The sequence below is a fragment of the Pelecanus crispus genome, chromosome 5 (genome assembly GCF_030463565.1).
Source record: "Pelecanus crispus isolate bPelCri1 chromosome 5, bPelCri1.pri, whole genome shotgun sequence".
NCBI classification, from domain to species: Eukaryota; Metazoa; Chordata; class Aves; order Pelecaniformes; family Pelecanidae; genus Pelecanus; species Pelecanus crispus.
The window spans coordinates 29,451,637-29,523,725 of NC_134647.1; positions in this window are offsets into that span (position 1 = coordinate 29,451,637).

The window sequence follows — 72,089 nt, forward strand, 5'->3', positions numbered from 1 at the left end:
AATGCAAATGTCTTCATTTTAAAGCTTATTAACCAACTCACCACAAGTCACGTAAAAAAGTCTGCATAGTGTAGCTAATCAACTGTAGCTATCCCAAGCGTCAAGTTACTGGGCCATGTTTCACATATAACCCTTTAAATTCATATATTTCATATATATTCTTTTTCTCTGACAGGTTGGCAAAAATTGTAAGCAAGCTGTTCCCATTAGTCCTATTCCCAACTCCAGGACAAACAGCTTCAATGCTATTTAACAGCATTTGCTCAGATGACAATAGCAAGTAGAGATCTTCAACAAAGCTTCCCATCTCCAATTCTAAGTTTGGTCTAGGCATCTAGCAAGAGATATTCCCAGCTCCTGAGTTCTAGAGTAAGAAGAAAAACAGAAACATGAAAATGAACTGTGATTATCTCATAGCAATGACTCATGGCAAATTTAGGAATAAAATTTGATTGACAGCAAAGCCCAGTACTCACTGGTCCACACTGTTGTAATTCAAATCTGGCAGTTACTAACTGTGGTGAAGGAGAGGACTGGTTTTCTCATTCCAAACTTTGAAAGATTTTTCCATGCATCCAGGAAAAAATTGTAAAAGAACCGATGCGTTTTTTTAATTTAGGCAAGTATATTTTTCATATACTAGACAGTATCTCCCTAAAAACCACATTCTTTAAATCTTGACCTGGAGGACCTTTGGTCTTCAAAGAGCATGAGCAAGAGTTACACATGGGCCTAAGCATCCTTGGGAACTCATCCTTCATTTTCTTTTAGCCAAAGCATAAAACAAAGTAGCCTTCAGGTCTTGAACCTGCATCAGACACTACCCAAGTGCCAAGACAGTTTTAAGATTAAAGGAATCAGGTGGTTTCTTGACCTTCAGTTTCATCCATCTCTTGCTTCTTGAGTAGAGCATGAGATCTGGTCTTCCTTGGTGGTACATGACGGTAGGTTTCAAGAAGTGGCCTCCTATTGTCTGGCATCATCCTTTAACGCCCAGAAGCCAGTTCCTCCATCTGAACCAAACTGCACACTCTGAGCATTGTGCTATATACAGATCTGGAGCCCGAAGCACTGCCTGAGGGACCGACCTGAATTACTTTCCTAGAGAGAACATGCTGCTTGCCAGTTTTAACTGTCATCTGACAAACATCCAGCTACTGCAAACCAGGGGAAGTGTAGTCAGGAGATGATTCTGAGAAGCAGTTCATTGATGAAGGAGGAAACAAGACAAATTCCTTGAAGTGAATTTAATTCTAATCATGGTCCCTGCATGAATAAATCAAGGGCTCTCTACTTCCTACTGACCTTCTCCCATGTTGACAGGACGTTTGCAAGAAGATGAAAAGTTGGCCTTTCTGTAGCAATTCTATTATTTATTAGTTGGTTACTTCACTATTGACTTGATTCAGAAGGAAAACAACTTTCCCTTGCTGGACTGCTGTGGTTGCGCCCAATTGCGGCTCCATCCTCTATTTTCTATGCCCCCACCCCTTTAAGAGGGCTTTTGCCTCTGATCTGCATTTTTGTCTCTTTGCAACAACTTCCAACCACCAAAATGAACCAGTTCCTGCTGAGGCTAATACTACATTGTGAAGCTGGAGAATTAATGCCCTAACATATTCAATGCAGATGGAATTTCAGCTCAAATACAGGTCAGCCTGCCTGCACATTCAGGAAAAGCTTTTTGTCCAAAACCTTGCCTATTTTTTCCCTTGCTACATTATGTGACTCAGTACAAAATAATACCTCTCCCTATAGATCCAGGCTTGAAAACACACTATATGCATAAAATCTCTTTTCCTTTTTTTAGCAACCCGAGAACTATAATTTATTTTTATTTGTAGGAAAGCTGAGGTTCTGAAAGCACTCTCTCTAGGAGATAGTCCATCCAAGCTTATTCAGCAGACTAAGACTCTGTACCCCAAAATTAGATGAAACAGAGATTAGCTTCAATCAGTTTTTATTTTTGTTTGGAGTGCTGAATTTTAAAAAGGGTACTGAGTGGGTGAAAACAGAGAACATAAGTCTGCCAAACCCCTTGGGCAAAGTTAGATCTAACTTTAAGAGCTTTGCGGTGGAACTATCTGACAGCAAGACCAGACTCTGTGCATGCAGGTTCCTCTGTGTGTGAGAAAGACAGATACAGCTTCCCATCTGGCTCAGCACTGGGGGCAGAGAGAGAGACGCAGGTGCAGCAGGCAATGTGAAAGGCAGTTAATGTGCAGTATGGAACAAGAGTGCCACACAAAGCACTTTAAAGTGGGACAAGTGACAAAGTGTCTTGTTTTTATAGGTGAAAAGCATCTTGTTAGGGTCTAAGTGGGTTAGAGAATAGAGCTTACTGAGGAATTTTGTGAGGGAAAGTGCAGTGTAGAAGGAGAGAACTAAGGGAGAGTGAGCAAAAAGCAGCCCTAGGAAACTGAAGTCAGAGAAAACAGACTGCCATGCAGAGAGCTGCTGATGCAGACTCTCAGAAGAGGGCTGTCTAGAAACAAGGCCATCAGTTACACATGTATGTGAAGTCCGGATGGGTGCTACAGACCTGTACTGGTGCAATACTTAAACAATTACAAGCAAAGATGGGAGAGCTTTGCTCCTGAAGCCCTACAGAGTGTTACACCTAGTGCCTCTCTCTCAGGGCTGCCACAAGGAACCATGCTGTAACCCTGTTGTTTGTCATCGGCAAAATGGAGCTGACAGCAAACCTTGTGCAAGGGTCTATGGCTTTGATTTCACTCCTTCCCACAGGACCTGAAGTAGCAATGAGTGCTGCAGCCAGCAATGGCCTTGAAAACACGTGGGCAGATGAGCTAAGTTTATCCTTAGTTAGCAATGCTGTGCTTTCAAGTGGTGCGCAGGGAGCTTGAACACAGCATCCTTTACAGCACATACATGAATCACCTGCAATTCATAAATCCACGTACTCACTTATTTGCCTGGGCAGACCTGTGGGATCCATCACAAAGCTGAACACAGCTGCATGTGTAGGAGTGTGTGTGGGATTCAGAAAATAAATGAGCTTGAAGTAGTAGAAGGCAGATTAGATTGTTATATACCTAAGCAAGAGATCGCAGGTACTATAGAGTATACCATGGATGGAAGTTGACTCAATGGCCTTTCTTTCCAAGTGCTCTACTGTATAACTTCTAATTGCAATGCAAGTGAAACATTATTACTTGTAATAACATAGAAGGAATCAGCAGCTACATTTGTTCACAGATAACCTGGGTTTCTCAGGTGTTTAAGTGCAATAGGCAGCTACCAGCAACAATATTTGTTGCGGTTTTGGTTTACATATTTATGTGGGGATTGAAAAAGTGAAAATGATGAATTATTGTTCAGTCATTACTAACGAAATATATCTACAATTCAAGAGTGGGCAAAAATACCACTTTGCTGCCAGATTTATATACACAGCTTTAATCTTGGTTATATATGAGAGGAGCTGAATGTTTATGGTTATCTAACCAAGGGACTATAAACTTTGAGAATAGATGAAGACAGAAAAATAATGTAATTCAAATGAGTACGAAGGGTCAATCAGAATTAAGAAAAGAGAAAGGAGAGGAAAGAAACTGATTTAATTTAAGCAGCATTAGGGGACTGGATATTCAAAATGTTATTTCCCTGGTGCTTGACTAAAAACTGCCTTGTAGACATGCAAGGCTGTTTCTCATAATCACAAAAGATGTTAACACGTGCATGGAATGACAATGAAAATTCACTAGGACCAAGATTTCTAGGAAGCAAATAATAATTTTGGGGTGTTTCTACCATGGGGTGTTCAGCTTAGGGTTCACAAAGGTCTCAGCTTAGGTCTCTCTGGTGAAAAGTTGAATGTTAGAAACCAGAGACACCCAACATTATTAATTATGTATTGATAACCTTGTCCTGTAACAAGAGAGGAGAACCCAGCATTTTCTACATATAACTCTCACAGACTGCTTTAGGATCTTAAACATTGAAGATATATTAAGGAATGATCCCAAAACATTTTACAAAACAATGTATCTGTCATGAAGCATCACCACAGATGAGTGCATTCTGAAATTCAGCAACTCTTTAGAGGTGTTCAGCACCACAACACAGTAGTTCAGAACAGGAAGTAAAAGCTATTTTAAGCAAATAAAACTGTAGGGATGAAGTTCGGGTGGCAGAAAGTAATATTCCAAATTGCAGCCTGATTAGATCTGTTTCTTAGGACTCACCAAGAGCTCACTGGGATTTTTAATGACCATAAACATTTCAGGAGTGATTCAGTACATTAATACAGCCATCCAGTTCCAGTCCACATGGCCTTGGCTAGTCTATATAGTTTCCAGCTACTGCTCCAGAAGCCTACAGGGGTAGAGACCCACACCCTTCACAGCAGCAGCTGAAGTCCAGACAGGATGTTCAAGAGCAGCTGAGATAGTACTAGATGCCTGTGTTCATGCACCTGAATCCCAGCCCACACGTCTCACCTAAAAGATACTAAAAGCATATTCATTGACTTAACACTGTGAAGAGACAGATATGAACTATCACGTGGTAGGGTGGTACTTTGATGAAAAGGAGCAGACTAGGGAGCAGTAGACCACAGTTTTGCCACAGCCATGAGTGACAGAGTAGTCAGTCCTCTGTCGCAGAACTCTTCAAGCAATCAAAAGTGGAGACATCCCAGTATGATGAGCCCCTGTTTACCCTAGGACACACCACTTCCTTCACATTGCTCAAGAGAGGGAAAGAAAGAGATAGAGAAGAAAATATTCTGCCACCTACCCACCCAAGAGCTGGGGCAATGAATATGTGGGGGAATACACAACGAATGTTTGACTGAAGACCATTTTTTGTTCTAGTGCAATATGGGAATCAATGTATTAAAAACAAAGCATGTTCATATTTTACACTTGCATGCTTTTAAACAATATTAACAAGATTAATTCAGACCCTTTACAATGTAGAATGAAAGAGTATTTAGAAACTTCTAAAGCTGCACACTGTGAACCTAACTGTCTGTAACTGCTTTGTTAAAATATAAAACTTTTCAAGCTAACATAATGGATTCATGGATAGCAAGGTCTGGAGGGATGGATCATTATGCTCATCAACTCTGACCTCCTGTATATGACACAGTCCAGAGCATTTCACCCAGCGATACCACCATCAAGCCCAATAATTTATAGCTGAACCGTGCCATCTCTTTTAGAAGGAAGGACATCCAATCTTGATTTAAAGACTCTAGGCGATTAATTTACCACATCCCTTTACCATCTGTTCCAGTGGTTAATTATCTTCAGTTAAATGTGTATCCTATTTGCAGTCTCATCTTTGTCGACTTTAGACTTTTATCTGCCTTTCTGTGTGGACATGATGGCTCATAATTCTTTGATATTTCCCATGCATTAGGACTGAAATGTGATGCCTAGACTGGAAATTTCAGGTTTGGAGTTTTGGTTTGGTTTCTCTTTTTGAAACCTTAACACAAAGACTTCCAAGGCATTGGCACAACACACTATAATATTTCATTTTGGATCAATTTCAATGACTCAGTGTTAATGGCATATAGTATTCCAGATTTTGAAGAGTAAAAATATTATGTGCACTTCATCTGTTTGTTTAAAGTGGTTTTTCCTAATGAAGGCTGTACTATGCTGAAGTGTGGAAGCAGGAGTTTTATCTAGTGGCAAGAATAAGGAGTGCTGAGAGTTTTAATTCTCGTGCCCTGATCCCACTTCTGCCACTGGAATTTGATTTGTGAGCCAGGGGAAGTCACCTCAGTCAATCGTAAATAGTTATGGGGGCTGTGTTACAAAGTGCACAGAGATTTTTGGAGCTGATCTGGTTGAATCACATTAAAAAACAGTGTCTGTCTGATACTGTGTACTTTTGAAAGCTTAATAACTTAAAGTGATTTCAAAGTCCAATCCCTACCCTAAACTTTTGAATTTCAAGTGTGCTATACCATTATGAAAACTACTTTATCTACCAATATAGAAATACATTTTCATGAGCAACCAGACACACACCCCTTTTGTACCTGCCATGTGCAGATGATGTTAAATCTAATTTTGGTGCTGGCATTGTTTTATTGTTTAACCTCAGTTATTGTTATTGCCATGACCCCTTTATAACCTTATTCTTTATCACATTTACTTGATGTCGTGGTTTAGCCCCAGCCAGCAACTAAGAACCACACAGCCGCTCGCTCACTCCCCCTACCCCGATGGGATGGGGGAGAGAATCGGAGGAGTAAGAGTGAGAAACACTCCTGGGTTGAGATAAGAACAGTTTAATAATTGAAATAAAATAAAGTAAAATAATAGTAATAACAATATAATAATAATAGTAATAATAATATACAAAGCAAGTGATACACAAACCTATTGCTTACCACCTGCCGACTGATACCCAGACAGTTCCTGAGCAGCGATTGCTGCTCCCCGGCCAACCCCGCCCCCAGTTTATATACTGAGCATGACGTCACATGGTATGGCATAGCCCTTTGGTCAGTTTGGATCAACTATTCTGGCTGTGCCCCCTCCCAGTTTCTTGTGCACCTGGCAGAGCATGGGAAGCTGAAAAGTCCTTGACTAGCATAAGCAGTACTCAGCAAGAACTAAAAACATCAGCGTGTTATCAACATTCTTCTCCTACTAAATCCAAAACACAACACTATGCCTGCTACTAGGAAGAAAATTAACTCTATCCCAGCCAAAACCAGGACACTTGAATAATCCCCACTGTCTATTAAACCCAGAACTCCATTCATTCTCTGGTATTGCACTTTGACTGTTTTTCCTTCAAATTCTTTCCTCTAGTCTAAGTTCCTGGAGGATGACTATTTCAGATTACTCTTTTCTCAGAAACACTATTGTCTCCATGAAGCTCAGGCCTTATTCTGTGTTTTTGACAATACAGAATTCAACCTTTTTCCTCTCTCTATAAGCAGTTAAATAAGGGTCTTTCAGGTTACTGATTTCTTAGCAGATTTGAGCATCTGAATATGGAGTCCCTCAAATACCTGGTATTTTCACTACCTAAATATCTCTCTTCCCTGTGCCACCAAAGTCTTCAAATTTATCAACAGCCTGCACCTTTCCTGGTAAAGAAACCCACTATTCCTGGTTCTGCATTGCACTTGGTTCCCCTGAGGCACATAAAAGTAGTCTTACATGTGGAGTAGAAAGCCTAGAGTTAACTAAAGTGTCTTCTTTCTTTATTCCTTAATACATTCATAGGGTGCCCTGCCACATCTACAAAGTTGTCCAGCCTCCTCTTAGGCCAGGCCACTCTCACAACTGGCATATGAGCTCGCCCACAGACATTCCTCCAATTGCCCTTTCCTACCTATCAACTGAGACAGAGCTCCATACAGGGATATTACATACTTGACTAAATTTAGTTCTTACAACCTACTTTGCAGTAACTCCTCTCCCGGTGCTTGAGGTACAGTATATGCTTTTGTGTGAAGTAGCAGCCCTCTGATTGCATGCACTGGTGCAGCTTTGCAAATGCATTTCAAATTCATGCTTTTGGTCACTGCCCAATAACTTCTATGTACAGACAAGGTCATGGTGATAGAGCCATCCATGCTATGATAATAAAGGCTCTGTTCCTTTCTCCAAAGGGATCTCCAACATGCACAAGGAAGGACCAGTGCCTGCTTCCACTGCCAGATGGTGCTGTGCTATCCCTTCTGTTCATGAAGCAATTAGCACTGAATTCTGGCAGGGTACCATAGACAGCCAGAAACCCAGAACTTATGGAGTTAATTCCTTCCTAATCCTCCCCTCTTTCAACAATCATGGAATGCTCCTAGATCTCCTTCAATCAGGAGCCCTAATTAAGAGAATCCTTTCTTGAGCCTAATTAAAACCTAAGAGCCAAAGCCTACTCAGGTAGCTTTAGAGAGAATGCTCCCAAGATGACAGGAAGAAGTTTTTGATGGACAGTTTTGATGGTAGTCTAGTCTACCCTTGATTGGTTTAGTGCGGACTTGGTAGTGTAAGTTAATGGTTGGACTGGATGATCTTAAAGGTCTTTTCCAACCTAAACAATTCTGTGATGCTATGATTCTATGAAAAGGAGCTTCAAACAACCACAAAATTATTATAGTAGTGTAAACGCAAATGGAGACATTTCAGGAAGTCCACCAAATTCCACTTGATTTTAATTCTCCTCTCCTTTGAACTGGTATAATCTCAAGTTTTGTTTCCCTGACCTCAGATTTTCTCAAACCATCTGGCATGTTCTGGATACTAGCCACATTAGCTGAATCAAGATAAATAACTGGAGACAATGGCCACACAGAGCTACACAGATTACCTCATGGGGAGGCAGTTTTGCTAAGTCATGAAATAAGTAAGAACTGCAACTAGTAAGAATTTTTCCTCCCTTCTACCTCTGTTTCACTCTTGATGGATAATGTAGTCCCAAGATACATCAGGCATTGTGATCCTCAGTAATACTTGTGCTTACATTGTTCAGACAATAACAAAAGGTGAAAAATGCTGTTTATCTCTCTACATAAAACACAACATGAAAAAGCACTTCCCTTGAAAGATGTGTTTACTCAACTGAGGTTGGCAACTACTAGCTCAGACACATCTGAGAGTGCTAGAAACCTACGGCTAGGGAAGTGCACTGCAAATGTAACAAGGAGTGACACTGCAAAGCAGTACTATCTGCAGCAGGAGTTAATGAAAAATTAAGCACTTGTAGCAGCAGTACTGGAGTGGTCACCAAGGGCTCAGTCCTGAGCAGTATGGGCACACTGGCCACCCAAATGCCCCTTTTAGTTTGCACCCTGCTGTCCTGCAGCAGCAGACCTGGCCCAGGACACAGAGCAACAGCCCACTTATCAGAAAGGAGCAGAAACAGCTTAAAAATACTGCTGTACTTCTGTCTTGCAGTATGTTGTGCCAGGCACACAAAAGTCAGGCCAAGATATCTGGCCATTATGCTGCACTGAGAACAAAATTTCCTTTGATCCATATTAAATTTGTGCCTTTTTATTTCATCAAGAGCTGACTTGCATTTAGGCCATGGGACAGAATGGAATTCATTATCTCTTGTCTCTTATCTTCTCTATTACTTTGCACTTTTCAAATTAAGTCATCCTAGTCTTTTTTTAACTTCATCTGGCATAGACTCTCCCATTCCTCCATGCTGTGTCTTTAATAATTTTGTTGGGCTCTTGTCTGGCTTGGTCTCTGCAATGGCTATTTAGAAATGAAGCAACTGGAACTGAATGGAGTAGTGTAGCTGGAGCTATAACACCAATCAATGCAATCCTACTTTAATATGTTCTACATTATTCTTCTTCCCTCTTCCATACAATCTGACATTTTTGCTCTTGTTTTTTTACCAGCTCTGCACACAGAGATGATGTCTTCGTTGACATCTTTTTTTTCCCCAGAGAGGTTGCAGCTGAGTAAAACATAATCCCAGCATGTACGTACATACATACTTGTGTGTAGTTTAAGTAGTTCTTTCCAAAGTGCATTGTTTTGCACTTCTTGGTGCTAAATCATCTGACCTCATATCAGCAAATTACCCTGAAACTTGGGACTTACAGGAGACTTGTCAGTGATTTCTCTAACATAGGATTCCCACTCCCTCAGTCCCAGCTCCCAGGCAGGCATTATTAGCAATAGGTCAAGAAAAATGTGGCCCAGTTGGAACTGTTCCAGAGTAGGGTGGTGAGAATAAGCAGAGAGCTAAAATACACGGGTGTAAGGGAAAGACAAAGGAATTGCAGTTGTTAGGTAAACAGAAAAAGAAATTGAAGGGGTCAAGATAACAAATAAAATAGTTATAAAGGCAAAAAAAGAGTAGGTAGGGATGACAAGCAGTAATGACTGAACTTGAAGCAAGGGGAAATTAAACAAAGGATAATAATTTTCTAACATTAGGAACTGGGGAGCAGTGGGATGGATTGAATGTGGAGGTCTGGGAGTCTCTAGAATTCTTCAATAACAGGCAAGGCTGGCAGGGTAAGTTATGTGGATCAGACCCTGTTCTGGTTATGAGTACTCAAGCACTCTTCCCCACCCTGTCTTCTGTGATTTTGTGCAAGACAACTCCTTGGCACGTGCTCAGCAGCACTTCACCTTGTTCACAGCTGATGTAATGTAGAGCCCAGCCTTTATGCAGGATCATACAGTTGCTGAAGATAAATCAGTGTCAACACAGGAGTGATAATGGAACAAATGAAAAAAAATCCTGATGTGGCTCCTGGGTGTCCCACCAAATGAGTAGAAAAAGAGCTGTGTATCACACTGGCAGTGGTAGTCTGTGGCTCCAGTAGACTCTTGTTCACCTGCTTGGTGACACTAATGGATCTTTTCCTTCCTCTTTCCTCTGCCAACCCATTTGCATTGCAGGGTGAGGACTGTCTTGCTAGATGTCTCTGCAGCAATAACTATAGCAAGGATTCTATCTTAACTGGGGATGCTAAGTGTTACCACAACACAATTAACAGGCAGGAATAGAAGGTATTCGCACTGAGAATTATTCCTGACTGCATATTTCTGTCAAAAAGAACAGCAGAATACTACCTCTGCATCACAGTAACATCTTTTAGTAGTATCTTTAAGTATTTTCTCCACTCTGAAGTAACCCATGCTTTAGAATCAATTTATACATATATGTATCTACAATATATATTAAATATATAAATATATACATAGACAAATATATTCATATATATGAATAGGTCTTCTGAGAGGAAAAATAAACTCAGTGAAGTGACTGGTAACAGCTATCACTAGGATTAATGATTTAGGCTTGGGTGCCAGAGACCTACACTGAAACCAAAGCCCTGGAAGCAGACAAATACGGAACTAACCTTGCTTTTAACCATAATTCAAGGTTGGTTCTACCAGGAACTTATTAATATAAGACAGATAGTTTTGTTGTAGACACTAAGAAAGCTCTTCCAAGTCTGCAGCTAAGCCTGTATCAAGACATATCAGCCACTACCATTAAACATGTAGTGCAGGATGTGATAAAACCTTGTTTCAGTGCTCATTAACTAAATTTTAAAAATGCTTTAGAAGCAAATTGTCTGTTGCCCAGCCCCAAGGCTTCTCTAATTCCTTATCCTCAGCCACCTACCCATTGCCTCCACCGCACAGGCCCTTGCTACATCCTCACCTGAAAAGTGCAGATCCCACTGCTGTTGTGGGAACTGCTGCACCTGTCAGAGTGCCCTGTATGCATGCTACCGTGTATCAGCTGTTCAGGAGTAACAGCCTGTGTGCAAGATCTTATCATTCAGTAATTGTAGTGCCATTTGAGGTCACATACTATGCTCCGAAAGAAGAGTAAATTACCTCAGCTCAGCCATAGGGGCACAAGACATGGCCTGAGAGCAGTCATGGTGGAGCAGCTGACCTGAGGTAATCTGATGCAAGGAAAGCACTGAGCCCAAGGAACCTCTTGTTAGGTTCTGCAGATAAAAGCAAACTACGACAGAACTAAAAGAAGCAAAAACATGACCAAATACATGTTTGATCTCCAAAGCTTGCTGAGATCTGTTAGTTTTCTGAGCTGTTAGAGGCATGTAAACCCTGGCTACAGTTCCTCATGAAGAAATTCACCTACAGCTCCTCACAGAAAGGTGGGAAAACAGCTTTGATGGAACAAAAGAGAATGTGCTACTTACTACACAGAGTTTCTCTTTTAATACTTCCTGTTTTACTGCAGAATCTAACTCAAATCCCACTAATTCTGAGATTAGCTGAGTATCAGCTGCAATATTGCCTGATAAGCACAGCAAAACCAGTTCATAAATGTATATTTCAAGAGTTAGGGGATTATGACATCTGCATGCTCTTTCTCACAAGATTGTAAACTGGGGGTAAAAATGGTAACACAACACACTTGGTTTACTGCCTCCTCCACCTCTTCTAAAAAAACAGCCCCCAAAAAGTTATCACACAGGGGATAACCCATTTAATGACATAGAAGTAATTCCTTCAGTGCTGGATTCAATTAACAATAAATACACAGAGACGGTTCATGTTGTACAAAGTCTATCCAAAAGTATGGATGTTTCAGGGTTTTCTTGACAGACAAGCCAGACTCACTGAGTATTTTTTTAGCCCATACACTCTCTTTTGCCATGCTTTTCATTAGGAAGACTGCCTGACAGTTATTCACAGTGGTGTGCTGACACGCTTTTCAGTGTATGATGATATACTTGGGAGTACAACTAATCATTTGAATTGTTTGCCTTTGAAATTGTAGGTCATTCAAGTTTTTCCATGCTTAAATCTACACAGATTGCTCTGGAGATCCCAAAGAACTGGCTGCTGTTTACACATGTACAGACAAAATCCCTTTAAAAGAAGTGAGCCTCTGAGTTGGGAACTGCCTTGCCAGACATGAGACTCCCAAGAAGACAGATCGTCTCACATATTGATACAACATCACAATGCAAATATCATATTGCAGTGTCGGGACAACATGCAACAAGTGTTTTGTGGCTCTCTCAAAATCCATTTGATGTGATCCATCCCTCCTCTCATTCCTTCTGTCTGTGCACAGAAAATGTGGTTTGTTTCTTCTCTCTTGCTGGATGCTTGGAAAAATAAGAGATGAAGGCTTGAAAAACATGCTGCATACCAGCCACATTAGCTGCCCTCAAGAGCCACAAATAGCCCTATTATTCTTCCAGAATATTTATATTACAGTAGTGCCTAGAGGCTCCAGCTAACAGCAGGGCTGTACAAAACCAGGCTGTGTGCCAGCCACGGTATAAATGCATGTTAACACACAGCCCATTCTCCAATGAGCTTGGGATCCTCACTGCAACCTCTTGTATATTCCACAGGATTAAAAAAAAATTTTTCCCCTCAAGTGCTCCTGTGAGACAAAGAGGTTCTAGATACCTATGGTTCTCTCACTGTAGCCAAAATTCTGGATAGTTCTGATAGGAAAATAGTGCAACAAAACTCAAAGTGCGATCTTATGAGAGGGGACTCTGGTATTTATTTACAAAATCTCTAAGTTGATTTTAACCACTCATAGTCTCACAGATTTCATACACTCATACTCTTTCTCTTTCTCTATATACATATTTTATATAGATATATATTATTTTGAAGAAGCAGACTGTTTTGATAAGTAGCTCCAGGTCATATTGGAAGTGGACATGTGTTTACAATATATGCTAAAGTTATTACGTATTGCAGTCTCAGGTATTAGTAAGAAATCAGGGAGTTTTCTGCTGCAGAAAAGATTATGTGTACAAGTGTGGATGACTTGTGCTAGCAAGCCAACCTCTCAACACCAGTAGTTTGAAGAATCTCTTCAGGTGATAGAGCAAGAATCAGGAATGCAAAGTGCAGCATTGCTGAAGTGTTACAATAAAGCCTACTCGCTTCAGTTGATACACCATCCTTTCATGAGGAAAAACATGTCAACTGAACAGCAGCTTACATTACATTCCTCACAAGGTACCCTGCCAGGAGTAACAACCTCCCCACATACTGTAGGGGCTAAAGGTCTCAGGATTAGAGTGAACAAGGTCAATGTTAATTAATGCTTTAACTAACCACAGGGTAAGTGCTTCCAGCCACAGGCAGCCTACAATATTGGTTTAATCTGTCATATACATGGTCTGGAGCTGCTGATTGTAGTCATTTTTTTAAAAGTGTATGTGTATATATATTTGTTGCAGATAATAGTGAACCCAGGATTAAACTTTCAAGAAGTCAGGCATGTTTTTCAGGACCAAACTTCAGTGCTGGGTACTTCCATTTAATTCATTTATACAGACAAGCACCTAAGTACCCCCAGCTTCCCAACTTTGACTGCAGTTTGGGGCATGCTCAGTGCCTGGACAAGTGCAGCACTACAACAGGCTCACACTCAAAAGCAGTGACCACTGTTTTGCTACTGGGTACACAGAAAGCTGCATCCATAACTCATGGCCTTTCTCTTCTTGGACAGTGTGTGGGCCAGCGGTATAGCAACAGAGTTAGTATAAGTTCTGGGATAAGACCAACAGAGCAAAACCAAGAACAAAATCCCAAAACAAACAGTAAAAAAAGGACACAAAGAAGAAGGAAAGTGAAACCCTTTCGCCTCCAAGTCATAAACATCTCTTTTGATCTCTGTATTGCCTATTTCTCATCTGACAAGTATTACAAATGCCAAGCCCACACCCTGCTTCCCTCCAGTGATTAATATGCTATGGTCTTTCTGAAAGCTTAAAGAGCTCTCCCTCCGGGCCACAACATTTGATAAAGAAATGAAGCCTGACGATTAATAATTCCCCGGGCTGAGTTTTTGTTTAATAACTATTCTGTCAGTGATAGATCTAAAGGGCGAGGGTGTGGATGTGCGTGCATGCGGAGGGAGTAATTTGATTGTGGCCAGGAGATTTGGCAGGCTGGCATTACAAAGCAGCTCTTTAGCAATGGCTGGAAAACCAGCGTGACAAATCACTCCGTTCTCTGCTTCCCCAGCCTACCCCCTCTCAACAGAACTATCTCATTAGGCTCGAGCCAGCCAATCCAAGCCTATGATTTGGGAAATATTTCCTTCTTGACATTCAAGAGAACAATTCCTTACCCGGGGAAAATTACATTTAAAAATAAATGGAAAAGCATCAATCAGCTAGGAAAATATATTCAGCTTTTTGGATCTCTGGAGAGAAAGCGATTTTTTTATTTTATTACATTTAAATGGGACTGAAGGCCATGGTTTAATTTTTTAAAAACTAAGATAACTAAAAAGATAGCACCGTAACATTTGCATATAAACTGTTACCTTTTCTTTATATAGAGACAGTATTTTTCATTAAAACTAAATCTTGAATATTTACAGACCTGTAGAGATATGCTAGCAGATACCTGTTAGTAGAGACAGATATGCTACATAGTATGAGAAATTGCAAGGCCTATTCTGGGGTGATTTGTATGTGGTTTTTTAAACCAGCAAGCCAACTGTGTTTCCAGGTGAGCTGTTTAAGAATTCTCAAGCCTCCTTTCAAGATTTAAAAAAAGATCAAATTAAAATAGCTTTCCTTTAAAAGCAGTTCTATCGAACAGCATCTTGTTCACTCTTGCTTCCTTAGTCCAGAAAAATATGAGAGTCAGCCAAGCCGCTAAAGAGTGATTTTTTCATGCATAGTAGCTCCAAACTTGGCCCATGCAGGCCAGTCTTCTTTATAATATCTCAACCTATGCACTGAGCCAAAAGAAAACCACCACATTAGTGACAGCTTCCCTCAAGCATCCAGAAATCGTAGCTGAGTTCAGGGATGGATCCTGTGCCTTCCTGCACATATAACACCCTGTCTCAAGGAGCTGGTATCTTAACGGCGCTGGACCTCTGTCCTCTCCTAACCATAGCTAGTACAACTCAGGCCTCTCCACAGCCATGCATCACCTTTCCCACTGAAGATTACCTCTCTGTCAGACAGGTTAAATGGCTCCAACACGTTTCACGCAGAATGAGCTTATGGCAGCTTAAATAAGTGAGTCTTTACTACACCAGCTGACCTGTGACATGGAATTGAAGATTCACAGGAAAGAGTCTGAGCAGCCCAGGGTGCTCACCCAGCGTCATGTAGCAGCAGAGTCAGGAATATAACCCAGGTATTCTGGCTCCCAGTCCAGCTTCCCTGTTGATGAATCTCACTGCCTTTATAACTCTGACGAAAAATACATTCGGCAAAACCTTCTAATGAGATTCCGCCACAAATGTATCTAAGGAGCTATTTTCATATTATGAGAGAGATTATGAATTTTATCCAGGGGGTAAATAACCTAGCAAATGAAATGTGTCATTGCTAGGCCATGAAAGAAGAATTCATTACATCACCTTTTCCTAATGGGACATTATAACTGATCGTGTTTTATTTCTGCAGTCCTGCATGCTCTACCATATCCCATAATTCACTGCAGACTGTTGGAATTCAGGCTTTGCCCATATCATTACATGAAGATGAAGTGCTAGTACTGCTCTGAATTACATTTCTATTCATTTTACTCATTTTTTAAGTATTTGCTTCCCATACATAAATTGTTACTATTATATAAAGATTCGCTAAGGCACCTTGCTGACAATTTTTCCTCTCTTTTACTCTGAATTAATAACATAATGCAAATCAGTAGCAGTGGGGTTTTTTTCCTTCCATTTAATACAATGCTTGAATAACAGAGCATTTAAAGATTTACAATACATATTAATGGCACTTAAGCACCCTTCAGAGTAAATACACCTTTGTTTTTCATCTTCTCCTTCTATACTCACCTTTTCCTATATTATGCCTGCTTTTTGCACCTCACACACTTTAAAACAAGGCCACCTCATCACATTCTTTCTTCTCTGCCCCTTCCTTTTCAGTTGGCAGCAAAAACTATCTCACTACTTAAAGAAAAATGACCACTCATTCCCTCCACCACCCCCAACACTGCGGAGTGAAAGCTCAATATATCTGGTCACCTAGATAAATCCAGGCAGCATTGTCAAGGCTGAATGTCAGGCCACAGTCACAAAGGCTGCTGCTCTATTAAATTCTTTAGCTGATAAAACACTGGTGTGGCAGCTTTAGTCCGTGCCATTACAAACAACAACTAACTATTGCTTATTAAGTCAGTCAAACAGCAGTTTCTAAGACTGTGCCACATTTTTACCTTGTTTACCCAATTAAAGCTATCGGTTGTACATACAATTTCTGTCATCAGTGACACTACTCAATTACTACTTTTTATTCAATGGTGAAGTGACAGACATCTTTAAAGAAAAAAAAAATAAACAAAACCCAAACACTTAAAAAAAATCAAAACAATTCCCTGAATTATCTACCCCAGATTTTATGTGAAAAGAATTTACAAAACAACATCTTTTGTCCCAGCAGCACTTTTAGCCTTGTACTAGGAGGATGGCTTTGTGGACAGAATGGGTCGTGTGAATGAAAACTGTCATCTGCACCACCATCTCCATCTTCTCCCTGGAACAGCCCAGCCCCACAGCACTGTTAACCATTCTTGCTTTCCCAAGAAAATATTCCTTCATTCTTCCCTGGGGTTCAAGTACTGTTGTGGTATCTTTAGGAATTATCACCTCTCCCTAGCTCTGTTAGCTGTTTTTTTATAAAGATGACATGCTGGTCCCAGTCTGGAAACTATTGCCAACTTCAGCATCATTTTGTGGATGTATTTGGTTTGAATCCACTACCATGCTGAGAGATTGTGCAGTTTTGATCATTCCTAAGCTGTCCTGGAAAAACAAGACCAGAAATAATAGCCTTGCCTTGCTTAAGGCTCACTAAAACCAGAATCTAGACCAGCCCATCACCTGCCAAGTGCACAACACCCAAGAGCCATTTCCTACTTGCTGACCCCACAGTATTCAAGAAGGAATCTGAAGAAGTTGTCACACACTTCTCCAAAGGCAGCCCATTTTAAAACACTACTTATTTCAAAAGGGACCTGAATATCTGTTTCAGTAACTCAGGAAGGAATATTTGAACAGAGTCCAGGAAGAACTGGTCCAGGACATGCCAGGTACCAGCTGCAGTGCTGGAGCACATTAGCTGTTCTGAGTGCCAGAAACCAGCACTGGGTGGCAGGCTAGGACAGCACTTAGTGGTGACTCCCAGCCCTGGTGCATCACTTCTCAGCTTCTCCCCAAGTTGTCTCCTTGTCACCTACAACACGCTACAAAAGCTTTAGTTGGGTGTTAGAGCAGGAGAAGCCCATGCACCCAGCACTGGGGACTACCTTGCTCTACTAGGTGCACCTAAGAAACCAGGCAGAGCTCTCCCTCTCCCTGCAACCAAAGGAGGCTGCTGGTATTGGCTCACTCTTAAACAGAGAAGATTAAACCTGAAGTAAAAAAACCAACTCCTTTGAGAGGGAAAAGTACAACTGGAATTTGTCCAGGCAACTAATCTTGTGGGTGTAATTTTAGAATGGAGCAGTCTGGTAGTCACACACATTAAGGAATCTATCTTGTGCTGCATCCCTGTGTGATGTAAAAACACCTTGAGAGTCAGCAGTCGTCTTCCCCATGAAAGCGACCACTAAAACCTTCTCCCATCATCACTAGCAAGGGCAGGACTAACTTGCAAGGTGATCCCCTCGACACAGATCAGCCCTCTTCCATCCCTAGGAAAATAAATTAATCTGTTGGGCATATGTGGGAATGGTTTTCAAAGTCAGCTGGTGGGGACAGAGATGTTTCTATTCCCCACAGCCAAGTTACTGATGCTTCTGTGCACCTTTGCAATCTCCTTTCTATGCGTTTGGGTGCTGCGTTACAGTCCAGTCACTTTGTTTCCTCCTGGGTCTACTGTGATTCATACCAAGTGTCTGCAGACCATTCAAACACCCAGGCCCTGTCTGAATGCATAAAATGCTAATCTCATTAGATTTCTCATTTTCAGTGTAATATTGTCACAGTGCTATGCACCACTGCCACAGATTAGCAGGCTTGCCAGAACAGAGACCCACTAATGAGTTAATCCAAATAACACTCAAATCCCAAATCAGATTTAAAGCCATCTAGACAGAGGACCCGCCAAGGATGGGTGAGGGGTAGGAACAGAGACGGTCAGCCTTGTTTGACAGAAATAGTTGTGGATTAAGTGAGAGGGGCGTATAAGGGAGAAGCAAGCATGCATTTTTTTTCCTTGGGAGGACAGGCTCAGTCAAATTCCAAGTTACCATGCATGGCCAATAGCCCAAATGGGCCTGAGAAATAATCTGCAGTAACACATATGTCTGTATGGACTGTCAGCTTCTGACTTGAGGGAGAGAGACATTTAGCTATTAAAATCAGAAGCTACCAAAGCTTCTATTGCCGTCATTTAATCTACAGTGCTTGGAAGGTCTAAGCAGCTTACAGACCTGAGCTTGATTCATTTCAGCCAGGAACCTGGAGATGAGAGGAAGGGCTGGTTTTCATGTATTAGTTTCTTATTCTGCCAGTGACCCAACATGCTGAAGAGACACACAGAGGCTCAAAGGAAAGGCACCGAGGGAAACACATATCTCTTGTTTGCTTTCCAAACAGGTTCTTAAAACATGGTTGTAGTCTGAAGGGTAGAACTGGCAGGGACCTCTTCCCCCCTCACCCCCAGCCCCAATACTTTTAGATTAAATTGCTCTTTTGGTGGGAAAATACTGAATTACTGAAGCTGAAAAATTTCATGGGTACATACTGGCTTCATGAGGCCTTCAGTAAGACATAGTTCCACTCCAGGTTTGGGAAAATCTGGCCAGAGCCCAAAGAAGCACCTCAGAGCAGCCTGGCCAGCAGAATACTGTCCCAGAACAAGGGAAACCACAGACACAACAGGGTGGCCCACACCTCCAACAAGGATCCAAACACTAGCTCTTCTGGATAATACTTTCATTTCTCTTCACTTTTTTCCACAAAATATACCTTGAAAAGTCTCAGCTTTGCTTCATGGAGAGTAAAATATTTTTGCAATGTTGGTCTATTTTCCTGGACAGAAATACTTTTTCCTGTCCAACAATTTACCAAAGAGTGCTTAGAAAACATCATGGCTTGCCATTTTACTTATTTCCTCCTCATGGATCCAATCCCGTAGGTGTTACTCAGGGAATTAGTCCACTGCCCACAGTAGGATTTTTTTGCCAATAGTAGGGAATAAGTCTTGCATCCTTTAGTGAAAATCCAAGAGCTTAGCACCAGGACCACAGAGTTGTAAGGAAGAGAAGCAAACTGCATATTATGCTGGCTTGTGCATCAACAAATTTGTCTGCAAAGTTTTAATTCCTTAATCTTTCATTTGACTGTTGATGCATGGAGCTAGAAAGAAGAAGGTCTGAGTCTCAGATGGAGAACTCAGCTAAGCGAAGCTGCTGAGAGAATCCTATTTTGACTGGTAAATGTAGTCAGTTTGTTAAAGAAATATCTCTCTCTAGGAACGTTTATGGAACAAATGCTGTGTTAAGAAAACCCTTCTTCCCAGAAGCCATACTTCTCAGCACATCCCTTACTGCCGTACCTTTTAACTATTGCGTAAATTATCAGAGCGTGCAAGCCCACTGGTAGGAGCCAGAATCCAGAGAAGTCAGTGTGAATCCATCTGTTGATTTCACAACATCTCGCTCCAGGCCTTAAACAGTATTGCATGCAGGCAGAATAGCTTGCCTATGTTTCTTTCCACCTCTCACTAAGCAAACAGATAAGTAGCAAGCAGCGCATTGAAAGAAAGAGGGTCCATTTTGGTTTATTGTGTTGTAACTCCATTAAATTGTCCTGCTGATAAAACATGCCAATATGCTGCCAATTCTTAAGCATGAGATACATTTTCCAAGTCACTCATATCTTTTTGACCACTAACAAATGGTGATCCCAGTGTAACGAGTGTGAAATAGCCAGCAGTCCCAAACTTTCCAAATGTAGCTAAGCTGCCAGGAACATGCTTTGTGTGCATAGATCCCGCCCCTTCCAGAGACAACTGCCCACAACAATCTTCCTGCTCCATGCTAACAAGGTACTAATAACAATAGTAATCACAGTTTGCCTGCTCAGCTCACCCCAGGAGCATGGCAGCAAATTGATGATCATTTCTCATTGTGAATTATGACACAGGCACATCACCTGACCCCTGGAATAAAGCAGCACCTGCCAATCCTGTTAAAACAGCAAGGAGAAAAATGAAAGCCCTGCCGTAGCCAATCTGATTCCCTGCTGACTCTAATTACCCAGACGGGAATTTTACAATTGCTTCCTCCACCAACTCCTGCTCTGCAGTCTGCAGACTTTGGCTAGATCTTTCTTTTGTATGCCTACCACCACTGAGTAGATTGGGTTCCTAATGAGTCTTGACACTAATGGTACAGGGAGACAGCACAATTACATATCCCCCTCCCATTCAGAGCAAACCTGGCAGGAAATGACCCGAGACCTCACACCCTTCTACCCCAAAGAATCCAGTTAAAATGCCTCAGGAGCAGGGCCAGCTGGTGCACACTCCCCCCTCCAGCAGCCCTCACTTCACTTCCCCTTTCCATTGTGCAGGTGGCTGGAAACAGTTCTTTATGGCCTAATCCATGACTGGTGGGTTGAGGCTGATACAGAAGCCAGAGACGCCTAAGCACATTTGGAACTGAAGCCCATCAAGAAAGAAAAAAAAAAAAAAAAATCCATTATTTCACACATGTGCTGGAGAGCTCTAACACACAGTTGTTGTCTATTAGGTGTTTAATAATGTGTGTAACTCAGACTGCTTTAAAGCGGGGAGGGGAGAGACATGTGCTTCTGTGATTTCCATGTTGATTGTAGTCCAGGTGTAAAAGAGACGGGAGCTACCTATTGAACTGTGAGCTAATTACAAGAAGAAACAGATGTTGTCTGCTAATGAGGATGCAGATCCATGAGAAGCATCTTAGCTGGTGAGGGATAAACATGTCTTCCACTCCTTGAGTGAGCAGCAATCTACAAAAGATGTCTTAAGTCTATGACCCATGTTGCCACAGTATCTGAACAACTCACAAATGATAGTATGTTTGCCTCTGTCAAAAGCCCTGCAAAAGAAGAAAGCACTGGCCCCAATGATGATCAAAGCATAAAATAGGCCCAAATCAGCTTATTCACACTCCAGTGCTTTAAACACAAATCTATTGTTTGTCTCATGCTAGTAACTCTGAACCCAGCATTTCATGTATCGTTTAATCTCTTTCACTGCTTCACTACCCTATGATAGCATAATCTCCTACTTCTATTAACCTCACTGCTCATTCTGTTTCCTCTCAGAGACCTGTAAGTCTTCTGCCTCACAGCTGTTTATCATGATGTATAGGATGTTTCTCTTAGCCCTCAAAGAGTTCATCTGGCCTTCGAGGTTCTTCCTCCTCCTTTTCATCCCCAGGTAACAAGGAACTGCTGCACTTCTCAGCTGCTCACCAACTTCCATCTTGTTACCCTCCCCACACATACCCTGACAGTTTCTCTGTACATCATGTACATTCTCTCCTGGACAGCATTATCTGTAGTACTGTAAGGCTGCCATCAGCATGAGTGAGCTCTCTAATTGCAAATGCTTGTAGATTATTACAGTTTAACACCAGGGGAAAAGATTGGAGAATTTATCTCCAGCGTAACTCCACTGACAGCAGTTACAGCATGGATCACTTCAAGGATCGTTTCAACCTTTTGCATCTTCTTCCCCTCCAGAATTTGGTCTAAAATGCATGTGATTATAAGAAAACAACAGCTAATTTTAATCCCACTAATTGCTCTTTTCCTTATTGACAGAAATGCTCTGAAACACATCATATCCTGCAAAGTTTTGAGGGACAAGAAATTATGCAGAGAAAGCATCACAATTATGCAGGTGTTGCTATTCCACAACCTACTGCACAAAGCATTCCATACTTGCAAAACATGAAAAAGGAGCAGTAATTTCAAGTGGCTGAGGGAACTCCTAATGGAGTTCTTCCTTTTTATTTTCCTCTCCAGTTTTAAAGTATTATTTGCTGTAGTATTCAATTAAGAACAACGGTTTACTATAGCAACGACAGCAGTGAGAGGTACTATTCGTACACAGTCTCTGAAATACAAGCTTTTAAGAACCTTCTTAGCAACACTTGTTGATAAACCTATGGCATAGGAGAGTGTTATGTGGTTTATAAGAAGTGACTTGCACGCTAAATTAAGTCTGCAGGAACTGTATTGCTTAAGGTCTTCCCCTTCCTCCGTGACTTTAACCTCCTAGAATTGGCACACTTGTTACCAGAGAACAACAGTAATAAAAATACAAAGACATCATCTTTGGACAAGGACTACAAAGGAGGATCTGTCATATGGCAGCTTTTCTCTCTGCCACTATGTGGCAGCAAAAGTTGTTTGTGATTCACTGCATCAGTATCTTCATACGCATTCCAGCTGTGACCTTGCCATCACTCATTCTGGGGACCCTCTCTCATTCAGCATCTGCCAGCTGTCAGCATGGGACTCCAGGGAAAATTATAGAAGATTTCTGGAAAATTACAAGGGGCAGCAGAAGGGAGGATTTGATTTGTTTCTATTTTCTCTGTATAAGGGAATTCAGGTGCCTGCAGTTTGCCAGCTTACTGACTTTCTTTTGCCTGGGTGTCTCCATGCTTCTGTAGTCTTCCACTTCACCGCTTTAGTTTTTCTCATGTCTCTCCATTTCACACAATTCCTCTTCCCATGTCAGAGTTTAAAAGCAATGGCAGTCTTCAAAGAGACCATTTTCTTCTTCTCAGTACTTAGTCCTTGGGGGACCATCCCAGCCTGCTCAAATCCATTCCACAAGAGTGGGAGAGCAACAGAGAATCCTCTCCCCTTCTGATGCAGAGACTGGATATTATTTAGACATATCCATGAGTCTCAATCATTATCTTCCTGGACAAGTTTTCCTTCCTCAAGCTGCATTCCCTTTACAAAGGCACCTTCCAGACCTAGCAATGCTGCAAATTGATGTGCACTGGGAAAAACCGCAATTAACAACTGTGGTTAACCACAAGCAGATAAGACCATTTTAAACACGCCTGTCTTTGTCTGGACTAGACACTAAGTGGTGTTTGAAGTATACTCACTTTAGATGCTACAAGTAATTCTGTTTTCACATTCCCACCTGCTTCCCCTACTGGTTGAGAACATCATAACAAATATATTCACGGTTCCTGTGGATTTGATATTCAGGATTTTCACTCTTTCATCGATTGAGGTATCATTGAATTCAAGCTGGCAGCATTCCACACTGCAGGACAGAAGTGCTGATCACTGCATCCTGATTTCTTATCTCATTATGGCCTACATTTTTTCTGATGTACTGGGTTGCATTTTCCACTTCCTTCCTAAAATCAAGCTGCTAGCATGGCCAGGTAACCACTTCACTCCACTACAGGGTAGCTATATTGGGGCAGTAGCTGAAGCAGCTATTTTGTGTGTATTGTTTGTAAAACATGTTGGATTTAAGAAAGCTATATGCACATGCAGTATTACCGTTCTTTCCAGAAAGCTATCTGCAAACATGTTCAAAACTGCATTCTACCATGAATTTAGGGAAGAGTGTTAAATTCACATAAAGGCCAACACTCCTTTAGGTAGGAGGTCCTGGTTTGTACCATTATCTAGGCTATGGCTGTAGAAAGCATCTGAGCACATGTAAGGAAGGACCTGATCGGCTGGAATTGGGTGCTGCTGATTACAGCTGTTATTTCAAGAAGACTTAAGAGAAACACAGATGCACACCCTAAGCTCAGCAGAAAGAAACAGCTCTGAGCACTCACACAATTACAGCTGGAAAAATAGAACCACTATGGAGTATCAGACCGCTCATTAACTTCTACTGCCAAGGTTAACACCTATATTTTAGCCCTCTCACGTACGCACTGTGAAACTCCCTTTAATTGTCTGCTTCTCTCCTCCTGCTGTAGGACCCAAATCAAGCCCTGATTAGACTATTTTCAATCTTCTTAAAAAGCCAGGGACAATTTTAAGTGAAATATTGTTGCACAAATTGTTTTAATTAAAAGAACCCTATTTTCTCCTTGACTAGAATCATACTCCAGGTAGCAACAACACTGACAAGAATATCAACAGGTGGCCTGTTTGCCAATTACCTGAGCATCACATCTGCTTTCAGCACATTTTCAGTAGGAGCTGGTTACATTCACTCAGACTTTTATAGCCCAATTTATTAATGACTCTCTTAATCCAAAAGCTAGAAATTCCACTGAATCACTTCAAAAAGATGTTAAGACAAGTTATACTCTTTGGCAGGCTAATGCCAAACAAAAAGTGTAGCCAGGGTCTCATTCATTAAAAATCATGCTATTCAGCTCCAGTACATCCATTGGTTTGCTATTCTGGAAGGCATAATTTTACGCCGGTACTTTTCCAAGTCCCACATTGCTACATATTTTGAATATTTTGTCCCAATATGGCCTGATTATTGCTAAGTGGGAAACCACTGCCAGCAACTTTCTTGCAGGCTGGACTTAATCTCAGAAGAGGGTGGAGGATGAACATTACAAAAGGCCTTCTACTGCGCCATTCTTCATCTCAAACAATCTGGCAAGCCACAGGCAGGCTTGGTACCCATGCTGAGCTCCTTGTTGCTCTTATCTCCAAGAAGCTCTCTTCAGCATAAATTCAAAGCTCTGCTTCCTTAGCTGGGAGCCAGCAGGAGCTGTGCATTCTCTGTGGACTGTGAAAGAAAATCCTGCAGGCCTAGACCCCCAAACAGACTTAATGCACTGATTGAGCACCTGAAGTCCCTCTGTGTTACTGTCCCCAGGTTCTTGATACTCCATTTTTCAGCACCCCCACTAGCACCTCAGAGCACTCCTGTGCATTACTGCAGGACGAGCCCTACAGAAAATGTAACTGTAAGTTGCCTTCCTTTTATATGGGAGAAAAAGAAGTGTTTCCTTGGTGTTCAAAGCACTGACACAGGTTGTGGAGGCTCTGGATTCAGCTCCCTTCCTTGCTTGAGAGACGTCAGGCTCTTAGCTCTCTGGTGGAACAGACTTAACCATCGGGCTAATTCTAGGAAAAAACTTGCTGAAACTATAGGATTGCTGTGAGAGATGAGAAATGTGATCAAAAGGATAAGGAAGTCCCTTGAGAGACAGCAGATATAGATTCTAGTTCTTTCACCAAAGACTTTACATTAAGACTTCCTATTAAGAAGCTGTTGGAAAAAATACAACTGACAGACTCAAAAAGAGCTGAATCCACGTCTCACACTCATTTGCCAAGTAAGCCCCTTGCTCCTGAGTGCTTTCTCTGGCAGCTCCCACAGAGGGAACTGAAACTTTTTGGTAACACACACCTTCACTGTTAGAACTCACTGTGTATTTGAGATATGGGTTCAAATCTCCTCAGGAAGCCCAGTTGTTGGTGGGGAATACAATCAGTCTAGGTGAGAATTGTTTTGGAAGTAGGGTATTCTGAAAAAGAAAAGCTTATGCCCCAACTTTCAGGAAAGAGCCGCTGTTTGTGGAGCCTAAGTGGGCAGATGTCCTATCTGACAGCACTGAATGTGGTATCTCTGTTCTTGAAAGGGGCACAACTTTCAACACACATCTATCTTCAGCTTGCAGGCTTTTGTGAATCACACTCTGAGATGTCTATTTCTCCCCAGATACTGCAGAGAGAATCTAGGTAACCCAGTCATCTTTGTGATGTTACAAGGTGTAAATGCTTATGTCTTTGTGGCTTTGCGTCCTAGGTGTTACAAGAATTTATATGATTTTATACTATTATGTTCTTCAGGAACAATTCTTTTACCCACACCCCAATGGCTTCTACCCCACGTGCTCAGGTTTGGAAGGCAGCTGCTGAGGAAGAGATGCTGCCAGCCAAACTACCAGTGGTCAATGTAACTGTGCTTTCAGCAGGGCAAGAAAAAAATCCAGGTTCATAATAATAGTCTAAAGCTGACTAAACTGAGAGACTATCATGCATGCTCTGTCATAAACCCTCTAGATTATCAGCAGAGATGAGTGAAGTTACCTCTTCTCTGCCTTGCTGATGACTAGGCCAGAACAGCTCTGCAGGGCTGCAAGAAGAGAAGAGACACTTTTCTTGTGACAAGACCAGCTCTAAGACCACCAGTAGGAAGGGGAATTGGAGCAACCACTTGACACAAATTTAGTGGGACAGCCAGTGGTTTTCAAGGGCTTGCAAATAGTGATTTTTCAGCTCAGCAGCTGAACCAGAAAAAAAGCATAAATATTTTATTTTATTTGGATTGAACAAAAGCCTTTGTTTTTAAACCCGTCATCTTTCCTTTGTGTTGAACAAGTGCCCCATCTGAGCCAAAATTGGATATTTTGTTTTCAAGGACTTGTAAGAAAGGCAAAAGAAATTAAGGGTTAGAGACACAGAGGTGGTAGAAGAGGCTGTCTTCAGTGTAACAGTCCTTCAGCAATGGTTGGTGAACTTACCTCAGATTTGGGACATCATCCCTCAAAAACTAATTAATAATGGGGACAAGGATTAAAACCCAGCTCCATGCTGAGTGTTTTGTACATTAGATTAGGAAGCTGTGGTCTCTCTCAACCCACAAACATACACAATCCCTTGAAGAGGATCCAAAAGCATCCCACCTCTAAGTACCCCATTGCCTGTTAGCCAAGGCACATTTCTGTGTGAGGTGACATTGAAGGAAGGGAGCAAATCCTCAGGCTGAGAAGTAATTGATCTGGATTCTGTCATGTACTAGAGGTTTTCACCATCTTCCCCTCTCTCATCCCTTTCTGTTGAATTTACGCAGTACATTAGACTGGCATCTGCCAGTAATGAGGTAGCTACAGCAAATCCTGCCCTAGGGTGAGAGACGGGCTTCTCAGCATCCCTTCCAGCTCCCTCTTTCTGTGATCCTATGATCCTGATTGACGAAGAATTCTTGGGTGAAACAAACCCACTATTTACTATTTGCTTGTGCAGCATAACAAGTTACCTAAGGGTGAATGAAACAGGATAATGGCTAGCTGGATAAATTATGGAAATGGGTTTTCCCTGGACACTCTCTAACTATGCTGAATGTCCTACCATTATACAGCAAATTATCTGGGGCCAAAACAGAAGCAGCAAACAAAGGAACTACTGGATAAAGGGAAATGGCTAAAGGAATATAAAGTTACTTTCTCGAGGAAGTTGAATTTTAAACATTAACTGGACCGTGGAAGAGTTTATTAGAAACTCTCTGGCTTTGAGAATTGTTTTCACTTATTGAAATATTCGGCAGACTCAAAGTGCCGATTTCCCCTGTTTACCCAGAGGTTATTGCTGTCTATCTCCAATGGCAGTGCTCTCCCAAACATTCACTCTCAGGATGGAGGCTTGTTCCAGTGATTCTGATCCTTTCCCCTGCTGCAGTGACAGTCTGTGGCATAGCTTTGCCTCATGTTAGACTTCCTGAGGAAAGCCAACTCTAATGCCAAGTTTGGAGACAATACTGTCCCTCCATGGACTGTAATATGAGGCTGCAAAGCAAACTTTGCTTTCAAACAGCCACAACAAAATAACAAATCCGCCCCTTCATTTTCTACACTCTATTTTCCTAATTAGGTGGGTGGGAGAACAAATGTCCACATGCAGAAAGTAGGTGGGCATAGGCTGGATAAATCTCATGCTCCCAGTTCTTGGCATGCAACAGCGCAGCCATTATCCCTTCTAAATGTCAGGGAACTAGCTCCAACTCTACGAGGTGCCAGACACCTGCTCCCACTACTCCCAGCTTTGCCTTCTGCTGTTGCATCTCTCACTCACAGGCCTTGGTGTAATTCCACTCTGCACAAATTGAGCCGTAAGTGCCAGGAAAGTGGGATTCTGAAAGCATTTCATAGAAAGGCACAGACCAGGGCAGCAACAGACCCACAAGGAGGGACACAGCTGCCACTTCCATGAAAAGGAACCACTCAGTACTGAGACTGCACATTGATAAAAAGCCAGCAGAGGGTTAAAGCAAGATGCTTTCTTGCAGGCAGATAAAGTGAAATGGATTTAGGGATTTTTTCACAACAAAAAGAGGCTGAAGAGCCACAAAAGGCTATTGAAAGAAGGTATTGAAAGAAGCTCTCCTATCTGACACATCAACACAGAAGCAGTGGCAAGAGAACAAGGCTGTCAGGTTGAAAAAGCAGTTCTTCCAGCCACAGGCCGGGCTGCAGGGCAAATCCTGTGCAGTGAAGACCTCAAATACAGGACAATATCTGACTTAGTGCAAGGAGGCAGCAAGATTGGCAGAGCCTGCCTCAGGAGGTCATCATTCCCTGCCCATGATCAGGGCTCCCTACACGCTCCTATCCATGATGCGTAGTAGTAGACAAAACACCTGCAAGGAGGTGGGGTGGAGGGTAAAGAAGAAGAGGTGAGAGTGCTTCTCAGTTTCTTTCTTTGGCCTCACTGCTCATCTGGGGAAGTGACACCTAATGGGCAGCAGCAACCCTAGCACTCTTCCCATTCGCACTATATAGCAAAGCAGCCCGAGTGCCAAAAGAGGAGCCTGCTGCAGATCATTGCAGCATTCCAACACAGTCCAGCAAACCTATCACCATTCTTAGCAAGGTGGAAGCATTTAATGCTCCAGGAAGCTGTCAGTCCATGCCCTTGTTGGAGAGGCACTGGCAGCTCTGTCACAGGGACAGTGTGGTTCCCCACTCCCTGATCTGCACAGAATGTGCCATGGTCTTCACACCACTCTTGTCAGCTGAGCTGAGCAAAACCAGCTGTTCTAGTCTGGAACTGGTTGGAGAGCATGCACACAAGCATGCTGCCCTTCCGGCACATTTTGGGGAAGGCAATGCCAACAAGGCAAGGGAAGTAGCTTTTCCACTGAAGGCTTGGAAGCAGAAAGAGACATACCTTTCCACATTGGAGGCACAGGGAACATGGGTGGGAAGAAGAAGGAACATGTGCCACAGCCTAAGATGGTCACTCCTTTAGACAATTGCCAACATCCCCAGCTGGGTTAGACCACTATTTACAATATACACTTCTGTGACTAAAGACATATCAATTCCAGATTCCTTGGCAAATAAGAACACAGTGTGCCATTCCTGATGTACTCCTACTTGTTACACAAGTTATTGATATGGGCAGGGTTATTTACCTGCCGGCTGCTCCACAGCACACCACAACCCTTGTAGCAGAACAAGTTCACCACTCTGCTTAGCTCGCGCCTCTTTGGGCAAACCTGCAGACTGCTAGCCATAGCGTTGCAGATCAAGCAAGCCATTTAGCAGCAAACTACCGAGACAGGTAAGAAAGCCAGCCGGTAGCTTGTTTTCTAGTTCATCACACGGTTCCACCATTTTCATGGAAATAGCACAGATGTTTAGTTTTCATGGCAGTAACAATACTGTCACCATGACCTTCAGGAACTTCAAATTACCTGTTTCGTATTATTAACCCATATTTAATGCATGGTCCCAGGAACAGTGGCGCCACCTGAAGGCAAAACATTTCTTGCACTTGAGGAATTGTGTGTCACCCAAGAAAGATGGGACACTTTTCAATAACACAACCCTTTGTGCCACACCATGCTGCTCTGGAGGCTGCCCACTGAAGACACCAAATAACACGCCAAGCAAAATACAACCGTTCTTGTGACTACTGAGTGGTTTCTCTGGCAAAGAGAAGCACTGCTCTCCCAATACAAACCATTTGTCAGCCTAATGCTTCCACGAATGACAGACCAGTCGTCCCCATGAATGGCCCTCAGAAAAGGTCCTAATTACACCATGCTAATGCAGAGGAAGAAATGTATTGATTGGCATAGAAACAGAAGAATATTCCCAGACTACTTTCCACCTCATTTCCAAACTCATATGACTCCCCCATATGTCAGATCGAGTAGCAGTGTTAACTATTCCATTTTCTGTGGAATTGGTGAGAATCAACTTGAAAGCTCTTATGTAGGAATTTTGTCTTTCCCTCTGAGAATCATAAACATTAATCAAACCATACACTGCAAGATAATAATTTTTAATTGATATTGCATAGCACCTAGCAATTCCCACCCAAGTTACAGAAGTTTGAACAATGTTCAAATAAGGCAAAGATATTGTCCTTCAGGAGACAAGAAACAAACAGGTGGAGGAGGTGCATGAGAAACTGAGAAATAATGTAGATTTCAGTCACATTCTGAGTCTTATTTTTTAAAGAGCAAGTCACTTTATAGTGGAGGGTTTCTGGTACTGTAGGGTTTTTTAAAGGAAAATCATTATCGGAAACTGCAAGATATGTGCCAAGCACGTATTTTTCTTACTGAATTTCCTATTTTCTAACCTCATATAGTGCTTCAAAATGCATTGCTATGGGCAAGTATCCTTCTAAAGGAAAACATCTGAAAATCACTATTGAGAAGATTAACATCTGGCATATAAAATAAGACAACAAGTAGCTGTATATGGAAAGAAGGAGAAATACTTGCCTAACCAGATGTCATTAGGTCAAAATTTGAGCCCAGATAACCAGTCTGAAACAAATTCATATACATGAGCACTAACCTGATGTCAGTGGGTTAAATGAGCTCAAAATCTGCCAGCCAAACACACGGTACACTTGAAACCTTGTTGCTTGGCTGATACAAGTCTCATTGTTGGGAGCCATGTGGATTTCCACTTCTGGAGTATTAACTTCTTTTCAGCCAGCAAAATCCACAGGATCTGTTTGTCTTGGAATCAGAAAGTGCCAGCTGTCTACTTCACCCAGTATGAATAAATGCAGATTTACTGTTTCAAAAAGATTTATAAAGAATAGTGGTTGTCTGAAGCCAGAAACAACCTTTTTAATCTCCACAGGCAATCTCTAGACATATTTTCCTTTAAAGCTACCTGTAGCCTAAAACCTGAAGACTGCGTATGACGATCCCTAAAGATCAACCTTCAAACAGAAAGAGAAAGTTAAATTCTAGTTGGGGCTATTGAAAAAGTTTCCAGGTTATTTTTGCATTATGTGCTGTCTTGGAGAAGTGCCCAATTTCAGCTTATACAGGAAGCATTCGCATGGCCAATTGTGCTATAAACATCAGAAGTAACATACAGTCCTTCCTGAGTTTGTTGCACAGCATCTAGCTTGAGAGAAGGAAAGAAGAGGGAAGTCAAGGCAATGGAGAAGGAAGAGGAAGAGTCAATGAGTCCTAAGGGGAAGGGAAGGGGAAGACTGCCTTCAGTTTCAGGGAGGAAATAAGATGGAGATGAGAGCATCTAAGTTCCATTAATATTGTCTATTTCTCTTCCCACCTGTGCAAACCAATCCATGAAATTCAGCAGGCTAGTAGGTCTGTCTCTGTCTCACGCCTAGTACAAGCACAAAAGGAACACCTGCTGTTGCTGTTGCAAGAGAAAGACAAATACCTGACAGGAGGGAAGGGAGAAAGAAGTATAATCTAGATGGCTTTTTCCTCACTTAAATGCAACCCAATGCTAAAAATTTCAGCTTGCACTCATTGTCCCTGACACAGAGGGCCAGCAAAACAACCACAAATCCTGACCCTATTCACATAATGGCAGCTTAAGAACAAAAGAATGTTTGGACTTAATTATCCCTGTTTGAAAACAACCTCAGATTTGGATACAAAGCCAGAAATACTCTAAACTTTTTTTCCCCAAAATAATTTAAAAGCTTCCCATGCAAGATTTCAGCTCAAAAGACCCACCCATTCAAGGTGGCACAAATATCACAAAATACTGTGACTGGGATAGAAATCTTGAGAATATCTCAGACCACTGCAGGCCTGAACCACAGATCCATCAGGTCTCACACATGAAATCGGGATGTACTTCTGAATCCTATCTGGCACTCTTCTCACCCACTGTTTTACCTGTCTTTAGTGGTTGACTAAGCAGTACTGTGGCTTCTCTCCTCACTCTGGGACCCAGCAGGTCCTTTCTTTCTCCAGACTGCTGTATCCAGCATGTACAGTTGCACTGGAGAAAAGGCAGATGGTCTCCTCCACGCAAGTACATGCCCCAGCAGCTGCCTAGCATGACAGCCCATGACAATATGACCCAATACCTGGGAGTATGCACCAGCATGTCAGATGCTCCTTCTCATTACGTGTCCCACAACTGTTGTCTCACACTGAAAGAAGACTGAAAACATACACTGGATTGGTCTGAACCCCAAAAATAGCTGAAAACACAGATCCACTTTTAAACCAGCCCAAATACCTTGATCTAGCTATAAAGGTGCACCATCCAGACATGACTGTAGGAACAGTACTCAGAGGGACTCAGAGTAACCTATTACTTCACAGATCGCTCCCCTACACCTTAGAAACACAGTGTCAGTGTTTAGAAATGTTATTTTCTCACCTGTTTACTTTAAAATAATTTCACCACTGCAAAAGCATTCTCTCTCTTCATTACCAGGGTTTTCACAGAAATAGCTTTGCTCCAGCTTATGTATTTTAATAATTTACTCAACTAGCATGTACTTGCTCATTTCCCTTTCAACTAGCAGTGCAACCATGCGAATACAATTCAGTGGATGAAGCAGCTATGAAAAATTGTTTAACTGTGACCTTACACAGCCTAGTTATGGCAGAAACCCTATCCCATTAATCAGTTGCACTTTGTCTATAGTATTGACTTTGTACTCTTTATGGAGCCTTTCATTGCAGAAAAGCTGGTGGATAGCTCAAGAATGTCAAAATTACATTCAGATTTCAGAGCACCAAAAAAATAAACAGGAGGAGAAAAAGCTTGACAAAATTCTTATGCAGCTTCCAGATGCTGCAACATGTACTTTTCGAAATGTGGTGCGGCATTTTTCCTGTGTTATTTGAGAATGTGTAATCACCCAGTTGTTGGGCTTATCGTACAAGAAGTTGCCAGCAAATAACTGTTATCTCTCAAGTATGAGATTTCTGTCCCTGGCTGACATTGCTGATTAAAGAGTTCCTGTGGTGAGCAAGTGTGGAAAGGCAACCATTTTAGCTGGCGGTATATTGTTGCTCATTCATATTATTTAAAAAAAAAGGATGGTGCTTACACAAAGGACAAACAGCATCATAGCTGGAGAGGCAGAAGCAACCATGAGTCTATAGAAAAACAAGTTACAATTCAGCACCAATGCAAGATTGTTGATGAGATGTTACGCTGAGGCTGGCAGGCTGCATTTAGTTTGATAGGTATGACACTCTTACTTATGCAACTGCCTGCCAGAAGCTGTAGAGATCATCCTGATTAGAAAAAGGCACTTCCAGAAGCTCTTCTGTCCTGAATAATGCTGCACTTGTGAATCCTGGAAATTCCTGCAAGTGCTGGTCAGAGGGATACATGCAGCAGAGTACGTTTCTTACCTATGCACCAGCACTTTGGGGGTAATCAAGATCCACAGGAGCATGGGGTGCCTCGATTTCTGCAAAGAAACATTGAGCAGTTAGACAGTAATCCTGCTGGGGGCAAAGACTGTCTTTGGAATCAGTGTCTGTGCAGCACCCAGTGCTGTTGTCTTACTGGTAAATGGCTTAATAGAAAGAGACAACTCTGAAGTCAACAACAAACACAGTTGGGGCTCATAATCTGAACAGCCATATCTGACCTTTCTCTTAGCTGTCAGGGAAGAAGAATATCTTCTTTTTACACAGGCAAACCCCAGAAATAACATATGGAAATTGAACAGGGGAGACAGAGAACATGAAATGGAAGGGTTAACACATTCTTTTCTGAAAAAGGGTGTTACTCCCTCCATAACTGATACCAAAGCAGCTTTGGGCACAGTGCATCCCAATGAGAGAGCATGTGGCCTAATTTGGCACTTCTTCCACCAGCAGGAGGCTCTTCTGCAGGCTATTCACAACCCAACTGAGGTTGGCATCCTTGCCTGGTTGAAGCTGACATACTGTGCCACATTATGAGTGGGAACAGGACCATCCTAACAGATTAGCATGAACACAGGCTTGCCAGAATACCAGTATGTGGATAATACTTAAGTGTTAAAGGGGGGATCTCTGTCCAAAAATGATGAAATGACAGTCTGTCTTCAGCTTGCCCAGCTACAGTTAGGAAATCTGTCACAGGGTACCACAGCTGAGCTCGGCACACCCCAAAGCCATTTCTGCAGCCCATGTCAAAGAAGAAACTCTGTTTCAGGAATCAGGTTCTCTAGAGGACATAGATATGAGCGGGTCCCCAGAAGAAAACTGTGACAACCTCAGTAGACTGGTTATTTTTCTTACTGGAGTGCCTTGTTTGGCAGGGAAGCCCAATTAAGAATTTCTTCTTCTCTTTTTCCAGGGTAACTTATATACCTGTGGGCTTCATGGTAAATTTTGTAGTAAGGAAAAAAGGTTAGGATCAGACTGTGATGAAGTCTGTGCAGATATACAAAATGGGACGTAAGGCAGGAGAAGCCTCTCCCCATTTCTTAGTGCCTTGTGAAGTTAAAGCAATACTCTGTGTTGGGTCTGAGTGCATTGGCCCCCATTTGCTCTTTGGAGGACTACTCTGGCGAAGTCAGCTGGCATGCTGCTGTGTCTCAGCAAGCAATTCAGGCTGGCTACCTTCAAAGCTTGCAGAATATGAACTGAATTTTTGCAAGATATTTGTTGCACATAACCAGGAGCTATGGTGTGTGAGACAAGCAAGAGTCATACTCACAGGATCAGCATCAGCATCAGCACAGCTTACTTGGCATCCTCCTTTATCTCTCAAAATTAGGGTTCTTCCTGTCTGTAGTTGGAAGATGGACCTACCATTTAGGCTGCACAGGTGATTTACGCAAAAAGTATACTTCAGCACCCTTCACAAACAATGTCACCTCTGAATACTCTTTTCAGAAGGTTCTTGTAATAAAAGAGGGAAAACACAACTACATTTGCACAAACCATGGCTAAAGTGTTTGACAGCTTTCAGAGGTGTGTGTTGAAACACGGAAATACTTGTAACCCCAGATAAGATCTTGAGGAAACGCTTACTGGGCCTCAGAGAAAACGTAAATCAAAACTGCCAAAACTGTGTCAGTAGATTTCATTACAGTTTACTTATTTAAGCTGCGAATGAAAATAAGCATAGTTCTGGGCAAGTTTGTATTCCTGCATCTCCTTTTAGATGTCTGTTTACATTTTACAGTGTTTTAGGAGTGACGCAAGGGTGGCAAGTTGCTGAATTCTAAATGTCCTTCAGTAGCTGGAACATTGCATTCCTATGCCTTTTGATGAGTCACATTACTTATTTGTCACATATGTTATTAACACAAGGAAATGTATTCAATGAAGGAATTAATCCAGGCAGCCAGCCATGGACAGATGAATGAAAGTGACCAAAAGCAGGTTGGAGCAGAAAGCGAGGAAGGGAGAAAGGACTGTTAAATCTGTGCAGTCTCCAGATCCTTTTAGTATCAAGCACAAAGGCTTTAGACAGTGAAATCAGCACTTCCCAATGCAGAAACCACTCTCTTCTTGCTCCTGAACAGGAACCTGGGTTGGGACTGTGCTCCTTTCTTGACGTTTGACCTTTCTGATCTGTGTTTTCTCCCTTGACCTGAGGACAGAGGAAGAGCAGCAGCTAGCATTTGGGTAGGCTGCTTAGCAGAGATATGAAGAGCCCATGGAATCTTCATCAGGGCCCACTGGGGACCCATTTGGAAGGAATGAGAAAGCTGAAAGCATTGCCAGCATTATGCTGAGCTGTTGTTCTCTGGAGTCCAGTGTTCAGCCAGATTGTGAAATCAGAGGACTTGGAATTGAGACAAGGATAAACCCAAATACAAAATAAGGTTTCTGCTGTATCACCTAATTTCACCATTGTCTTGCTAGGGCATGTGGACACCATGACAAGTCATTGCCAGGTTCATTATTCTAACACAACATTTTTTCCTCAGCATTTTTTGAAGGGAGAAGTAACGTTCTGCTATGATAGCGAGGGATAATTTTTGGCTATCATCTCAAAGAGTATATCCAAACCCCTCATGCCTGACAGCTAAGATACAAGACTTTTGCCATTGTGATGGATTAGCACTGTGGCAGCTTCTTCCATCCCAGGTTAGTCTTAGTGATTGCCCCAGCCATTGAGAGCCAAATCCTGGCCACGGCTTCAGTGAAACCACATGACAGTGTAAACTGGCCCTATACACAGGTAATCTAGCCAAGAACCCGTTGACTTACCAGGCAATGTAGAAAGTAAAGGAACCCAGATCTTTGTTCCAGTACCTAAATGGCTGTGAAGTCAGATGAAATTTGCAGTAAACAAACTAATTCAAGCTTTTCTCACCTTTTTTTTTTCTTTTTGGCTATAAAGGAAGCAGTAGCAACTTTGGCATTTTTCTAGCAAAGAAAAGCTTCAGGACCCCCGAATACTTTCTCTTGAAATAGATGGGCCCATGCAAACTCTTTGGCATGACTCCCACTGCCCTGCCTGGCCAGGGGCTCATTCCCTCCAAGAGATGGCTTCAGGCCACTCATCTCACTGTGATCTTCCATATTCTCATCTATTCCTTATTCCTAACTCAAAGAGGGAAGCCTTTCCCACACTAAAGCATCAGGAAGATCTTGAACATTGCCATGGTGCTGTACCCTGCTCGCAGACATGGCTGAGCAGCTGACTGCCCTGGGAATGGGGATAAGTTCTGTACCCTTTGCTAGAATGTAATTGTGCTTCCTCCCTCAGGACGCAACTCCTGGCTGTGCAGGCTTGTTGGGCTCCAGCAGCTACAGCTGTTATGCACAGCAGGGAGAGGTACATCTTGTGGTAGCCATGCTAGTGAAGAGGTTTATTTTTGTTTTGGTTTGGGTTTTTTTTCTTTAAATAAGGGGAATTTAATATTCCATTATTTGAGGTGTGTTGCTTTCAAATATGTCCTCTGAGAAACTGAGATCACTGCAGCCTGGAGACCAGCCAGGACTCATGGGAATTACAGCCCTAGACTAATAAGGTCTGACCTAGAGCAACCATAAATCCTAAATAACCCCTTTTACTTCACTCATGTTACTCTAAGCTCACCATGGTGTTTCAGACTCTGAACATTGTCCATGCTCTCTTTTCCTGAAAGGACAGTTTGATAGAAAATTTGTGTCTAATGAAGCATTCCTGTTAACCCAAATCTTTCCTATTAATTCAAAATACAACAAAAAAAGATAGGGTCTTGTACTCTGGAGAAGATGACCAATCTTAATACATTCTGTTGTCTCCCGAAGCCTTTCAACTTGAAAGTAACAGTCCTTCTCATCTTTCCTTTGCTGGCCTAATCTCAGCAGGTGTCTCAGAAAACTGATGAAATCAAATCATAACCTGGGATCTCCAGCAGAACTTGAGCATGTCCATTTAAAGGCCTCCTACTTCCCAATAAAACAATGATTCAGTGTCACACAAAAGATTTCTGTTGTCCCCCAGATCCCACCAATCATGGTAGAAATTGCTGCTACCCGTCAAGAATTAACCAGCTTACAGCATTAACCAGTCAACCCTCACAGCATTCCTGTGAGCCATGTAGGGGAAACCGGATGCACAGTTTGAAGTAATTTACAGTGTAGGCTGGATTTGTGCAGAAACATTGGCACATAGCACACAATTATGCTCAACTGATTCTGAAAATCTGGTCCTAAAAGTTAAAATCAGGTTTGAACCACAGGTAAAACTAAGACTTGGAATATTTTGTCCCCAGTCCTGCAGGACAGGCAGAACTGGCTTTCAGTTCATAAGGCTTTCAAAGGCAACTCTCCAGTCTAAACCCACACCAACCTTCTACATTCACATAAAGAGCCCACACTGTTCCTCCGTTGCTCACATGCACTCATTTATGATTCAGACAAACCACTCCATGGCTTGCATTGTCGTCACAGTGCACTTGAGATGCAAAATCAAAACTTTGTCTCCTGCATTCCCACATATGCCGTGATTGTGTGCCCACCAGGGGACTCCTGATATTCCCATCTGCCTTCATGAAGGATCATTTGTCACTTCAAGCCCTCTAGCCACCTGGAACATGGAAATTCCACTTACATAAATTCAGGGCCCAGGTTGTCTCTGCTCTCACTGGCTGTCATAGCAGCCTAATTCATGGGTGGTCATGTCAGCCCTTCACCCTCTCATGGTGCCTTAGAGTTACAAGTAGCAAACACAAAGTGGAAGAAGCGGAAATGCATTCTTCAGTCTGGTGCAGAATGGCAAGCTAAGCATGCAGAAGAAACCTAAGGGATTTTATGCAATCAGAGAGGTTTTAGAGAGACAGTAAGCTACTCTGAAAATAACTTAGCACACAAATTAATAGCTAGTTCTTCCTCTCTTTAATACAGACTTTCACAAAAGTCCCCTTTACCAAGGGGTCAAGCTCAGGAAAACCACTAGTAACTTAGAGAGCTTCCTAGATGTCTTCTACTACAGAATGGATTACTTAAGGATTTCAGCCTTGGATTAAACTCCTTGGGAAGCTTCAAATGTTGCCTTTCCACACCAAACAATGTCCAAATCTGTTGTTGGCATAAACAACAGTCAAGCTGCCTTCTTTTCTTGCCAGAAGAACTAGGTCCAATGGGACTTAATGACCATAGTTTTTTCCAGCATAGCTTCCAGCTCAAGACTTCCCACCAACCAGCCACCCATGTTTTGTTGGTTTCAGCTCTGGAATGATCTCCAAGAGACTCAGGCTCAGGAAGATGAGGGCATGGGTCCAGCTCCACTCTGGGACATGGAGGACAATTCTCAGAAATCTGCAGGAATTCTGTTTGTCTAAACCTGAGCTGAATTTGACCCTTATCGAATTTTAATGCAACTGGCAGAACTCTTACATTACATCCTTCTTCTCTTCATTTAGTTCATAGTTCAAAACCCAATATTCCCCATCTATCAGCATTTCACAATGAGTTATTTGTTTAGTAGCAAAGAAAAGTGATTAAAATATACAACATGGTGAAAATCACATTCTCATCCTATGCACAGCTGTATAATTCACACTGAAGAACAAATGAGATTACAGCTCTGGGACTATCTCCAGAATGAGTTACATTTGTCCCGTTTCCCATTCTTGTTATAATCTTTGTCAAGACAGTAGAATGATATGTCCCATTTGCTGTCGCCTTCATGATATTTGTCACACTACTGCAATAATAGAGTTGCTGGATGCCCATATACACATCATGAATCATTTGTTGATGTAAGGAAAGTTTTCTTGCATCCTCTTTGAGTAATCTGTCCTTCCCCTTAAATCCAGTGATCAACATTATTCCTTTTTATTGCTTTTAGGATGAGATTTGCTACTCTCAACCTTTTGTTTAGAAGCGGCAGAGGAGGAGGGAGTGAGCGGCAGAGTGGCACACAGTGTATCACTTTGCTAATTGCAAAGAGGGATCCAGGTGTTGTCAAAGATCAAACCTACTAATATAATATCACCAGCCCTAAAGGGCAAATAATTGTAACAGATAAATCACTGTTCAATAAACACACCATTAGAACAGCCATCTACCCCTAAGCAAACAGCTTTGAGAAAACTTATATTCTTATGCAAGCATTTGTGCAGGATTGATAGTCATCAACTAACATCATTTATTTAAGCTAACTTCAAAAAAGGATATGCTCTGGTTACTGCTGAGTAAATGCAAATAGGAAAAGCAAAGGAAAAAAATGAATGCTTCAAAACTAATGGGAAAAGGAGGGAACAAACATTATTCTGTTTTGCTTGCACTACTAGGAATGCCTCAAATAGCAAAATACTGAAAGGCTATTTCAGTATCAGAGGTCAAGTGATTATCCCCAGCAAGCAATCCCCTGTTATTTTAGGGGTTCACTTTAAAGGTCTACCTGCCCCTCCTTAGCTGGAAACTTCAAGAGCAGGCTCACTACTGTGGTCTTCAACATATCTCAAGTCTGACTGGGTAGTTTTGAAAACTGGGCCATGGAGGAGAAGGGCAGCTCCAGACTCAGATTCCTGAAGGAACTGTTCCCATCTGGGGAGGGACCCACCGGAACTCTAAGCCAACACCCCGCAGGTGGAGTTAAAGCTGCCCTGCAGCCTCTCCTGCCACTTGAAGCCTGGGGGTAACTAAATGAAAACTTCTGAAGACAAAGAAGTGGGGGATGCAGGTAAGGGAAACGCGATCAGAACCAGGAAATACGGAGTTAAGGGGGATCCCAGTCCTGCAACCCCAGAGCTGCTCGGGCACCTTAGCAGCGAGCAGATGACTGTAAGTAGGTACATATCATGAGTATTCACGGCTTTATCTGCTGCGTCTGTCAGCAGTAATCTGCATTTGCTGTGTGAGCTGCAGCTGAATAGAGAGATGTTTTTGCTTCACTATGGTACACTCAAAGCAGCTGTGTTCTGGCAGTACTGCTGCTGGTGCCAGCCACACTGGAGAGGACCCAAAGGAGTGTACCAGAGGAGGGGAAGGAAAGAAGGCCAGCTGAATCTGACTGACAGCACAAGAAAAGCCCTGCTTTGGGCATTCTGCCTGGGGCATCAAGACACCACGGGAACCAGACAGTCTTTGTGATATATGCTATGTCATGGGTATATAAGAGTAGCCTTTGTGGTCCAGCCCAGAGGTCCGTCCAGTGCAGTTCACTGTCAGACCTAGGCTTGGCAGAGCTGGTATCAGGGACCCAGATCATACTGGAGATAGCACGGGCACAGACCATGCAGCAAAGCAACCACACAGAAGGAGCACAAGAACATGCTGCCCCCTCAGCAGCAGAGAAGAATGAAGTGGTGAGCCTAGTGTGCCACTTGGGAAGGAGAGATAAATGTACCAGCAGAAAGCCTGGTCAAAAGCAGCAGCAAGCCCACTGAGAGAAGTCAATCTCTCTATGAGCACTAGTTTGATAAACCTGCTTATGGAAAGGGGGAAGGAAGGGAATTTACCATTGATAAGTCCTGATTAGCAACAGCAAAAACATTTGTTCTTCCCAAGTCAAAGAGCCAGGGGGCTCACTGTAATAAGTATTTCTGTAAACAAGCAATTGATATTACATGACAGCTAGAAATTAACAGTGGGGACTTCCCCCTCCCCAGAGAGAGACAGAGGTGGTCAACAGCATTGTGGCCAGGGCAGCCACAGATGCAGAATGGGTCGAGGACCTGACTTGACCCACACATGCAGCAGCTCAACTACTGCTCTGACATAAATGACCTAGAAGCTCTTTCAGGTCTGTCCTAAACTGGGTGTCATGAGCCAGCTGTGCACTCACTACATCTTTCTTTAGGAGGTTTGCAAGCTTAAGAATCCAAAATGACAAAGAAATCAAAATAGGGAGACTGTCATTCATGCCATTCATGCAAAAAATGATCTTTTCTCACCACACAAACACAAGCAGCAATATGGCAGTCAGTTTTGTATTTAGAAATGAAACAGTAGCAAGAATACTGTCAGCTTTTTTCAGAGATTATACATTCTTCATGGCTACTTCTTGTATTGCTGTTTGAAATATGCATTTCCAAATGTGAAATATAGGCATGAAAATTGTGTACCAGTTTAAAAAAACCAACAAAATACATAAAACTGTGACGGTGAATAGGTGCCTGGAGAGGATAAGAACAGAGAAAGCATAAGCATACTCCTTCATCCCCCTAGTACCACCCTCCCAGCATCCAGCTATTTTCAGCTCAGGAGATGTCCTCCATATCCCAACATTTTCCTTCTCTTAACCATAAGTTTTCAGTCAGCTTGTTCAGGTGAGAACAAGATTATAGTCAGCTGTCAATGGTTTTCAGCAATGATCCAGAAGGATTTCTTATTTTAGACTAAGATGGGATACTTCACACTGGTTAAACTTGCCATGAACTAAGAAAAAAAAACAAAGCATGTCAAGCTTACCAAAGGCAAAATGCTACCTCAGTTTTTGCACACATGTCTATCAGTCAACTAACAAAGTAGGAGAAGGAAACCAATGACCATAGATTCCCCAATGAGAACCAGTTTTGCATTTGCTGCTCTTTACAAAAGGTGTGTAGGCAGAAGTCACTTTCATACACCTTGAGAGCAAGACAATTTTATATATATAATTATTCAGATCTTTATTCTTGGTTATATGTTGCCTTCATCTTAATAATTTATTGCCCCTTGTTAACTACAGCAGTTTTGTTTATGCAAAACCAGAAGAAGGTATGAATTCCCAGGAACCATTTTGGGGTTTCACAATGTACTACAGAAGGAAAGCAAGCAGTTGCATAATTATTCCAGCATGACATGTTCATGCATAAAATTAGGCCTTGTCTCCAAGCACTGTCTGTCAATAAGCCCTGTAAGTCTATAGGAGAGCTGTTCATAACACATTCAATTTTACCTATCAGTATGAAGTCCAATTACTTGGGAAAGGGTGAAAGACTTTATGCCACATCTAAACATGACAGACATAACCTTTAAGTACTGGCAAATGCCAAGATGTTGCTGGTGGTAGGCATTCTGAACATGTTTGTGTTTTTCTTTGTACACAGTTTTCCCTGGTTTTTTTTTATAGAAATGCAAATTGTTAAGTATTTTAAAACCCAGCATTATCACATCTCCCAAGGAGCCAGTTTGGAAAATGGAAGGACCTTTTACACTACCTAGCCTTCCCTAAGGCATTTAACATAATGCAGGTTTTTGTTCCTTACACAGGTACTAAAGTAGCATTTCCCTGACCTCTGGTTTCAGCACACAAGTATCAAGTTGTAAGTTCAACACTGGGTCCAATCACTGAACCCTGCACAAAGGGAAAAAAAAAAAGTAAAGTAATTTTGTTGTATTGTCCTAGGTAAAACACATCAAAAGCCTCTGCTATGTCTCCAAATGGTAAAGCTGATCTGTACCTCAAAAGTCTTTTGAAATGTCTTCCTTTATAATACCTCCCAGCAGGGAGCACAACAGCAAGTCTAGTTTATCTTAATTATCTCTCTTTATCTCCATAGGAGGAAGAGATTGCTGCCAGTGTGTTTCTGGCTAGAACAGAAGAAGCCAAGAAGAGCAGAAGTCATCTCCATTTCTACTCCCACAGCTCAGGTAATGGCAATAGGAAAACCTGATGAAGGGAGTGGAGACTGGAGGAATGAGATTTCTGTTGTTTGGGGTTACCCATTGTAACTGGAAGTGGACAGTCAGAGTCACAGTCTGTGTAGAAGAGAGAAAAAAGTTTCTCTGTGTAAAGGAGGATGTGTTTTACCCTTGCTTGCCACACAGGGAAACAAGAAAGAAAAAAATGGCTGTAGTCACTGAGACAGCATGCTCTAGCAAAGACAAAACTTTAAAAAGCACAGCCTCTGTATTAACCAGAAAAGAGGGATAGTGAGTATTAGGGATACTTACAATGCTGAGTGACTGTCAGAGTTTCCATTTTATAGGACAGTGTGTATATGGTAGTTCTTTATGCATTAGTGAAGTTACCTTTTTGTCAGTTATTGACTCCCTGTGCAACACTGTACTGCTGCTTCTCTTTTGGCTAGCTTAAGGAGCAGGCATCTTGGGTTTTATGTTCCTGTGAAGGTGTTGCCTTTGATTTGAAGCCCATGACATATTGGAAATTGCAGTTTCATTGCTTTGTGGCAATTTTGGTTGCATCTTTAAGGGTGTCATGGCTGACTGTTTAACTGTCATGTCTTTGCTTTAGGTTCTTTGTTGTTAGAGGAGTCCCATTCTGTTTTCAGCAGGGCATCATAAGCTGCCTTAGGAGTCTGATACACTGCCCAGAGAAGTTGATGGGGACTAGAACAAGATTCTCATGTGTTTCCTAGTGCCTTATTAGTGAAGCAAAAATAAGATTGTAAATAAATCTGAGTTACCATTTTCTTATGTGCTTTGTTCACCTGTGGTGATCTTTCCAAGACTGTCTTTCTCTTAACTCTTTATGGCCCTGAGGAACAATCTTTTTGCATTATTTACATCTTGATCAGAACTAATAACTTAGCAGTAATTTCCAGAAATGTTAATAGAAATATTTACCATATAAGACTCAGCAGAAGCACCTTGCAGAGTTAAAACAGACAATTATAAGTCTGCTGGTTCATACCAAAAACTTAGCTCTGACTGACCTTACATCAGTTCCACATGCTGAATAAACATAAACACCACAAAATCACTGCTTTACTAGCCTAACCTGGATTATTATTATGACTCTTCCTCTGTTGATTATCATGTATGAGAAATTAAAATTCAGTTCATCGCCTTTTGCTGCCTATTCCACATGGTGGATAGCTACTGATGGTGAATAATTTTTCCTTGGCATTAAGAACTGGATTATGGGGCACAGCTCAGTCTATTGGATCAGCTTTGGGGATTGTGGCAATCTACATGTCTCTGTTATATAGTGGGTTACAGATAGGGCTTTTTGCCCTCACTCTAACTCTTTGATAAAGGCACAGTCAGCAGACTGGGTCCTCACTAAAAAGAAAGCTCTGAGCCTAAGATTCCTCAGTTTAAAGGGAAAACGTAAGTTGACCCTAAAGCTAAATAAACGTTGATGAGAAGCCTCTCCTTTACGCTCATGCAGTGAAGGGTGGATTTACAGGACTGAAGTTAGCAGGAAATCCTTGCAAGCAGCTTTGAAAATTTTAGCCAAATATCCTTTTCTAGAAGACTTTTGGCAGCATGTGCGCACCCTCCTGGTTTCCTTTTTGACAAGGATCACGTTATCCACATAGTGAAGGATTAAAAAGCAAGATAACAGTAATAATAATATATTAATTTCAAAAGCTGGCAAGTTTTCTTCCTCCAAATCAGGAAGCACCCTTGAGCCAGCTGGACAGACGGAGTACTGGCTATCAATGCTGTTTTCCAAGACAGAAGTCATTTGATAACCTCATTCAAGTATAAATCTTTATCTGTTTGAAACATGAACTGTATCTTCTGGCTGACTATAAAAAAGCTGTAGCCCATTAAGACCCTGATTCTGACAGAGGCCTTCAGGACAATACAGCTGACAAATGCAAGTGATGATTCTATGATGACTGCTTTAATAAGTTGTAAAACTCCTACTGTTGGCATGTAGCCAACAAGTGAAATGGTTGCCTGTTTCACTGTTCTGGGAATCCCACAACAGTCTGACAAATCTAAATCTTTTTCTGAGGCCCATGTTTGAAGCTCCAGCCACACAGGCCTCCAGGACTAGTGGCCCAGTGTCTGAGCATGGCTTTTATGTCAGAAAGGATGGGGAAGTTTCATAGCAGCAACAGTAATGAGAGCTTCTGGCTAGAAAAATATCCAGGTCCAATATACTTACCCACCTGCAGTTTACCAGTGATGGCCCAAAGAAATTACTGACTTGCTGATCTTTTCTCCTGTGAAAAATGTAAAATCATGGTGGAAAAGAGTGATTCAAGCAGGCGTGGCACTTTTCTTCTGAAGAAATGGAACAGGGTAACATATGTACATCTCTGTTCAGTGAACCTCAGCTGATGTGGTAATCTGTGCTTGGTGAATGGTACAAAAGGAAAGACTCAGTTTTGTACTATACTTGTGCAACTCTTCATTCTTTGAAAAGCCAAAATATGCCTCACTTGTGTTCATGATTCATGCTCAAGACTGTTAGACGGCTGTTTACTTCCTGCCATATTTATTTTTGTTCCTGACAGTCCTTTGTTATTATAGATATTACAACAAGGTTATTTTAATTGTTACTATACTGAGAGCTGGAGAAATCCACCTGGACACAGCCATCAAGAACCATTTTCTTAGTCTACTCCTCTGTAAATGGGAGGTGGGGTAAAAAACTAGAAAACTAGGGGAAAAAACTATTCGTGTTGTGCAGTTCTTCCTTTTCTCTCCCACCCAAGGCCTGTTTTCTTCCATAACTGATTCAATGGCATTTCCAAACATCTGAATGTTTTCATTCCTTCTAGCTAGATTTTTCTTAGCAATCAGAATCCTGCTGCAGCATTACATTAAAAAAAAAAAAAAAAAAAAAAAAGAATGAGCATTTCAACTACAAGCAGTCTTTGCTCTTTCACTGCAGCATGGCTTCCATCCAAAGCCAATTATGTAAAACAACAGCACCTCAGCACCATTACCAACAGCCATCTAAGGGGAAGAATTGCACCTACTCAAAGCTGAATACATTTTCAAGAAATTTAATTATTTTCTGACTTTCTCGCCTCAAGCATGCTTTTTACCTTACTTCACTCTAAAATGCCTTGGGTGTTATTCATGTACAACATATGGAGCACTATATAAATCCAAGTTGTTGCTGATATTACTTAAAAGTCAGGTTTTATTTTCTGTTTTTACTTCTGCCTGTTTACGCTCCTTGAAACATCTTTTACATTGCCCCAGATGTCGCTTCTCACAGTGCTTCATCTTTTGTACATGTTAATCTTGCTTCCTCAGTACTTGTGATTTTTTGCTTCATACAGTGATGGAGAGAAATGCAATGCCAAAAACTAATTGTCAAAGAAAATGGCAAAATGATTTAAGTTCATGCCTTTAAATTCAGTATCAATTAAGTTTAATGGTCAAAATCCTTTCATCGATTTATGAAACTGTGTAGATCATGATTTCTAAAGGAAGAAGTGTCTCTGAGACAGCTCTATCTAATAGAGAGATTTCTCTTTATTTTACAGCCTACTGTCTTAAATTTAACATACTGTGGAAATAATTTGTAGCCTTTTGTTCTCATATTGGGCTTTCAATGATCTTGGTCAAGAATTCCAAGTATGCTGATAACAACTGCTGGCAAAGCATGTTTCCTATGCTGCAGTGGGCTGTAAGACAGAATAATCGAAGTAAATCGAATGATTTGCTCTCAGATATGGCACCAGTAGGCTCTCTAGAATATCCATCAGAGGTATATCCTGGATGCACAGTAAGTCATTAAATATTGGCCAAAATTGTGGTGGTCTTCTAGCATGTTTTTCATTTAGCAGCTGGGATGCCCAGTAGGCTGTACTCATTTCCAGAAAGAGTTCTTCACAAGGAAGTCATCTTAATTAAGATGTATAATGTTTCACATATAAACAACACGTATCTTTGCATAAATATTGATGCTGGTTCATGTGTGCACTCATTATACTTCCTAAATGAGAAATTGTTAAAATGAAAGGGCTGAGTGATTTCATCACTCTCAAGCAAGCTCACAATGTTTTGGGTCTTCCCATCTCTTGGTTTGTAGTGTTAAAACGCTACACACCAGGGTAGGAGGAAATAACGATTTTCTGCCTTATATGTCTCTGGGTACTCATTCAGGTCACACTCTGGGTGCTGACTTCACCTGGCTCCAAATTCTCTCAGGTAGTTGGCACCCCAGAAACCATGTGTTAAACTGCTTGTTCATGGTCCAACATGACAAAGCTTATTACTTGACTGGTTTTGAGGCAGTGACTACAAATGATTCCCTTTCAATTGATTTTTTACTCCTTTCCGTACAATTCTCCCCTAACATGAACTGAGAAATGTGAATGAAAGCAATCATTCAGAAGAAATCTCTTTGACTTAGGCACATGATCAGACAGCCCCTAAGATACAAGAGGCACTGAAGTGAAGGGGAAATGGGGAGGCAAGAGTAGGAGGGAGACACTGGAGGGCACATGGGAATATACATAGGATTAGAGCAACTATACACAGGAGAATAGAACTTGTCCCTGCAGCAGAGATTTTTTTTTTTAAAGCAAACTATTAATATAGTGCCAGTCATTGGCCTGAATTCCTCTTGGCATCATGGAAGAGAATAAATTAGTAGATATATATAAATTTTGCAAGGAGGAAATATGTACTACATTCTAAAGCATGTGTGTTTCTATTAACTGAGCTTACAGTATGTGGAGCTGGGTGGGAAGAGGCAAAAAGTCTGGGACTGTGGGTCTCAGTTCTCTTCTGAAGCTTCCACTCATCTGACCACCACTCATATTGACCTCATATCTCTGCAGCTTGTCTCAGTACTTAGACTTGCTCCTGCTGCTGAAAGCAATGGCAAGACTGTCATTGTGCTCAAATTGAGGCTTGCAAATGTGACACCCATCTACAAGAAGGGCCGGAAGGAGGACCTGGGGAACTACAGGCCTGTCAGCCTGACCTCGGTGCCGGGAAAGATTACGGAGCGGTTCATATTGAGTGAACTCAACAGGCAAGTGCAGATCAACCAGGGGATCAGGTCCAGCAGGCATGGGTTCATGAAAGGCAGGTCCTGCTTGACCAACGTGATCTCCTTTTATGACCTGGTGACCCGCCTAGTGGATGAAGGAAAGACTGTGGACATCATTTACCTGGACTTTAGCAAAGCCTTTGACACAGTCTCCCATAATATTCTCCTTGGAAAGCTGGCAGCTCATGGCTTGGACGGGCATAGTCTTCGCTGGGTAAAAAAACTGGTTGGGTGGCCGAGCCCAGAGAGTAGTGGTGAATGGAGTTAAGTCCAGTTGGCGGCCAGTCACAAGTGGTGTTCCCCAGGGCTCCGTTTTGGGGCCAGTCTTTTTTAATACCTTTATCAATGATCTAGAAGAGGGGACTGAGTGCACCCTCAGTAAGTTGGCAGATGACACCAAGTTGGGTGGGAGTGTCGATCTGCTCGAGGGTAGGATGGCCCTGCAGAGGGACCTGGACAGACTGGATCGATGGGCCAAGGCCAGCTGTATGAGGTTTAACAAGGCCAAGTGCCGGGTCCTGCACTTCGGTCACAACAACCCCATGCAACGCTACAGGCTTGGGGAAGAGGGGCTGGAAAGCTGCCTGGCTGAAAAGGACTTGGGAGTGCTGGTTGACAGCTGACTGAACATGAGCCAGCAGTGTGCCCAGGTGGCCAAGAAGGCCAACAGCATCCTGGCTTGTATCAGGAATAGTGTGGCCAGCAGGAGCAGGGAGGTGATTATCCCCCGTACTCGGCGCTGGTGAGGCCACACCTGGAATACTGTGTCCAGTTTTGGGCCCCTCAATACAAGAAAGACATTGAGGTGCTGGAACGTGTTCAGAGAAGGGCAATGAAGCTGGTGAAGGGTCTGGAGCACAGGCCTTATGAGGAGCGGCTGAGGGAACTGGGGTTGTTTAGCCTGGAGAAGAGGAGGCTGAGGGGAGACCTTATTGCTCTCTAAAAACAGCTCCCTGAAAGGAGGTTGTAGTGAGGTGGGTGTTGGTCTCTTCTCCCAAGTAGTTAGCGATAGGACAAGAGGAAATGGGCTCAAGCTGCACCAGGGGAGGTTTAGGTTGGATATTAGGAAAAATTTCTTCCTGGAAAGAGTAGTCAAGCATTGGAACAGGCTGCCCAGAGAGGTGGTGGAGTCACCATCCCTGGAAGTGTTCAAAAAATGGGTAGACGTGGCACTCTGGGACATGGTTTAGTCTAGTCTACCCTTGATTGGTTTAGTGTGGACTTGGTAATGTTAGGTTAATGTTTGGACTGGATGATCTTAAAGGTCTTTTCCAACCTAAACGATTCTATGATTTTATGATTATAAAAGCACTGGAATTGTAAATAGGCTCTCTGGAATCATTCAGCATGGATATCAATAGAGCTGTGTTGATGCCTGCTTACAGTAAAGTCCAAATTTTTCACATCAGGATGAGGATTATAGCAAAGATGTATGGAAAAGAATAGAGCCATGGCCCCTGCCATTCAGTAGCACTGTGCTAGCTGGACCACAACCAGTTCATTGTTAGTAAATAACAAAAAGAGGTGTCATGTGACTCTGTAGTGAGAAACTTCAGAAAGCTTAGTAAGGTTCTGCATCAATATATTATTATGCTCAGCAGTACCTGCTGCTGCAGGTAATATGTAGTTTGTTTGCTGTCCCTCTTTGAAAATCTGTTGTGTGCAATGCTGTTAAGGCACTGGAGAGCTCCATTGAGGAAAAGAGCAGTTCATTGGCTTAAAAAACCCTAAGAGGCCTTAAGAAAGGCTTGTTGGTTCTGCACAAACATAGCAGCATTAAATTATAACTCAAGATTTTTACCAGGCTCACTCAAGTACAGCAAATACCATCTGGAGAGTAAGGAGGGATTTGCTTTCCAAACAGCTAGGAGAGGCATTTATTTCACTAAATTAAACAAATATCAGCCTGTTTATGACAGTAAAAGTCAGCTGGACATCATGAGCTGTGGCTTGTACTGTGGGCTGTTCAAGACTTGGCATCCAAGGAGGAACTGAAGGGAGTAGAGCAAAGCTACAGAAAATGCTGGAGATGTGTGGGCTATGGGTCAGCGGGATCCAGGCACCACGCCATGAAGATGGAAGGCAGGTTTCTTCAATGTACCAAAACTAATGTTGATGATGCTACACTGTTGACCCATGGTCTCCTGAGAGACAATCTACCTGCAGAAGAAATGCAGCATGCACTGAGCTTCTGTCTGGAAGAAAACCATCTCTACTCCACTTTTACTTGAGATTATTGAAATGAATGGGGAGACCAGGAGAGCATAGTCCCTAGGCCTCAGAGAAATAAGGAGAGGAAGAAAGGGGGAGGGCACATTTAGAGGAGAAAGACTTGCATCCTCTCTGCAACATGCTTTTGAAAGTCCCAGGAAGGGCTGCTCACAGTCTGGCCAGAAGTGGGCAGGTGTCTTTCCTGATATACTTTGGATTCCCTTCAGCCCCAGTGGTATCTACATTCCCAGAGAGGCAGCTTTTCTTCCCTGCCATATACTGGCTTAGTCCTGGTTATTGAGGGCTGCTCAATGCCTAACCAAAGGTACAGAAACTGTCCCAGTGAGGAAGAAGAACTGGGCCCAGTTCATTCCATGTGTGTGTGAGTGCAAAGAGCACTCATATCATCCTAAGAGCACTCATAACATGCTTTCTGTAACCCTGCAGCACTATGTATACCACTAACCCCTACCATTTATGTTACTTATTCCTTACTGTCAAGATGATGGCTGCAGGTGATCTCCCTGCTATGCAACCTCACAGGGCCCTAGTTATCCATAATGCAAGAAAAGGGAACTCCATCACACTGAATGGTAAGGAGGATTTCCAACAACAATTTCTGTCTAGTTATTCTTAATGTGGCCTGAGTTTGGGCATTTTGTCGCCAGCCACTCATGCACTGAATATTCTGTCAACCTGCAGAGAGGCTGTGACCCTCTTCACTGTGAGCAATCTAAGAGGCAATAGGGCATTCCATCCCAAAGAACAAGTGGGAAGGTTTCCCTTGATTTATCATCTCCAACTGATTTCAGGGGGGCTGGGTTTTCAATCCCTCACCAACTGTTTTGCCTTCTATTCTTACATTCCCTGCTTTCCAGTACTGACACATGCTTTTTGTGGAATTTGAGGCCTTCTTTCATTATTTTTTAAAGTAGAACTGTCCTTCCTGATAATGCAGACAGCCTTGAAAATACAAACCAGAACATGCATACCACCAGGAACAAGATAAACTTTCTGATTAAAGAATTGTTGCTCTAGGCTTGTACTCTTCAATGAATTGAGACCTTAAAGAAACCTTACCTGAGGTTTGCAGGAAGTCTTTGGTGAGGCCAGCATTTTAGCACTGCTCTTGAATCCCAGTGTGGTGTTTTTTCTGAGGACTGTCATTTTCCTGGTAGCATTAATGCCTGTGTGGTTGCAAGAGAGCAACGAGAGTGAATTGGCCAGTGCTAATGCCAGTACACATGCATGCAGACTTACTTCAAAAAATAAAAGAAATTTAACTTACCTAACAATAACTTAGAAAATCTGATTTCTTACTTGTTCCAATGGTGAGAGGCATTTTCTTTGTCTCAATCTACTTCTTAGCAGGGGTCCCACACTGATGAATTATCATCAAATTGTCAGCTCCCACTGAGAGAGACACCCGCACTGCTTGTTGATTGGAGAGATGGAAACAGTGACAGGTGTTTCTAAAAACTGTTGGGTTTTAAAATTAAAGGAAAAAAAAAATTTTTCCCCTTGTGCAAGATATTTCCAAAATAGAAGAACTCCTGAAGTAAGGCCATGAAAATTATGTTGGGAGAGACTGAAAAAGACAAATGAGACTAATTAGTGTATCAAGGAAGTAGATGACAAAATTTTAAGAAAGTCAACCTTAGTGATGCAAAGGACTTCATTCTAGGTCAGCTAAAGTCTTGATAATTCTGTGGCAGAGTGAGGCAAGGCTGTTGTTGGGGTTCTTCTCACAATGGATTTTCAATCAAAGGAGTTGATGGGATTCTGAAAATGTGTTAATTATTCTTATGAATAATAAAGGTATCTGCACTTACATTGGTTAGGATGAAAATGCAAAATTTATGCAGGACTGGTAGCACCGCTTATTATTGAAACTGAACGGCTCTCCTCATGGCAAACCCATACTTCATTTGCTTTTTTAACCATTTCAGAGAGAGCAATGGAAATTCTTATAGAAATTGTTCAACAGTGATCTCAGCTAATGCCAAGCCCTCCTTTTACACAGATGAAAACAAGTGTGTTAATTTATATGAGGTCCACAGCTGCTAAAGTCAGAAATATGACAAGAATGTCCATGATAAGATGAGTAATCCTACCTTCAGCATGAAGTGAATAGTGTTCAGTAAATAAGCCTGGGACCACACAAACAGAGAGGAGAAAGGAAAATACTGAACATCTTGCACGGTGGATCTTGTCTGTCCCCTGCATTGTGAGACACATGCCCTCTGGGGAGGAATAATATATGCTCATACAATTAGATAATGTGTGCACACAGGAGAGTTAATTAAGGTTGCATGGTTCTGACATCTATCTGTGTGTTTGAGTTTGCAGTCTTAGCATTATGGTGTTTTTCAAGGGATTGTTTTTAACTTTTATGCTTTTCTAACAGAACATAAACAGTATTTGTGTTCTAACACGAACCAACCATTCACTTCCCCCTCTTCCCACCAGTGCAGGATCCCTCTTAGAGCTTAGATCATGATCAACTTCCTTCAGCAACAGCTTATAGGAGAATGAACAACAATAAGTATTTTCTGTTTCTTTTTGCCATTTTCCTGAAAAAAACCAATAAAGTTGAGCAGCCACAGAAAAACTCAAAATCAAATTTTACCCTTTATGTGGGGATACACTGGAAACAGGACTGGTGTGAGAAGGCAACTGAGTGGCAAGGGGTTGGTTTGTGTGGGCATGGAGAGCGTTCATGGTAGGCTACTGTGCAGTTCTTTTGTATAGAACACAACTGAAAGGTCCCATACACATTGGATAGATACATGCTAACTGAACAAAGATGTCCAGTCCCTTCTGTGCTCAAAATAATTCACGTTGTCTGTCATGTAAGGGCCAGATGCTTCCTCTGAACCCCTTGGGTAAAGGAGGTTTTCACAGGCTATGAAGAACGCCAGCCTGGCAACTCCACAGATTGTCTGGCCGGTTGCTGCCTCTGCTGCAGCTGAAGGGCTATTGCAGTAGCCAAGGACTTTGTACTCCACCTATCACTATTAGACAGATAAAGCAGTTTAATTGTGTATCTGCTGGGCACTCTCCTCCTGTTTCTCTGTTTTTATCCCCATTAACTCTCTTCTGAACACACCTGACCCCTTTATCATGGAGCCGAATAGTCCCACTATGTTTAAGCATCCCAAGACAGCTTTTGGTAGTAAATTTAGGCCAGACATTTTCCTGCCTCTCTACAGTAATTTTTCTCCCACCATTCTTCTCATCTCATGTGCAAACCCTCCTGGGAAAGTCCTGCAGAAGTTAAGAGGGATAAAACCTGTAAGAGGCTATAGAAGTGTAACAGTACTCTATTCTGGAATACAAATAGAGTGCTGTCTTCTGCAACCTTTTTGAGCCATACTACTGGATTATATTATTTGACAAAGGTGTTAATTGTATTCTATTCTATAGGATGTTTGAAATGTAAGGAAAGGTTATCATTTTCTCTTAAATTCTACAGGGCTTTACCACAGAAAACGACATCACAAACTGTATAATGCAGTCACCATGTGAAGTATGCCCATGTCTCTTTTGTTAGGTGTCTTTTTTATTTTTTATATGAATTATTTATTACTCATTAATACCGGGGGAAGTGAATTGTGCTCCTGAACATGACCAAGAGAATGACAGAGGTAACGTGGCAATAATTACAGGAGTGTGTTAGTTCTCTAAATGCCTGTAAAAATGATTTAGTTGGTTGTAGGGGGAAAAAACGATGTTTAATGTTTGGTTTTGAAGGAAGCTCACATACCCTAGTGATGAGTGCTATAGAAATACCATAATACATCAATGAATTTAGTAGTCAACTCTCTCCTTTTAAGATAGCCCAGTGTCTTCATTTCTGTTCTGTAAGGGGTTTTACATTTTTTGGCCCTATCTTTGTATGGCTGTTAGTATAATTAGTTGCTAAAATAAGTCATTCTTACAAATGCAGGAGTAAAACAACAGAGCAGTAGAAAATAGATGCATCTTGGGGAGCTGTCACTGAAGAGAGGATGTGGCTGATCATTTGAGCGACATGAGCAGACAAAAGGGTTATTGGGGGTTATTTTCCATAGATGAAGAGCAAATGTCTTTGCACTCTGAATAGCTCTCACTTCAGATTAAAGAAAGCAGACAGAGGGTGAAGGGGAGCTTGAACCAAGTAGGTGGAGCTATGAAACAATCACTGTTGACTTCCTGTGGGGCTTATAGAGGGGTCTTCCCACTTTGCTCATGTCATGATTAGCTCTCCATTACAATGCTCCAACAGATATCAGTAGAGAGTTACTGGTGCTACTGGCAGCAATGGGAAGTGCAAAAATGAAAAGAGTACTGTATGTGTAAGTGCATGTGTGTGCACAGGTGATTTGTGCTGTGACAGTGACTGTAATGGACTTAGCTCAGAAGGAGCACTCCCTAAAGAGTGGCTGCAGGATCACTTTAAGCTTTAATGGCACAGTATGTAAAAAAAACCACAAACCACAGGCACACATTTACATATTTAGCCTGTATCATTAAAGGCATGAACAGCCAGTGTCAGCAGCAGAAACAGGGAGAGGGGAAACTGGAAGATTTTGTCAATAATGGTTAAACCTCCCAAGCAGCCACAGAGGAAAAAAAAAAAAAAGTGCTATTCCCCCTACAGCCCTGAGCTCTTGTCTGCACAGGCATTGTGTGATCTGGAAATAGTTTTAAATTATGTCATGTGCAGATTCAGTGAAGAAATTGCTGGTGCATCTTCAATGGCAGACCAGTTCCTGTTGTATACAGTACTGCATAGGTCTGCCACTGAGGGCAAAGGAAATTAATGCCTCAACTCACCATTAACATGAGGTTCTGACTTCTTTCACTAAAAACAAAACCAAGGTGGACTCACATACTTCCTTCCAGGATTTCTTTAGAGATCGAGCATTGTTTAGCTGTGAAAGCACAAGTATAGTAACACCATTTTCTTTGGCTCTACATAAATAAAACATTCGTATTGAGAAACTTGAAATATGAAGTCAAGTTCTAATAGGATCTTGGCACGTACTTAAATTTAATCATGTAAGGAAGTATTTTTCTTAGCAGGGGTGGAAACAAAAGAAATTTCTGTCTCCCTTTTGCTTCCACCTCTGAACTGACTTTGTTGTGTTTCTAATTCCAGCTGGGAGGACAAAGTACAGAAAATTTTCCATAAAAGATATCTTGCCATAATCTAAGTTTTTTCTGACCAGTGGCACTTACAAATATTTCTTTTGGGACCTTGTCTCTATCCAAACTGCAAAGCTTAGTGAGGTTCGATTTTTTCCAGCACTCAAAACCTGACAATAAGACCTTCCTAAAAATCATGAGGTCACTGTTAAAAATGCGGATGTTTAAGAGTAATGCACACTTAAGGTTCTTTTCTTTAGGTTTATAATTTTTCAATTCTGTTGGATGACAGGTTTTCAGGCTTTCCTACACCATCAAAAGGAACAGACAGCATTTTTTTAAGAGAAAGCTAAGACTCCCTCAGACCCAGAGTTTGGAGCTTAAAGAAAACAATCACCAAATATGGCAAGAAACCATGAGCTGGAGATGTTGAAACACTATTATTATTATCTGCTCTCACTGTCTTTCCCAACAGGCTTCACACCAAACAGAGAACAGAGAAAATGCTCTCACCTAAGACAGGATGAATAAGCTGGTTACATTTTAAGAAGTGCCAGGCACCCGCAGCTCTGATATCAGTGGGAAATGCAGGTGCTCTGAGAATATGATACCGTTGTCAGGTTTTTTCTGCTGTTGACTTGCCTTCTTGTTCTCTCTTTAGGCAGGACACAGTCCTGTTGCTTTTCTGTGTAATAATAATGGAGACTTGAGGCCATTCTCTGCCAACTTTATCTACGGGCTTAGACAGGGTCATTCAGCCTCTTGGGCAAGACATAAACTGTGCGCTCTGTGCTTATGGTCTGAAAGACAAGGGTCTGGCTTAAACACCTTTTTACTTACTTCTCCCAGTTTATTTCCCACAGAAACCAGGGTGTGGGAGGATGTGTATGCCTATGTCTTGCCCCAGCATGGAGCTGGGATTTGCCTGGATGAATGTCTGTACTGAGGAATAAAGGATTACTTCCAGTTTTCTGTGATGATCTTACTGAAAACAGCAGTATGTGGTATGAGGTTTGGGTTCAGTGATGGAGCACCAGACTGTGCAGTTAGTTGTCCAAGCAGGTGTCTGAAGTGTACCCCACAAAAAGCTTTTTGGTCACTCAGAGCAGGACTGTGCCACGGTCTGACTGAAGCTGTCTCTTTCCTCTGGCTGCGGCAGAGCCAATGGCACTAGTTCTCTGACTGACTCGCCAAGAACTTTCCTTCATTGTCAAATGCTAAGCAAGGATTCCTGCTAGTGTGTGATGGAAGAAAAGTGACTTTGAGTCATCTGATAGAAGGCAATGGTACCAGTCTCCACAAATGTACCTCTGGTAGAGTACAAAAAGAAAGCTAAAATGGAAAAACCATAGAGCAAGCAATAAGAATCCCAGTGATCATTGACAGAGGTGCACATATTTCCATACTAAGAAGGGGGATGGAGAGACCATACTTTGTCCTTTGCTAGACCTGCCCTGTTAATATATCCTCAGTAGTTTCACAAATTGCAAACACCTGTGAACTAGCAAAAGCTGAAAAGAAACATGGATTTCTCTCCCTGCTGGTCTTGCATTGATTGCAATTAAGGACGAGGAACTGAAGTTAAGGCTTGTATGAGTGCATATCCCCCACAGTCTAGATGAGTTCTTGCTATTTGATTTTTTTCCCCTGTCACTTTGCTCTGCTTGTTAAAGGTGCCGATTGTATAATTTTGCGCTACGATGTGAGAACACTATTCATACCCATAGTAACGATGCTCCATTTCATTGGGCTGCACAGCTTTTAATTTCAAGTTAATACAGTATAGAGGTTTTATGTCCAACACTCTAAATGCCACAGCATGTTGATGAAAAGAAATTACATTGATGAAACAGTTAGGCAGTGATTAATATGATCCATAACTCAGAGTGATGTAACAGCCCCAGCTTTCTATCCTACACAAAATGACGTCCAATTACTTGCTATTGATCAGATATTGCATTGCACCAAATGAGACGCCAGCATCAATTCATTTCATCATATTGAATTTCAGCCAATATCAATGGATATTTGGCACATGTTTTGCTGAAACATTTGTCTGCCATTACAGAGCTGATGAACAGGTTGGCACGTTTTGTTTGTGAAAGGGGTGGGGAGGGGATAGGGAAGAAAAAGAAAAGAAATGTTCTAATTCTGCTTGTGAATTTGTCCTCATACGTGGCACTGACAGGACAGGAATGCCTCCCCGCATGTGCACATTTGTCTCACACAAGTGTCTGCATGCCCCTTTCAGACATGTTAACATTCTGTACTGCTCACTGCTTATTTTTTATTGATAATCAAGTGAATAATTAAAGCCCAACAGCTACGTAAAAACCACGTAAATCATCTTCAATATGCAAGTAATGCACCTCTGCTCAGGCATAGCTCCCGTTACAAATGATGGCCTAGAAATCCATGATTCATACCAGTGTGCATCGCTTCCTCACTCTGTGTTTGTCTGTAGGAGACATGCATGCCAGCCAAAGGTCAGGGAAATGGGATGGACATACATACGGTGGTCTTAAGATGTCTCTTTCAGCCTACTTTCCCATGAAATGATCATCTTGGGTTTATGTCTCTTTTTGGCTGTTGATGTGTTATTTTCTCAGCCTATATGCCATTAGCTCTGAGCTTCCCTTCCCCTTATTTTAATTTTTTGTTGTTGTTGTTCCTGCTGTTATTGGTTCACTTATAACATTTGTTCCACTCTTATTTGAAAGAAAACCCTCACATAGGAGTGCCCATCCCTATTAACCTCTCTGGCTAAGATCACCAGTCGTGTGACTGCCACATGGAGTACTGCTAGGCCAAATGTAACAACATCTGCCATGCATTCAACAACTTCCTCTTGGATTCCTCGCACTCTATTTTCACTTCCAGCTCTGAGCAGGAGTGAGATATGTTCTGCTGTCTCTTGGATGCCAAAGTGCTGGGAATGTGCCATCCTTCTACTGTGAACTGGGTGACTTTTGGAGACAGCCAAATTAAGCTAAGCACTAGAATAAAAGTGGAGATGAGCTGTCCACAGCTTATTTCTGTTGACCCTCAAGGCACCTTTTGCCATAGAACTTCTTTCCAGGTCCTTGAAAAATGCAGTAGCTGCAAAACTACCAGTTATGGAGCTGTAGCTCTGCAAATGTTTACATATCTGCTCACTTTTATGTGCTTGAATGGTCCCTGGGGCTGCTTGAGGGTATAAAATTAAGCATACGTGGAAGTTTTTATAGGCTCCAGCTTTCTACCTTACAGAGCAGATGGCATCTCTGTAAGCTTTGTGGAACATTATATTTAGAAACAAATCCATTTGTTATTCTAGTTATTTGTTTACTGAGCACCAACAGCATAGTTGGTATGTTGCAGATGTTGAGAAATGGCCCTCTTTTCCAAGAAGGTTGTGACCTCAGTGGAGAGTGACTACAGGGACCTGAGTGGGACAGCCCACCTGAGCTTCTTTCTTGAGAACGTGGTTGGCTTTACCGATGGCATCATTTTCTCTTCAAGATACTCCACTCAATTCCACAGTAAAATACTGTAGTGCCTGTAGCAGGATTAGAACATATCCTAGTGCACAGGCATTCCTTGTGCTTTAAAAGTCTTAGGACAGATCAGCTTAATTGTGTTACTCAAACTTGAGATCAAGTATAAAGAGACAAAAAGGGCTGAGATCACAAAAAAAAGTAGATTAAATAAATAAAAGAAAATTTGAAATTCTTTTCATTCCATGAGCACTTACATTTTTCTTAATCAGTTCTAGTGTATAGCAATAGTTAATTGCTAAGAGCAGAATAATAATCACAGCTGTCCACTCAGTATTGAACCTCTAAGAACCAAAATATTTTCCATCCTTACCCTTTTTTTGGAATATTTTTTCCAAATGCTATTTCAAGTCTATGAGCAAATTATAACTCAGCATGTGTCTGGAGGGAGAAGTATTTTCCAATAATTCAGTGGATAAAGGATTTAAGGGACAATTCCCTTGGCAATGCTTGTTATACTGTGAACAATATTCTCCACCTGATGAATCAGTCTGATTCTTGCACTTGGGTTGCATCACTGAGACACAGTTTTTCAGAGGAGTAGTCCTCATCATTTCCCCAAAATCAGACCTCTTTGCTGTGTTTCAGAATAGGTACACAGAAAACTGAGCTATCCCAAATGAGGAGACACTTCTGATTTTGTAGGTTTATATACTTATTCAATAAAAAGTATCCCCTCTTGATACTTTTTGAATCTTTTGAAATCAAATGCCCAATACAGGATCAAGTTCCACAATTATTAATAACTTGCATAATTTCATTACAATACTTGAATATTCAGCTCTCTGCATTGGACTACTAAGAACCTAAAAATCTCAAAACACTTTCTACTACTTTCTCTTTTAAAGAGTTTGTATCTGTGATGCGAGATGGTCAGCTTTAGTCAAAAAGAAGAGGAAAGTCTGAGTTTTTCTGCAATAATTCTATTGGGTTTATTACTGCTTTTAAATTTTTGTTTTATACTAGGGAAGTGTAGTTTTTTTAATCTCTGTTGGCAGCAAACAGGTGAAAGAATGAAGGGGAATAAATGCAGTTACTGATTACTCTTATCAGACTTTCAAAAATGAAATGTAAAACCTTTGAAAAATTATTAGCCTGATGAAAATCCCCCTGCAAATCTCTGAAACAAACTTCAAACAGATTCACATCTAGAACTCTTAAAATCTTCACTCTTTTCCACCTCTAGGTTCAGTTTCATGTGTGGTTGTTTAAATGAGCAAATATACAAGTCACACACTGGAAACTACCCAGGCGCTGCATATTGCAATGTTGAAGCTTCAGCTTCATCTTTGCTTCATTAAAGTGATGTTCACATCTCACCCACGAGAAGCAGTTGTCTAACAGTGTATGGCCACGGCTGGTCCCAGAGCTTGCCCCTACTTAAGGAGGACGATTGGAGCTCAAGGAAAACATAACATAATATTGCCGACATTGGTCCTGAAAAAGTACAAATCAGCTCCCCTCCCGGAATTTTAAATGGCTTCAAAGCTAGAAATTAACATTTAAAAACATAATTCTGGCATTCTGTTAGAGAATCACAGCATTGCAGAAGGGCTGAGGTTGGGAGGCATCTCTGGAGATCACCCAGTCCTACCCCCTGCTGAAGGCAGGGTCAGCTGGAGCAGGCTGCCGTATCCAGTCAGGTTTTGAGTATCTCAAGGATGCAGACTTCACAGCCCCTCTGGGCAGCCTGTGGCAGTGCTCAGTTACCCTCACAGAAAAAAAGTTTTTTCCTATGTTTAAATGAAATTTCCTGTATGTCAGTTTGTGCCCACTGCCTCTTGTCCTGCCACTGGGCACTGCTCAGAAGAGTCAGGATCTATATTCCTTACCCTCTGCCCCTCTCAGGAGTTTATACACACTGATAAGGTCCCCCTCAGCCTTCTCTTCTCCAGGATAAGTAATCCCAGCTCTCTCAGCCACTCCTCATATAGCAGATGCTCTGATTCCTCTGCCATCTTTTTGTCCCTTTGCTAGACTTGCTCCAGTATGTCCACGTCTCTCTGTACTGGGGATCTTAGAACTGGGCACAGCTGTGGCCTCACCAGTGATGAGGAGAGGGGAAGGATGACCTCCCTCAATCTGAGATCCTCTTCCTAATGTTAGTCAGCCTCTGGTCTTCAAACTAGATCTGTTTGGTTCTTGTTTTCAAGCTTTCTTCCATAACTATGAAGGATACATGGCGGAAAAAAGAAAGCAAGCAAGGAGGGAGGGGAAAAAAAAGAAAGCCCAAGGCAGAAAGAGCAAGCAGAGAATGTCAGACAAGCTCTTGCATCCCAAGGCCAGGGCTCTAAGAAGAAATGTCTCACTGCCACAAGACTTGTAATAACTTAAAGACCTGGCACTGCAGACATTGTCATTCAGCCACTCTGGCTTTGGTTGCACCATTTCTTCTGTGGGGCAGCATCAGGCATTCAAGGCAGAGCTGACACCATCTATGCTGGCTCCTGGTTTCTCTCTGCACTCCAAACTTTGCCTTAGCCTACAGAATGTCCAGAGTAATTTCTTTGGCTCCTTTGGTATTTGAGCCTGTGGCACTTGCTCTAGGCCAGCATAAGGGAATCTGAGAGAAGAGTTTGGCCTTAAGCTGTAGGTGGAAACCTGTATGTATGTGTGTCATGGAGAAATTGAAGGGAGGATGGATGCTGCATTGCTTGATCACTTAATATAGGGAACTAATCAAATAAGGAAGTGATGTGGAAGAGCAGAGGGGGGAGAATTGAGGAAACAAAATGATTTAGCCAACATATGATCCATTGTGGCAAGAAACTTCACAATTTCAAGAGGCTTTCCAATATTTAGAAAAATGCAATAATAGGCTTAAGCAAAGAAAGGCATGAGGGTAGACATCGTGATGTCTGTGATAAGAGAAATGTGTAATTGAGCTGGAGTGGAGGTAAAAGCTCTCCCTGCACATACAGTGATATTACATTCTTTTCCACTTGGATACCCTCTCCAAGCACACTAATCCATGGATCTGGAGAAGGATAATCTACTGACATCCAATTTTCTGGGAAATTTTTTTTCCCTGGATGAGCCAATTTGTTCAGAGAGGTGTGGGTGTTAACTCTTTCCTGGCTAAATGGACCTCAAGGATTAAAGATGAGTTTGTTCACAAGCAATAAGCAAGCCTGGGATTCCACCTGTCTTCCTGATGACATGAATAGATTCCCCAAACTAGGGAGGACATTAAAGATGTTAGAAGTTAGATCATCACTACAATTAACATGTAGGTAAAGGAACAAATGCAGGCTCTCAAAATTAGCTGAAGCAAAGAGAGAGGAGTAAGCTAAAATGTTTTGACTGTGAACCATGTTCAGATCTATTCCCTGGAGGTCAAATACAGAATTCTGGGCAAAGCCCAATTCTAACATAGATATTCCTCGCTCTTACAAGATGAATGCATTTCTTTTTCCAATCACAAATGCCTTGAAGCTAGGATAAAAAAGGCCATTGTGCTTTGCTAGTGCTCACTCCTCCTGGTGCTGACAAAGCCCCATTGTTCTCCCCAGGAAGAGGAGGAGGAGGAGGGAGGCCAGGGAGCAGGGTGTGGCCAGCACAGCCTCACAGGGAGCTTTGAGGGTTGTTTGCATCCAGTCACTTCTTTGCAAGCCACAATGAAAATTTTGCAGCTGCTGTCGTAGTGGAGAGAGTTTGGATGGTAGCTGGTGTATTAGTACATTCTGCATCCTTCCAGTGTGTACTGGAAAACAATTTTGTCATTTTAAAATGGCTTGATGTATTGGAGGGACCTGTGTGGTGGTGTTGCCTGTGCAAGCAGGAGCTTGGGTCAGTGACTTGGATCTTTCAGTCCCTGCCCGGTGCTTGGCAGATCTTCCTTCTCAAGTAATCCCACTGTGGACATACTACTGCACTGCCTTCTGCAAAGGACATGCAGATGCAGCCTGAGGGGAAGGGTGGGTTCTTCCTGTTCTGTGAAGTCAGTTACATGCAAATGGCACTCAGAAAAAGCAGCCCAAGAAGCATTCCTCCCTCTGGTCAGGCCTGATGAAGGACTGCTCAAGGTCGGTGTGGAAGTCTATTGAGTGCTGTGCATGGCAACAGTTTGCATATCTCCCTCAGAAACCTCAGGCCTCTGTGTCGAACATGAGTGTGTGTGGACAAGGTTTCTCCCAGTGTATCTGTGCAGGAAGAAAGGCATGTTTAAAGGGAGGAGAACAGGAAAAGCAAAGAGAGTGATAGGATAAGGGAAGATGTGGTGGAGGCTTTTGTTACAAGTACAGGGGGACCTATTTTGGCACTAGCTGGTCTGCTGACCTCCAGCCCCTGGACATCCTCAGCCACACTGGTCTGCAGTTTGATCCAGCTGCAGGCATGATGGATGTGACCATCCCCACCAGGGAAGGGGAGCTCTTGTGGAGAGGACTTCTCTTTTGACCTCTATCTCTAGCACTGCTGGGTTAATTTCGTGTAGAGGGACAGTCTCCAAGAACCTGATTACTCACTAAAATCTCATGTAGCAAGTTTCTGCCCAAGGACAAGTAGCATTTTTATAACTCTCTCTTCCTGTACAAACTCATGCACACACCTCCTGTTTTATTAATGTCTGGCTGGGTATTCCCCTTGCAGGTTGACCCTGGTCACCAGATAAAAGGGAATGTCAGATGGGAATTAATTAGTCCTGCTTCCTCCACTGAAACCAGGCAGAGAAATTCCAGTAATGGTTTGCAAAATGGTCGTTATTTTAATTTGTAGAACAAGGACATTGACTTGCATTGCCAAAGAGCCTGTATCCCACCCTGTTGGGGTTGTACTTTTCCCTTCCATTTCAGAGTGGCCCCAGTCCCAGTATGGACAGCTGTAACAGGACAAACTGCACTCCAGTTTCCTACACACCCACCTCCTGGCTTCCTGTGCAGAGGTTGGGTGAGGTCTTCTGTGTTCCTAGTTGGTTTATAGTCTCTCTCCCATCTCTCAGCAGACTTGTCCTCCCTCCAGCCATAGCAGGGCCAAACCCATGTTTTTCCTCGAGCTCTTGGACCATGACTTTATGATGGATCACTCTTTGGCCCTGGAGATTCTCCCCATTTCTATTCACACCACTTCCTGCTTGAGCTCCCTAGCCCAGAGAAATGGTCATCTCACTCTTGAAGATCTGCTGCCTTGGAGGCCAATCAATTTGCTCAGAGTGCAGATAAAAGTCATAAAACATGCAAGCATTGATGCTTCACCTAGCATTTGGAGTCATCAGGAGTCAAAAGAAAGGGCACATGGGGGAAAGGGGCTAGTCATGTTTGTGGAGTCTTTTTCTTTGCAATGAAGAGTGCTCCCAGCCCTCTGCTGCATGCCTGCTTTCTCCTGGCCAGGGACTAAAAATGCAGGCTGAAATTTCATGGCAAAGTTCATCCCACAACTTGATGCTGTGCCAGCTCTTGCTGGGGGAATAGCTCACAATTCTTGCCAGCCTGGAGCTCCTAGTTCTACCCATTTTATAAATTACTCATTTCCCAGCATGCTTACATGATGGCTTTGTGTTCCACACCACTTACTGCTCATTCCCCACCTCCAGACCTGCACAGGACACACATACACATTGGTTTGCTTAATGCAAATTCCTAGCTAGAGAAATTACTGTCAGATCAGGCAGATGGACACAAGAAAGCATTTGCTGCTCTTTGCTTCCTCCCCTGTCTGTCTGCGTGCTACCCTGCCTGGCTCAGTTAGACAGAGGCAGCTGCTGGTTAAAAGAATAAGACAGATTTTCTTTATTATTCCATCAGGACAGGAGACAGAGAAGCATTTGAGATGAGAGAATGTCCCTTGAGGTGGCCAAGGCCTGGCTGGACTGCTACTGTTGTGCTTTCCATGAGGATGCCTATTGCCTTGCTGAAGCAGTGTCCCCAGTGAGGAGGGAAGCACAGAGCAGAGCAGTAATAGGGTTGGTGGCTGTTGTAGCAGTTGATGAAGTAATAGGCTTAGTGTGCTCTTTCCTTTCTCATCATTTCCATACTCATTTGTTAAGGTGGATGGCAACATGTCAATTTGCCTCTGGCTGCTATGCGGTTTCTTGTATTCCAAGTGTGGCCATGTCCAGCAGCATCTGGAAAGGCACAGTAGCTGCAGTTGCGATTCTTTATCTTTACATGACAGAATTTTCAGGAAAAGGAGCTGGGGTCAGGAACCTGACATCAGACATGTCCGTTGCAAAAATCAGTATTGAAATCAAAGGAGCTATGCCAGATTTTCATTGTTTATCCGAGATCAAAATATAGACATTCGTTCTAAAGAAAAAGTATCAGACTCTCTTTCTGGTAAGCCAGGCAGCTAGTCAAAATTACATAAACACGTTGCAATCAAAACATATCTCAATAGCTGTGATTTTTTTCCCTGTGGCCATTACTGGATGTCACCTCTAAGGGGCAGTGTGTGTGCGCATTACACGGCAGGGATCAGACGGGCAGAGATAACATACTGCTGAGATCATTCTGCAGTGGCAAGTTGTTTTTCTGGCTGAGAAACAAGACATAATATATAAAGTTGCTTTAAGAACAAGAATAACAAATATGCTGCATAAATAATGTAAAGTAAGAAGAAAGTCCAGCATTGTTTAGAATATTTTATGAGGAATTTATTGCTGTTAATTGAAGGGGAGAAATTGATCACCGAGGAATCTAGCTCATTACTTAACAAAACCTGGATAAATGGTGTGTCACTTCTCTGTTCTGCTTAGCATTCTCCTTCTGAAGCCTTTCTGCTTATGGGAAAAAAAAAAGTATTTCAAACCAGATACAAAGTGATGCCCCAGGTCCCCCCTCCCATTCCCACATAAATATATTATAAAATAGAGACAGGCAGGATATAAGTCTCTGTCCTTCCTTTTCTTTTCCTGCTTCCTGACGTTTTGAAATGCCTGTTGAACCTCTCAGCACATATAAACAATGGGGGCCAGAAATGGGGGAAGAGAGGAATCCACTGTGCTCTGTCCCTTATTCCCCTTTCTCCGGGCTTCCCGTGGTTGCATGCAGCAAAGAATTAGGATGCTGAGTGCTGCAAGCAGCAGGCTGCAATGCTGCCGTCAGCTCCTTTGCCGAGGAGCAGTGCCAGCTATCGATCCAGCAGTGGGAGTCACCTCAATGCAACTGCGCTCAGGGCCTGATTCTCACTAGGAGGACAGTTTTGATAACAAGGAAGCCTACGTGAGGTGCTTTAAAAGGTCTTTGCTGTTAATTTGGTAGGGAAAGAAGCAGGAGGAGGTGAAAAGCCAGCACATTATGCTCATTTTTTTTCCCTTTTTTCTATTTTCATTTTGGATGTAGTCTCCAGCCTTTGAATAGATTCCTGTAATGAGCTGGCTCTAAACAGAAATACTACCAGAATTAAAATAAGACAAGACTAACTTGGACATGCACAGGGATGCTGATTATATCCAACCCACTGCAGCCACCCTCTGCTGCCTGTGTAATATTCATTTTCCAATTATCAGCACCAGGCGAGTGAAATTAAAGGGCACTGGGTAGGTATTAGAGTCTGACCTTGCTTTTTTCATGCTGAAGTTGAGGGGGTAGGGGGTTGGTCAGCTGAGAACTGTTGAATCCAGTGTCAGCAGCCACAGAAACAAGTGAGAGGGCTCCATCACCCAGCAAACCATCCTCAAGCCACTCAAACAACACTGCTATGGCACTCTGCAGGGCCTGAGCAGGACCACACTGGATGGGTACAGAAGAAGCAGGGTTCTCCAGGACCACAGTGATATGCTTAGTCTCCCATCCTGTCAGCTGCAGAGGTATCAGCCCTAGACTGGAGTCACACAGGACCACTCATGTCCCTGGGTGAGCATTACATGACTGATCACATGGAACCAAGATAATTTTCAAATAAATCTTGATTTTACTAGCTGTGTTTAAAAAAGAAAAAAAAAACCAAAACAAAAAAACAAAAGAACCTTCAAAACTCAAATTATCTCCATTTGGTCTTTTTTTCTAATAAAATATTTTGATTTTCAGTCATCAGCATGACACTTAGTTTTGAACTTCCATTTTATTTTGATCTTATTTACACAATGTAAAGATCAGCAAAACTGCTTGAATCCAAATATTCATTCGACCCACAGCAAAATTTCTTCCACTCTTCTGTTCACCAAAGTTTCATATCTAATGTCAGCCTGAAAATATTTTCACTCCATTTTTTTCCCCTGGAAATGCTAAGACACCTAAAGTTTAAGTATAGTTTCAGCAAACCCTTCCCTTCTCCACCTCGCAGTCACTGAGGCAGAGGTAACACTTTGCAGGGTTCAGATTTTGTAAGATCCTCAAGACAGATCTTCTCTCTGGACATCTCCTAGCACCAGGGGCTCCCAGCACTAGGCAGGGCACCACATAAGAAAGAGAATTGTGATTTCTTTTTAAATGGCATCAGATCATTCTTCTTTAGATTTGTCAGTGCTCTGCAATACAGTTCATTAACAACTGCTTGTTAAAACATTTGAGAGACGACTGCCTATTTGTGTGGATAATAATGTGTGAAGTTTAATTATGAGCAAATTTTTGAGGTTCTAGCTTTCTTGTCTTTTTTTCTTTCTTTCTTTTCTGAATGTCTATGGGGCTTTAATGAAAATCAGGCCTAATTAAGAGTGGGATTTTTTTGACTGTGCCTTGGTTATTGCAAAGAAAATTCAAGGGTTGTAAGGGAGAACAGGCTATTAAGAAGAAATCAAAGTCTTTGGGTACTTTTCCTAAAATAGTCACCTGTCTCATTTCTGCAAAATATTCCTACAAACCTAAGGAAAATCCCTGAGTCTGAGCCTCAGCACATGGGTGTTACTGCAGCCATGCTAACTGCAACAGAAGGAACTACTTTGGCTTACCTTCTTCCTTGGGCCTTGAATGGTTTCTAAAAGACCCAGAGTGGAAGCTGACCCTCAAAAGTCACAAGATGTCACCTGCTGGATCCCTTTAAACCTTATGTCTAGGATGAGGTAGGGGAGCTGGTCACTGGGTGGGAAGGGGCAACACATTCCCCTGTCTTGACCTGACTACCTGCCATAGGTGTCCCCTGGCATGGAACAGTCCCTGGTAGCGGAGTGGTCTCTCCTTCATGGGCTGCTTTCTCTCTGGAGGAGCTGTCCTCCGTGCACCCCAGAATCCTCTGACGGCCCGTTAGTTTTCGTGTCTGTTCCCCTCCACTGACTCTACAGACTCCAAAACCAGCAGCCCTGGAAGTCAGGCACACCATGAATCTCCCACAGATTTTTTTGAGCATAGATGCTGCATTAGGCAGCTAAGTTTGTCTTCAGCCTCACAGCTGGCTGTTTGAATCCAGCCCCAGCTGCCTCATGATAGAACCACAACACTGATATTTTATTGTGTTTTTCAGAAATGGGTTTAGTCAAATGGTTACAAATAATCTGAACTTTGGAAAGCAAAATCCCTTTTTTAATGTGGGCCCAGTGCTGGAGAAAACAGGTGATTCATGACATGACATTACGCTCTTCATTTGCTGAGTGCTGCAAAGATTAGATTAAGCTGCTTGTATACAGTACTTGTGGCTGAGCCAAAGCACTGCCATGGAAAATCTGGTCCCTTCTACTGCAGCAACGAGCGCACAACTCCTCACTTTGGTAGCCCTAATGGTGCCGAGGGTCAGGCCAGTCACCAGTGGTCAGCTACGGGTCAGTGTTCATAACTCTGTATTTGCATGTCTGTGTGTGTCCCTTGGGTCCATTTATCTCACATCTAGCAGGATGGCCTTTCTGTGTCCTCATACATTTGCAGACAGTGGCACAGAGCTGTGATATTCCCTTCCTCCACCTCCTCTCAGTGTTGAAATTGAGAGAATTGTAACAGAGTGGTTTCCAGCAGAGAACAGGAATCAAGAGCAAGGGACTGAACCCTCACATGTATTCATGACCACGCACACTTTTATGGACCCAATAGTACTGTCAAGCATTTCATGGGGCTTTCTATCAAGGACACTATATAACAATAAGTTGTATTGTACTGCACTTTCAGTGAATATATGAGGTAATTGGTGTGCAGTTCCCTAGACTAATACTGGAAGACAGGCACCTGTAGACAGAGAAAATGAAGTTTAAAAATCTCTTTGCTGACTGTGTTCCCCCAGCCGGGAGAGCAAAGCACAGCCAGTAGCAGCTGTAGGTCAGTTGTTCTTAACCGTCTCTAAGCCCAGGTCGCATCCCTCCACTGCCTCCCTGTCTTACTAGGATGGAGCTGGGGACTGGTTTCATTTAGCAGTGGAGGGAGGGGTGTATGCTTACACCCCCTGCCCCTTTCTAAGTCCCAGAAGAAGACGCTTGTCCCCTTTCCACAGTGCTGAGCTGAGATGTAAGGCCCAGGGCACCAGGTGTTTAGCATGTAGAAGGCCAAATGAGTGAGGAGAAACCCCTGCCACCTGGAGTCATGGTCCAGGCTGCTGTGCAGGACTGGCTGCTCCCAAGCAGGATGTCCCCCCGGTAGCTCTCAAGGGCTGTGTCACACATACTGTTGTGGCAGTCATGGAGTGCTTGGGGAACAGAAAGAGCCAAGCTTGCAGCTCTCCTTCTCTGAGCAGCTTCCCCAGGCCACCATGGGTAACACAGGGGATGTGGGCTGCAAGCAGAGAGCCACCCCCTACTTTCTCTGCAACTGCATTCAAACAAGGTGTTCATTATAAGAGCCATAAATGATATCTCTTCCCTTTCAAGGCCTGATCCATCAACTGCCACAGTCATCTGAACTGCCTAGGTTAGCCCTTCTGGGCATGGTGTAAGTCCTTCTTGAACCCAGCTCTTGGCACAGTGCATGGCCAGGAACTCACCTGCTGAAGTGCTGGATATGAGCTACGGCTAGGAGGAATGCAGTATATTTTCTTTCCTGTTACTTCTCACTCTGTGAGCCATCACAGAGCCATTTCACTGAGATGCTGAGTCCCAAACATCAGGAATGTGATTAGGTTGAGTCATCTTTTCATACAGATTTCTTTATTATTATTTCTAACATTTACCCACTTAACCATGAACAATAATATTTATGGGGAGCATGTCCATCCATACATAAATATTGCTGGTGATATGCCCAGGGACATCCACTTCCTAGGCAGCAGGACTTTAAAAATATAGGCAGTGTATTAAAGACCACCCATGGTGATTCATCTCCTGACTTAATCTCCACAGGAGGAGGCCATGCTGGCAGTTCTGCCATGCTCACAGCAGCCGAAGAGCAGCTTACAGTGTTAGTAGCACCATGTACCGTGATAAAATTGCACTCAAGGCAATCTGTCACCCATTGCTGCCAGGGCTAGTTATGGATTCAGGTCACCTACCTATGCATGGGAATGTGAACTTGCACACCACTGGAGGCCCCAGAGCTTTATTTCCACCATACTGTGTATCCAAGCTGGTCAGAGAGTGTCATTCTCTGACCAAGTGACAGAGCAGGTGCAAGCCACAAAGAAAAGTGACTTGGAAAAGGAGGAGACCTGTGACTCTCAGAGATTTGTCCCTTATAATACAACAATGAAAAAAGCAGCAGCAGGATTTTCAAGGCAACATGCTGAGAAAAAATGAGAAGGTTCTGTGGACATTCCCCATCAGATGCAGCACTTCATGGCAGAGCAGGAAGAGGCATCACACTGTAAATTCTCTGAAGGCAAGGGCAGTCTTTGTAGTCTGTGTTTGTGTAGCACCTTGCAAAATAGTGAGCCAGTCTATGACCTGTCTTTCTGGGTGCTACTTGAAAGCAAATGCTCTTAATAGGTTAGGTAAAATAGGAAGCAGAAGCAAGCATGTTTGTCAGTCTGCCTCTCTATAACAAGGTTGTATAGTTACCCAGTAGCAATATAGCAACTGTGTTGTGGTAAGAAAAAATACATACACAATATTTGGCATCAAACCTTTTTTTAAGATGGCTGCAGTATTAGTCTAAACCTCTCTGTACACTCTATTGACTGTTGTACTCTTCCATGTTTTTGTTTAACTGTGTCTGAAGACAAATGTTCTATATTAATTCTAATTTCCCTTAAATTGTCTTATTTCATGCTATTGAGCAAATTAATCCACTGAATCAAGGGCAATTCTTTCTGTTGGGCAGCTCATCTTGCTCATTATTCATTTCTGAAGGAGTGAAAATCCTTTATGTATCTTCATGCTTCTCTTGCTTGCAGTACTTCCTATAAATACAAGGAGCTGATTTTCTTCAGACATCATATGCAATTGGGTTGGGAGCTGGCTGGAAATTGCCAGTGTAGCAAAGGAAGACACAGATCAGTTTAACCCAAATCCAGAAGGAATCTAGAGTCCATTTTGCAGGGAAGTTTGCTCTAGGGTTGCTTTGGGCGTGGGGGAACCAGCACATATGCTTCTAGTGTGTGCCCAGGAGCTGTACTCTGTCTGCGCTGAACTTCGTGATGTTCTCAACAGAATATAACCAAATTCAAAATCTGATGCTGGGCAGAATGGCCTGACTAATGCTGCTATGTTTGGTGAGGACTGGCTGGTTCCCTGGGAATCTGGAAGCCCAATTACAGCAGAATTGAATATTTTTAACCTTGATGTTTTGGGAAAGAATAATCTGGAACACCTGGTTGCAAAATATTCACATGGATTATTAGGTATTACAATATTTAATATAGTATGCACTTTCTAGATACCTTCTGGGATCCCAGTGTAAGTCACATTCCCAGTGTACCCACTGATTTCTCCCAGCGCACAAGTTCATGCAGCAGGCCTGGCACTGTTGGGGCTGCAGAGTGGATTTGGCCTTGCAGAGAGCATGGATTACAGGCAGAGAGGCCAGAAGCTTGGCTGGTCCTTATCCCA